General features: G+C 40.8%; 3 protein-coding genes across 4 annotated transcripts in view; 1 reads left to right on the top strand and 2 right to left on the bottom strand.

Annotated features, from left to right (window-relative positions):
- The window catches only part of LOC116731692 (zinc finger protein 40-like), an 11,871-nt gene extending 10,078 nt beyond the window's left edge, over positions 1-1,793 (bottom strand). The window contains exons 1-2 of the mRNA XM_032581505.1: positions 1,731-1,793; positions 778-956 (exon numbers count right to left, since the gene is read on the bottom strand). Of these exons, the coding sequence (XP_032437396.1) occupies positions 778-956; positions 1,731-1,793 (242 nt within the window). The remainder of the gene's footprint in view (positions 1-777; positions 957-1,730) is intronic.
- A 31,437-nt stretch (positions 1,794-33,230) lies between these two features.
- On the bottom strand, positions 33,231-40,219 carry LOC116731537 (serine incorporator 1-like). Its single transcript, XM_032581349.1, has 10 exons — positions 40,089-40,219; positions 38,538-38,699; positions 38,250-38,422; positions 37,055-37,134; positions 36,836-36,973; positions 36,582-36,751; positions 35,458-35,548; positions 35,213-35,372; positions 34,688-34,903; positions 33,231-34,616 (listed from the first exon to the last, which is right to left on the bottom strand). Exons 1-10 carry the CDS (start codon positions 40,125-40,127, stop codon positions 34,478-34,480), a joined length of 1,368 nt encoding a protein of 455 aa, XP_032437240.1. The 5' UTR covers positions 40,128-40,219; the 3' UTR covers positions 33,231-34,477.
- A 2,400-nt stretch (positions 40,220-42,619) lies between these two features.
- pkib (protein kinase (cAMP-dependent, catalytic) inhibitor beta) lies at positions 42,620-68,684 on the top strand. Of its 2 annotated transcripts, XM_032581689.1 has the most exons (4): positions 42,620-42,849; positions 52,659-52,784; positions 66,535-66,686; positions 67,810-68,684. In XM_032581689.1, the coding sequence occupies exons 3-4, from the start codon at positions 66,545-66,547 to the stop codon at positions 67,890-67,892; spliced, it is 225 nt and encodes a 74-aa protein (XP_032437580.1). In that variant the 5' UTR covers positions 42,620-42,849; positions 52,659-52,784; positions 66,535-66,544; the 3' UTR covers positions 67,893-68,684. The 2 variants fall into 2 exon arrangements, with proteins under 2 accessions (XP_032437580.1, XP_032437579.1); XM_032581688.1 differs by lacking the exon at positions 52,659-52,784 and having other exon boundaries at positions 42,622-42,849.
- Positions 68,685-72,089: the final 3,405 nt, after the last annotated feature.

The raw sequence follows: 72,089 nt of genomic DNA, 5'->3' as shown, positions 1-72,089 counted from the left end.
CAGGCTACGGACTTTGTTCGGTAGCCTACTTGCTACTTGCTAATCAGTAGGTGGGGTCAAAACACTTTGTTTCTCTCTCTCGCTTTTTTGTAACGAGTAACTAAACCACACATTGAAAATGTATCGGAGTAAAAGTACGCAATTAAGTTCGGAAATATAGTGAAGTAAAAGTGAAAGTCATCAAAACTTTTCATACTCGAGGAAAGTATGAAGTACTCCAAAATATACTTAAGTAAAGTAGTGAAGTATTTTTACTTCGTTACTATACAACACTGGTCAGCACACTGACCACCCTCCTCTGACTGATAGGCTCTGACCTTGTTCTTCTTTGAAAACGCACAGAAGCAAATGACAAGAATGGCACCGCGGCTGAAATTAAATTCTAAGACACAACAAGAATGAAAACGGCCACCCTATAGAGATATGTGGTTGCATGTGCAGTTACACTCTGGAGTTCCTCCCTTATTTTTCTACCCATTTATTTAGTGTCAGTGTGACACCACCAACACACACACACACCCCGCTTTGCTACTGAACTGGATGAGAATGGCAGCAATTGCTGGTGTAAATGAATCTCTGCAGGCGCGGAGGAAGCTCAGGTAGTTTTCTGGCTTCAGTCCTTCAACAGACGGACTCTGTTGGTGCACACAGACAACACTGAGCCTCTCCATCATGAAGGAAAGAAACATGAATAAACTGGGTGATGAAAGCTTCGATTACAACTGGTGTTTAATCCAGCTACTGTTTATGGCTCGTTGTGAAGACGTTTAAACTCACCTTCTTTCAGATATCCGCACTTCAAGAGGCTGTTTGTTTCTGAAGCATAAATGGACTTTCTGCTCTGGTCTTTTCTTCTCTTTCTGCTCGTTGGTTTTGCTATTCGCAATGTCATCTGTTGGCAGCTGAACCTTTGCCACCCGCTCATGGTCTATGCAGTAGGGGGGAGTGCTGTAGACCTGAACTCAGAAACAAGAAATGGGGAAAATGAACCAATTCTGCCTCTTGCATGGCAAGGGAAACAAAACCTAGGAATTCACTCTGAACAAAGTGTTATATACCATCTGTTATAGACTTACGTGTAGATAGTTTTGTCTTTGATGACCATAACTACAATTTTTTTTATAAGTTGCAAAACATTTTTGAGAATCACAATTGTCACAGCCTTCCAAGTTCCAAAACCAAATTTTTCAAAGCAACAGGTTATTTGCTTCTCGAATGCACTTCCGACTTGTTTGAAAAATCTATGTAGTTTATTTCTAGGGAGAAAAATAGACCAATAACTAAGAATCGCTTACACTTGGATGAAAAAAAAAGTTAACTTAACCTGATCTTACCAGTTCAAAGAGTCATTTTAAAACATCTCTCATCATCACACCGGCCAGTTGACAAACAGAAAATGTCTGTCATGGCCCCTGGTGTCGTCTTAGTCTCTTATATTAATGGGAGGGTCCAAAAGTTACCAAAGTAATCTTAACAATTCAAAAAGAACAATTATATACAGATATTGGTTCAAAATGACCTTACATATAAGTTAGTATAACTGCCCAAAGAAAAACTAAATTAATAGAACTTATGATTTGCAAAACTCCAACATAAATGTCCACAACATTATCAACAGACTTTTGCTGCTTCCAGAATTCAAGTTCTATTTTATGTAATGATCCGTCTTCTCAATCTGAACATTTCTTAGACAGACAAAAAAAACCCTCAAAGGTCAGTGCAGTACCTACCTCAGCAGAGCAGAGACGTTTGCAGTCCTCATCCTCCATGGATTGGGTTATCCTGACCGTCATGGATGATGTAGTATAAATGGAGGAAGTGAGCCTCTGCTTACAGTGCAATAGCGAGAGTACAGTCTTGCTGCAGAGCCCAGGTGGGTTGGGGTCATAGCCACTAGTAGACCACGATGAATACACCGAGGGCTCCTGTTCATCCAGAGTCGATGGATTCGGCTTTATGTAGTTCAAATAGCACCAGCTGTTACAAGTGCTTGAGAGCAGGCTGGGGTAAGAGGGTTCAGCACATGAGGCTGGAGAAGAAACACCTGGTAAGCATGATAGAGTTTCTTGTTTGAGCTCTTGACTCTGTGTATTAAGTGCTGATATGTTGGAACATCCAACCTCCTTCTCCTCTTCTTCTTTTACTCTTTTCTGCTGCTGTTGTGACTCGGGGTTGAGCTCTATACTGTTTGAAGGGGAAAGCATACGTTTGTTGCAACTGGATCCTGGACACCTTGGGCCATCCTCAGACCATGGCTGCAAGTCTAAACTTGTGTTTGGGTGATTTCTGAGTTCGGCTGTTGAAAGACATATTTTAGGTGAGATGCTGTTGAATGCCTCATGTGGCCTCTGGGAGATGCACTGAGATAGAGTAGTGTATATGGCACATGCTGGGGTGAGAGTGTCTGTCTGGAGACGAACAGCTACTGTTGGAGATGTCAATGGCCTCAGTTCTTCTAAACTGTATGTAATATGAGGGGCCTGTTGCTGAATGTGGGAGTTACTGGTGGGGCCCTCAGTGTATGTTTGATGTGGAGGAATCTCTAGTTTCAGCCCAGTGGACACAGGAAGATAGTGGGCTCGGGCTGCCCCCGAGGGTCCATATGAAGGATTAGTCTGTGGTACTCGAGGAGGAACCTGCTCTGGATGGATGTACGAAACCTCCTTTATCACATCTACTGAAGGCTCGTAGTTTTTTGACAGTTCTGTGCTTCCTTTTAAGTGAATATTTTGACTGAGTTTCCACTTGGTGAGAATTTCTTTGCACTGCGATCCCTCTGGAATACCCAAGACTCTGACACTTGATAACGGGGGAGAGGAGGACCTGCTGCCATAAACAGAAGTATGACTTCCTTGAGAACATTTGTCAGAGCTTACATCTTCTGGACTATGGCTCAGGACAGTAGCATGCCCTTCCTCCTCATCTTGATCTCGTATTACGGCATGTCTCATAAGGAGACATCTTCGTCTCTCTTTCCAGCCAACTGCAGAGCGTTCAGGCGAAAGACAACTATAGTCAAATGATTTACTACGGGTCTCGCTCATTTCAACAATAGGTTGTGGGTCATGAGGGGCTTGCTCAGATGCTGAGCGCCTCATCTCTCTTTGATGATGAACCCCAGGCACAGTCAACATGTGAGGAGCTCTAGATCTCCTTAGCGCTGTTGATGTCGTTATCTCCATGTCTGGTCTGCTTGGTTCCTCAAAAGATGTAGAGCGACTGGATGCGTATGATGCACTACTATCCTGACTGGGGCTACGGGGCAGAGACATGGAATCAAAGCTAGAGTCACCTGAGGACTGGGCAGCCTCAGCTAAACGCAAGCGCTTCTTCTTTGGGGGAAGCTTTTCAATGGGAAGCTGTGCTAACGAAGAGCTCCTCTGTGGCCAATGAAAATCATCAAGCTTCTCCAATTTTTTCTCTGCCAAGTTTGGCTCTTTTGAGTTATCTGGGCAAATATTTAAGTCTTCTGTTACAAGTATTTCTGGAACCTGCACATTATTTTGACGGACCAGCTTTCGGCTGGTAGGTTTAACTGATTGATGTTGGGATTGGGTTTTAGAGATAGGACGATTTTCTTTATGAGGTGGAGAGCTGTTTGTTATTTTCAGGCTTTGATATTCATGACATGAAGATTCTTGTTTTTCAAATAAACTAGTGTGCTGAATCACAGAGCAGGTCTGAAGTGCTGGCCGTCTAGGGCCCTCAACAACTACAACAGCCTCATCTTTGCACTGTCCTGATGAGAGAGCCGAAGGCGACAATGAGAGGTCATCAGAATCAAAACTCTCCTCTTTCCTTCTCTTACGCATTGTTGAGACTCCGGCTCTGACTACATGGTTACTTAGCTGTGAGCTCTCCATTGGACTCATTACCATTTCATTTTGGGGATAATGTGCATGGCATAGGTTTTGCTTGTGTTTCTTATAACCTTCCCAATCCTTGCAACCAGTGCCACAGGCCTCACATTCATACGGCTGTGGTTGACGTTGCCTCTGTCCAGATACTGTGGTTACAGTGTTGCAGGAAAATGTATGCAACATCTCTTGTTCTTCTTTTGTAGGCTCAGAACCTACAGGGATTTCGATGGCTGGTTGCCTTCTTAGTGTTCCAAAACGGCGCGGCGTTTGAGTTTCAAAAGGTTTTTCATCAAAGGACTGAGTTTGACGAAATTTACAGGGAACAGTACTTGAAGTGTCTAATGAACTTGATGCAGATGGCATTGAAAGACTTCTCACCATGGAAACAGTAGATATTTGGCAAGAAGGTTGCTCCACTTTTAGGGATGCATGATGAAATTTTTCGCAGGGAACTCCCATACTGATGGAGCCTGTTGTTTTATACCCAATATTTCCAGATTTAGGGCTGTGAATAATGGGTTCTTTGATGCTAGGACTCTTTTGGGCCTCTGAACTATTCTTTCTAGTCAGTGAAAATCTCCTTGGTTTTACACTGTCGATTTTACTGGTATCCACCACTGCCTCATTGATAGTGATGAGTTTTGTGATATGATCAATAACTTGCTTCTTGGGGACACTGAATGAGATGTTTTTTTCCTCATGACCAAGGAGATTCTGGTCATGATGACGGGACATCCTCTGTAGTTGTCCAAGGCGTCCATATTTACCAAGGATGATCTCCGCATAGCTTTTGGCACTTGTGTTTGTGGGACTGTCTTGTGGTTGCTCTGTACTTTCAGAACGGGAGAAGTAGCCAGATTCTGTACTGCCTCTGCTACCTAAAATGAGAGATGAGTTCTTTTCATCAGAAGAGTCTTGAGAGCAACGTTTCCCTCTACTTAGACGAAGGGCTAGTCTCTTTTTCACTGCAAAGGAGTCATTGCTGGGTCCAGTTCTATCCTTTGTCACGTCAACTTCAGGATTCTTACCCAAGGCCACACTGTTTTGTCTATTTGTAAGGGCTGAAGCAGAGGATAGGTGTCGTGTTTCATCCTCTGATTCAGTGACCTGCTCTTCTAAAGATTTTGGCTCCCCAAATGCCAAGCCTGCCTTTACCTTGTGGGTATGTGATTTGCGGTGTTTGTACAGGTTGCTCTTTGTCTTAAAAGAGAACCCACAAGGGGCACAAGGATAGGGTCTTTCGCCTGTATGAGAGCGAATGTGTTTCTGTAGAACACTGGGCTTTGCACATGCACGGCCACAGTAAGTGCAAACATATTTGCCTGGTTTCTGAGGTTTGCGCTCACGTTTCTGTTTGGGATTGTCCTCGTGAGTTTCTGATGCAGACTGGATAGTAGGGTCTTGAGTGCAAGGTAAGCCTCCTAACGACGAACAGGAAACTGTAGCTTCTTCTGTTGCTGCTTCTTGTTTGTGTTCCAGCTCTATACCAGAGACAATGCTCTGACGCTGGTGCCTAAGACGTTTACGTTCACGGTTATGTCTTCTGGTCAGCTTGGGCACCTGTGCTGTACATTGAGACTTTGGGCAAGCAGTTGATTGTTGTTGAGAGATCCGGAATGGAGACTTGCACCGCAGACCTTGGTGAAGAGATTCTGATTGATGTTGTTCTTGACCTCCAGTCTGCTCCCCAGTTGTTTTCTGACAATGCAAGGCCTCCATAAACAAGAAGAAAATCCCCAGGTAGACACTTGATTTGCGTCTGCCTCAACCAGGCCACAGAATCAAAGGCAAATCTTTATCTGGATTTCACATAAGGTGGTTTGGCCAACTTGCCTACCTCATGTAAGTGGCAGGCTTCATGATTGTTGCTTTATTGACTCGATCTTAATTGCTGCATAGCAAACAATATCAACTTCAGAGCAGTGAATTCAAATAATCCAGTTGTTTGGGGAAGGAATTCCTATGCAGTGCTGATCCAGTAAAGGTACCATGGAGTATTTATCCAGTCTTCAGACTCATTTGAATGTATGATTCCTGTCTTCTGAACATTATGATCTGTGAATACAAAAAAATTATAAGCTCATTAAAAAAAGATAGTAGTTAGTCAACAAATTATCATATTGCCTATTTCAAATGAATCAGAATCATAATTTCTTCTACTGTCATTGTGCACAAAGAAAGCACAGCATAATTTAAAAACTGTTATACAGGTATAATTTTTCCTAATTATTTTTAACATTCTCCTGCCTTCTGATGATTTTAAACACAAAACCTTTTTGTGACTTTTGTAGAAAACATTATGTCAATTAATTTCAGAAAGCCAAGCTTTTCCTGTGTCACTTTCCTAAATTAATGACCAAAGTTATTTTTTGCCCCAAAAAAGAAGCGGTGCTCTTTTTACTTTTTGTGCAAAAATCAGTTTTGGTAAAAAAAAAAAAAAAAAAAAAAACATTTTAAGATAGTGCTAGCTTTAGAGCACAGGGCTCCAAAGCATTTCGAGAAACAAATTGTCAAACATACCCTAAGTTCTACTTGAGGACCAACACAAACAATCCTAATAAAAAGCAACTCAATGTGCCTTTGACTCTGGCCTTTTATGTCTGGAGCTTTTTAAAAATGACCATCTTTACTACAATCTGGCCCCAGATACGCAAAAATGCGTAACAGAAACCAAGCTGTCATTATTTATGAAACAATTTTTTAAAAATAGAGAACTTGTGTACTGGACTCTTGCTACTTTTTTTAGATTGAAAAGAAAAATAGTTGTTAGGTGTTACCAAACTTCAATCAAATTCACCTAAATAACCGACCGAGCAGGTGTGACTACCAGCATGCCTGCAGAGGGACACTCCGAAGATCTGGATCACACATGTAAGGAAATACATCAGTAATATTCTTCCAGAACTACTTGTTGCTTCCTCTGACATCAATCTGAAGTCCATATTTGTACAGTGAGAAAAATAATTCATAAGTGACAACGCTGTAGGGCAGTTCCCAAGCGTTCTATGATTGGACACTTAAGCAAATTCACCACACTAGCTGTGTTTCATTAGCCATAAAACTGTGCAAATTTGGTGCATTCCATTAAGCAAATATAGTTTTGTCATTTAAATCCATCCAATATAAACCAGTACTGCAGCGCAGTACAGCGGAGCGCAGCAAAGACACATGTAGTGTGGGCTTACTGGTGCTTAAAAAACCTATTTAAAATAAAAACAAGCAGCGCTTACCTGGGGAACGGGGTGTTTTTAAAAAAAAATGTGTTTAACATATTACCAAGTTGTGGATTCTAACATCTGGTTCTTCTACAACAGTTTAAGCCTTTTAGAGTCACAATAGATCTAATATTTGATAAATATAAGCCATGTTTCTAGATCCTTCAAAGATCCCACCAAATGTAGCGGATGAATGGCCATTAGCTATCAGTTCCTCCATGAATAAATTTCCCACTGCTATTATGTGCCAGCACACTGAAACAGTAAACAAGGCATCCCACGCACAGACCAGCTGGTTTCTACACCCACATTCTGGTGGAAGACGGCGAAGCTGCTGGATAATATCCAAATGACTGATAACAGGTTGATAACCATCTTTGAATTAACTTGTGGGAGAACTATACATGTGAAATTTGAACCTTCAACAAAACCACTTATGTTATAATAGGGTGTGTGTGTATAGAGTTTGTGCAAGTTATCTAGTAACATTACAAACTATGCAACATGCTTTCTTTAACTGAGAACAGAAAAAATAACTGTAGGCAGTAAGGTAGTTACATATGTACAAAAAGGGTCTTAGACTATTTTCAGTCTTGAGGATGTTAGCACCTAAATGCTGAAATACAAAAAACAACTGTAAATGCATTTTTAATAGGATATTCTCCATTAGACAGTGTCTCATTTAATATCTTGCAATTAGCTAATCTCCATCTTCCTATACTGCAGGTTACAGACATATTCTGGTGACATCAACAAGTGAGCTGTCAAAACAAATGAATATGAATTTAGCTTGAACTAAATAACATTATCTTCCATCAATATTCCATCAGAAATAAGATTTTAAAAACACCTTTGTAATAGTGTTTTTACAAAAATCACTATTACAAAACATTTCCAAAGTGTTTATTTTTGCTTTTTCAGCTAGACTTCCCAAAGCATGACTTTAACTCAGTCTGTAGTCGGGCTGTTGCAAGTTTGAGTTGAGACTGATGTGATGCATATATCTTTGTAAATAAAGAATACCATGTGGTAAATGTGTTTACATCTCACACTCACTCACTCAACGTGTGTTCCGGCAGCAATTGGCCCTGTGTCTCCGCTGTAACTTGATCATGTCGATGTAAATTAACCACACCACTAGCCAATCACAGACAACTCTTTCATCTAGGATTCCTTGCAAATCCTGCATTCACCCAGATAAATAACAACCAGTCACAAACAGAAAGTTCAAATACTTTCTGTATACTTACTTTCGGTACCAGGCAGCAGCCAGTGCCGAACAAAGATTACTTATTACTTAATCTCGTTCACCCAGGAGGGATTCAGAGAATCGCCACTGCTTCTGTACATCAAGACGAGCCAGTGCAGGAGGCTCAGGTATCTGGTTAGGACGCCTCCTGGGCTGCTCTTTGGTGAGTTGTTCTGGACACGACCCACCAGGAGGAGGCCCAGAGAAAGACCCCAGACACACTTGGAGGGATGATGTTTCTTGGCTGGCCTGGGAACGCCGTGGGATTCCCCCAGAGGAGCTGGACCAAGTGGCTGAAGAGAAGGGAAAGAAAGTCTGAGGCTCTCTGCTACAGGCTGCTACCCCGCGGCCCAATCCCAGATAAACGAAAAACAATGGACGGGTGGATGTTGGAATACCATAGTATATATAGTGAGTATTTCTTTTTTAAATTTTTTTATTACCCCTCCAGGGGGTCTTTTGTGGGCTCTAGTGTCCCTTATATGACAGTAGGCTGACAGGAAAGGGGGAAGGAGAGGGAGAAGACATGAGGCAAATATCGTCAGGTCCGGGAGTCGAACCCGCGACAGCTGCGTCGAGGACTCAAGGCCTCCAAACGTGGGTTGCGCTAACCCCTACGCCACCACGGCACACCCATAGCGAGTATTTCTAACTTAAAACAGAACAAAGCTGAACAAAATATTGTAACATAGAACAGAAATTCCATAAAACATAACTTGGCATTAGTGAAACTTTATTCTATTTGACTTTTAGAACCAGCTTAGATAAAGGCGATCATAAAATTGCAACACATAGACTAGTTAAACCTAGATACAATGACTCTACATTGACTCCTCGTGATCGTCTCGTCTCGTCTGCCACCTATATTGTTATGCCCTGATTGAAAAATACCTCTATCAGTTTTGTCAAATGGCTTGAATGCAGAGCGGACAACACAACTGGAGTTACCATGCTGCATGGAAAATGCAACTAAATGCAATATATTTGACAAAACACACACCCCCCCACCCCCAAAATTAAAAATCTGCAATACACACATACAGGATTGCTTAAAAAAGCTTTTTAAAAAATCTTGACAATTTCCTCTTCTCACTCTAATGGGCACCCAGCAGTGGTTCCTATGGTAACGGCCCTAAACCATGTGGTAGCAGATGGAAGGAGAGCTGGAGGGCTAAATTTATCTTCTAGCATCCTAACGGACAAAAGACAGAGAGAGTAAGAGAGAGAGAAGGGAAGGCAGGGTAAGGTGCCTCCCCCTCAGGAGCTGCTTCTTTTTGGGAGAGAGTACATTGCTAAAAATCAATAGTTTAGAAGCCTTGAATTTGTACAGCTATGATTCTGCATCCTTGTAGATGGTTTTAGGAGGAACAATATCTCAAATGTAATGACTAGTATTGAGTTTTCCAATGAGGAAAAAAATTTAACCCTTCCTTTGCTACATTTTACCTATTAGGTATGACCAGCAGACAAATTTACTAATTATTCAAGGATGCAAAATTCAACTTATTTCATCTTAATAACGGCGTTTAGCTCCCTTATCTGTGTTCCCACCATGACGTCAGCTGAGGAGTTCATCAGCACCTTTCCATGGTCCTCTCAGCTGTATTGTACACCACCTTCCCCTTTGTGTGTGTGTGGGGGTGAGTACGCAGAGTTAAGGACTGCTCCCACAGGTCCACGCGAGAAGACTGGCTGCACAACACAGGCAGCTCATTCACTCCCAGTGCGAGCTGCAGGCTGTAATACACACACATCCCACAGACTTCACACTGCATGCATCATCCTCTGCTCCATTCAGACACAGAGACACACACACACACACACACACCCCATGCTCCTTACAGAAGATGCACCGTCTGCACACCTATAAAATCAGCACAAAATGTTCAGGTCCCCTCCGAGTCTCCCAGAGTACGACGGCGCAATAATCCTTGTTTTTTTTTCCTCTGCCGATGCAGTGCTTGCTTGCAGCAACAAAGGCATGAATGGAGCAAACTCACGCCGTCACGTCACACACTTCAAATGGTCAGAATGAACGTGGATGACAAAAAAAAGAAAAAGGAATGAGTGTGAGGGCTGATTTACCTGGCTGCAGGTGGGGATGTCCTCGGCTTGTGAATGACGGGAAGCAGAGAGGAGGAAGGAGAGGCAGGAAAAGGATGAATGAGAGTGACGGTGACGAGAGGTACACGAGTCTCCACTCTACGTGTGCTGCACTGACAAACAGGTAGCTGAGTATGTTACGCGTATGAATGAGGAGGAGGGGACACTGTGTACACCCCCCCCCCCCACCTCGTCTCCCTCTCGTTGGGGTCAAAGCTAAGCAGCAGCTCCGTATTTGTAAGTTGACGTAAGCTCGTGTTTCTTTTGGCAGGCATCTTGGTCTGCACAGCTGGCAGGGACGCAGGGCGAGTGGGTCGCCGTTTGATGCAATTCGAGGAAGAGACTTAAGAAACACACTGTTCCCATTCAGGTCGTCTTTACATCGACGGGTATGCTTTGCTCTCAGAAAACCCTGGGAAGGTTGAGGACATGTAAGGATTGAAGAATGGAGAATGTCCACAGTGTTCCTGCCAAGATCGGGCCAAGAAGAGTTCAGGCAAACCTGACATCATCGCTTTAATATGCTACTCTAAATGACTTAATGTTCATGCACATGTGGGGCATCGAGAGGGCACCAGCTAAGGATTACATAAAGGCAAGGAGTGAGCTAATCTGGCTAGCTGTTAAAGAAGAAAGAGGGAAACGGAGGAAGGCCAGATGCGTCCTTCCTTTAGAAGGCAACACGTTCTTGTGAATCAGATTGGAGAGATGGTCAGGTTTATGGCCAAAGCTCTGGGTTCTAAGTGAAATCTTTATATTCAGTCATTTGGAACAAAACGTTCCTGCTGTAAAACTTTTTACATTCACAAAGATTAAAAATAATCCTACATCATTTCATCTGTTTCATTTTGTGTCTTTGCTCTGTCTTCTGATATTACCCAGTCGCGGCAGATGGTTGTTTGTACTGAGCCAGGTTCTGGTTCTGCTGGAGGCTCCTTTGAAGGGGAGATTTCCTCCTCTCTACTCCACGGTATGAGGGATTACTGTAAAATCAATAACACAGTGCAAGCCGTTGTCTACTGTCACTATGTGCTCGTCCAGGAGGAGTTAATGCTGCAAGTCAGTAGCTGCATTGCTATTACAAATGTGCCCAAAACTACGTCAATATCATGCTAATGGCTTAAAACAAAAAACGTCAGAATTGTTGTGTTTCCACTAAATAGGAAACACAATTAAAATTACACGTTAATAACTGTTTACGCGATAAGTCATTAAAAATCATGCTGCGCCATCGTCCTTTCAACTACTTCCTGTCTTCATGGTTTGATCCAGTGGCAACATCCTGTTGTTGATCATGTGACTCATGTGATGTGAAAAATGTGTTTCCATTCCAGATATGCAAAATAAACACCTCATCCTAGCGCCAAAACGATTTAGCAAAGATTTTCAAAGTTGGCGTGTTTCCATTAAGCAAATCAGTTTTTGAAATGTCAAATTGTGTGAGTCTATGGTCAATGGAAACACACCTACTGACTTGATGCAATCTGCTGGGCTTCCTTTGATAGAAACGGTTGAAACTATTTTGAATAACAAAACTAAGTGTACTGTACTATTTGGTAACTAGAATCAATAGATATGATTGAATTTAAATAATTTTTTTGTAAAGTGCTTCAATATGACATTTGTTGTGAATTGGCGCTATGGAAATAAACTGAATAGAAATTGAAAATTTCTTAACAGTCACTGTGTAACTTTGTCAAAACGACGTCTGTAATTTTCTCTGAAACCGTCTTTGATGTCACCAGTGACGTCATCAATTGCTGGTGGTCTTAGTAAGTGGCCCCCAACCCTGGTCCTCAGGCCCCCTGTCCTTCATGTTTTAGATGAGTCCCTGTTTCAATACGCCTGACATCCGTCCATCACGGTCTCCATAAAAGAGATGTTCCTGCTCACAGGAACATAAAAATAATGTATCAAATTCTTAAATAATTATAACTAGTTTTTAAAATAAAATCAATACATTTAATTGATTCTATAATTACTAAATTATTTCTGTATTTATATCCAGTTTTAATGAACTGACACATTTAAATGATCATTTCTTTGTGTGCTTTTAGGTCTCTTTTTCAACAAGAGCATTTCCACCGCCTTGTGGTTCCCATGAAGCATTGCAGGCAGTTGAGGCTAGCAGAGTTCAATGAACGCCTTGAATGTTCCTGGCTGTTTTCAGGAAATGGAACATGAGCTTAAATCCTCAGGATTTAAGTCCCACTGCAAAAAGACATTTTGGCTATTTTAAGTTTACAACAAGATATACTAAACACTTGCCACGCCATTTTTGACAAATGTTTACTGAGGTTCGGATCTGCTGAAAATAAAAGTGATTGCGACCTTCAATATTTTGGTTTGTTTATTCTTATATTATTTGACTATGACATAAAAACCAATATTGGTTTTAAATCTACATGTCTGCCTTCTTCGATGTGACAGAGCTGACAGTGTTAGACTTTTCCATGGATGATGCTCAGACTGTGCAGCTGGGGCTTATCTGCTTGGCCTTGTCACAGTGTGAACATCCTGCTAGATAACACTTTTATTCTTAGCTTTGTAGGACGGTGGTCATTGTGAGACAGGTCCATACTGGACAGATGTCTACGTACTCAAAACAAAGCACAATTTAGTGAGAATGAATAAGCTGGCAGTCACGTTTTTGGACTGTGGAAGGAAGCTGGAATACCTGGAGAGAGCCAACACATCCACGGGGAAAGCTAGCAAATGCCAACCAATAGCATCGCCCCGAGGTATTTCAGCTTCCCAAGCTGCATTTTGTTTCTGATATTTTACATATGCAGTAAGAAAAAATTCACACATTTTTAATTTGGAGTTGTTCTATGAAAAAATCTGCCAATAGGTTAATCCACAAATCCTGAACCACGAACAGGCCGCCTACTTCCACAAGTCTCCTCCTCAGAGCCAAGCTTCCGGCTCAGAGCACCCCACGCCACGCAGCTCCTCCAGACTAGCGGCAGCAACAGTTAGCAAACACCAGGTGGAACTGTGAGTGCTTAGCTTATCATACAAACTACTCTTAAGAACGGTTGTGAACGGCATAATGGAGGAGAATTGTTGTGATGACGTACTGAAACCTGAGTGTTGAAAAGAGTAGGAGTTCTTAAAAATGACAGAGGCCAATTTTAAGGCATCAAACTGCAAAGTCAAATTTCTTTTAAGTTATGTTTGACACATACTGGTGGTGGGACTTCATTGACATTTTTGATCAAGTTAATTGCATGGTTTGTAATGAATTAATCTCAAGAGGATTTTAATCGAAACCCACATAGACAAAATAAGCAATATTTTTAATTAAAAAGCCTTTTGCTGACAAATTGAGTCAACAGATATACAAGCTAAACAAGTACAATATTTATTGTTTCTAGCCTGTTATTTATGTTGTTCAACCTTCAGATTGGTGCTAAGTGCTGTCATACCATTCAAATTTTAAGTGCTTCAAGAACCTTATTCATGGGAAAAAAATGCTTCATAAATGTGGACTGTGGGCGCTGACATTAGCGTTAGCATGCTGCTGCAACAGGTTTAGAATTGAGAAGCTATTAGGCTGTAGCTTTGTTCATAAGCTAACTCCTTTTAGCACAACTTGACCACAACAGTAGTCTTTGCCAACGTCCAATCAGATCCATTTTTGAAGCAAAAATGTATTTCTTTTTGGCCAAGCGAAGCGGCTTTGTTTATTGTTGTTAGCGGATGTCGCTTGTGCGTCAGATTTACAGGCGTTCCAGAAACACAGTGCTAAAGTTCCAGATTGGGGCTTTGGCATAGTAAAAAAGAAAATTCAAATAAAAATCTTTAATCTGTTCAAATCTGAGGAGCTACTTAATCAACATTAACATGTTTAAAACAGCATTTGTACAACAACTGAAGGTAACAGTTACTTAATTATACTAATTAAGTAATTAAAGTGTACCTGTAAAGAAAAACATAATTCTATCCGTTTAAAAGGCCATTAAACGCCACTGACAACAAACTGTTGGTCTGTGCTGCTTTACAACCTCTGAAATGCATTAGTACTCACTATTTAGAATCAGCCACAGCATGTCTGAAGTGAAATGTTGTTGTTCAAACTGTTTAGATTGAGCTCAACATAAAAACCAAGGATGAAGAAAGTCTTTTTCTGGTCAAGACTTCCCAGCAATAAATAAAACTGTCTGGATCTACAAAGCAGGAGTGTGCCTTTTACTACAGTTTGTATGTGCAAAGGTGTACCCAACCAATAAATCGAGCAGTAGAACCACAACCACAAGGTCCTGTTGCCTTCCTGCAGACACCAAGCCACAGATTGACCAAAGACCCCCACCCTTCATGGCACAGCCACAAGCCATAACAGAACAGATGCACGTCTCAACCCTAACCTGCCTTGATGGCCACAGAAAACAGCAGCGTGACCAAAGCAGAGCAGGCTATGCTGCCTCCATTTAAACAGTCCACAGAGATAAATAGTTACCTAGACTACAGAAACCTTTGCAAATGAGTTCTGTGTTGACAGATGTTTAACAGAACCCCGCTATGGTGGACACTGCTGGTTTAGATTCTGTAACGCAATTCTATGCTTGTACTTCTATAAGGTGGTCCTTTATAGAAGCCATGTTGTCTTCTGCTAGCTTTTTACACTTGCTAGTGAATGCATCCATGACATCATTTTGGCACTAAAAGTGAGAAATATTAATCCAGAAAGTAGTTAGTGTAGTCAAAACGATCCATGATTTTAATGTGACGGTTGGTGTTTATTCAGCTTCCCTTCTGCATTACAGAATAAAACAATACAAAGAGCTGTGGAAACATTTAAAGACTGGGTAATGTTATATGTTAATTGGTTAATAAAAATTAACTTAATTAATAACAAAGCTGTTAAAACATTAATTGTGATTAGTTACTGTCAAGGAAACTCACTTTACAAAAGAGACTTCAATGGCTTTGTTTTTACTCAGACTGTGTCTGTGTAAAAACAAGTGTTGAAATAAATTTTGTATAAAACATTCAGAATATAACTCAACTAAATTACATTACAAGCATTTATTTTTTTATATTTAGAGCATTCACTGTTTTAAAAGTGTTGACAATTAGTGTGAACTGCAGTTTGGAACCTCCCAGAACATTTCTTCGATTCCTCCTCTCCCCGAATCCTCCATCCTCAACAACAGGTCCAGAGTCCTAGCAATGTCAATCACAATCTCATGTGGCGCTGCTCACACCCTACCCGTCCTCTCCTTGCTCTTTGCTACGCTCCAGCTAGCAGAGCCTGCCATCAATGCTGAGGCTGGTTAGCATGGCCACGGATGGCAATAACTGGCTAACTTTTGTTAGCATGGCCACAGATGGAAACCGGTAAATGTTTTCTTGTAATGGTGAGTCATTTCTCCACCATTAGCATATTTAGCAGCGTGTACTTGAGGATGACTGACAGCATTTAGCCCCTCCTCCTGGCTCTCATTGGTTGTTTCTGACCTGGAGAGCCGCGTTTATTCAAGCTCAGGGAGGAGCAGAAGGAGATAAAAAAAAAGTTCACAGATTATCTGTCTCATATCACACTGTCACAGCAAAGTGACAGTGTTACAAAATATGTAAAATACATATATATTTTTTAAAAGTTTCATACTGCAGCTTTAAAGTTTCTTTGTTTTCCCTAATGCTTTTTAAATTTGTGATTTATTAGTTCTGACGTTTTCTTATCTAATAAAGGAAGCAGCTCACATGCACCGTTAACAGTTCAAATAATTCTGTGCTCCACCACAGCTGTAACTTTAGTGCAGCTCCTCAGCTGCTGAATCCCGGGCCAGATACTGTTGCTGCAGTTCTTTGGACGGCAACACGCAGATAAAACTGTCAATACTTTGTGGTCTTAAATTACAGAGCAGCAGAGCTGGCCATGTGCTGTACTAGCTCACTGGGCTATTGACCTCCTGAGTGTTACAGATAATTACGTTATCTTAATATTCACGGAGAATCAGTAACATGCTCATGTAAAAAGAAGTGTGAAACTGCATTTACAGTTGCGGTAAACTATAAAGAAGGATAAAGAATGAGGGCTTTGTTCACGTTTAGAAAGAAACAACTTATTATAGAAAAAATGACCAGCAGATTGCTATATTTGACTCCATATCTAATTCAGGCTGTCTTTGTCAGTGTTTGTGCTTTTTGAGAGAGTGGGTTTCTGTTTGACCTCTGACTAAAACTGAGCATACAGTTCAGGGTTTCCCCCAGAAAACCTGCTAAACCCAGTGATGGGGCCGCTGGACACTGGGTTTACAGTATTTAGTTTTTAAAAAATGGCTAAAAGTTTCAAAATATCACTAGGTGTTATCGGAAGACATTATTTACAATACCTAAACACAAACCATAAAGTCTTAAAAAAGGCACAAAAAAAAAGGAAAACGTGAAATCAACAAACAATACTTAGCCTGGTGGGTGGGAAGGTAAAGCCTGGTGGCCCCCCGGGGTTGCCAGGGGAAACCCTGCAATTATTACCTCCATGATGACAATCTGTGCTGCTGAACCCTTGGCTTCCTCTCACTGCATAGACCATTTTTCTGAGAACTAAGAATCAGTAGATCAGAAAATATCTTAACATTAATCTCATTGATGTCTGTTTGAGGGATTTAAAATAAAGTTTGAGTATTTTTCAGGATTTAAGTCCTAGAATGTAAACTTAGGCAATTGTTGATCAATCACAGATTTTGAAGGAGCTGAAAAAGTGCTGCAGCTGATCTGAGTGTGGATACTGTTCTGACAAGACACACTGCGTGTGTCTTTTTAATAATTAAATAATTATTTAATTATTAAAAGATCTATGGATTATGTCAAGCTTATTCTGGGTTAAAAATGACTTTAATTAGGAATGCATTGATCCACTTATTTTAGCTCTGAGGAGGAGCTGTGTCTCGAAGGCGGGGCTAGGTCCACCCAGGAGTTTTGAATGGTTTCCATGGAAGATTAAGAGATTTCTCAAACATGCATGAAAGAATCAAAGCATCACTTCAGGTATGATTTTGATGCAGGAATAACATTGTAACATGATGGAAGGCACAAAAAAGGTTGATTTAATAAACCCTGAAGACCTTCTACAGAGCTGCTGGAATTGCTATTAAGTTTCTTTGAGGAATATTTTGCAAGCTGTACATAAATTTTATTCCACTTCACATACTTCACATGTACAGTATGTCCTACATTATGTTCATTGACACATAAAATCTCAATAAACTACATTGCAGTTCGAAGAAGTTATGCGACAAAATGAATTATGGACACTTTTGCAACAAACTTACGGCCATCAATAAAGTTTAAAGGAACAGACGTCTCTGTCTGACTGAAGTCATCAATCAGTGCTTCACTGAACATACCGTTCTCCAGTCAGCTGTCGCATCATGCTAATTAGCCCCCACTGAATTGCAGCACACAGAGGCTGTGGCTTGTTAAAAAAAGTTGCTCGTCAGTTTGCTTAGTGCTTCGTTGGGGTAAAAAAAAAAAAAAAGTTGCTAGAGAAAACACTCTGTTGGCAACAATGTAATTCGAGCAGCCTTCCTCCTGTACACACTCTTGTATTGATTTATTGTGCATCGTTTGAGAGAGGGAGACGGTGAACATGAACAAGTGCCATGAAGTTGAAGCTCTACTGTACAGTAAAACATCATTTCACTGTTTCTTTGTTTTCCTAAAATCTTCTTTTAATTGTTACCGTTTGATGTTTCAGTGTAACAATCAGCCTTTAGTGTCCAGCTAACTGACACACAAAGCTAGGTTCACAAGAAAATGAGATTTCAGCACCATATTTAACAAAACAAACCTTTTCACAAACAGTGAGAATGTTTGACAAAAGCACCAACTGTGTTGTAAATAACATATAATCAATGTGGAATATTTCAGACCAGACGTGACCACTCTGTATAGAAGCCTTTGTGTTTTTCTAATTTGATGCAAAGAAACGCTAAAAATGCCACTTTTCTGTTTTAAAGGAACTTTGTTCAGTGTAGAATTATCTGCGTAATTCTACACTGATCGTTCCAGGTACGTTGGACGTCTTAGAGGATCAAACCCAGAGGATTCTAAATAAACTAAAAAAAGAGAAATCATTTCATTTTACAACAGACCAGGAGCTCTGAATCACATCCCAACTTCAGTGCGGCTAACTGTTAGCAAGTCGTAATAATCTCACAATCTTTACAAATTTCATCTGTGACTTGGGTTTTCTACCGATATCGCCATTAAAAAATGTCATACTTTAAATTTGTCCTTGAGCTGTGTGCAACATTAGCCTAGCTGTTGCCTCCCACATGGAGAAATCCAGCTCCATCGAGCTGGATTTCTCCTGTAGAATTTCTAGCAGGCCAATCAGTGAACAGAAGCAGAAGTTGTGAAGGGTGATGTCGATTTTCTGATCTTTCTTAAAATTGTAGTCTGCCTGTAATTTGGCAACGGCAACAGAGGAAGTGATGAATGCTGTTCAGTCCCTTAATACCGGCTGTGGACACGAATTTTCTGAAGTTATTTCTAATCTTTGCTGTGTGGCTGTTTCACACCTTTTTTGGCATTTGGTCTGGCATATCTCAGCTACAGTTGGACTTATAAAATGAACGTATCCTACTGGACTAAGTGCAAATTACACAAAGAACAGTCTGTGAAAAATTCTAAGACCCACTGGTCTAGTTCAACAAATTGTGTGACCTCATGCCTGTAGGCCAACAACAGAAACCAGGAGTTACGTTTTCTCAGAAACTTTGAAGACCTTTGATCTGAGTTTTGAAATATGACCTTGACCTTCCTGGTTTCAAGTCTTCAATCTGGTTTCAAAATGCTGAAAAGTTCTGTATGTTTGAAAGTGTCCTGATTGCATTGTTTTCAGGTCAAAGGAATAAATCATATAATGACAAATTGTTCTTTTCTACTAAACCTTGCAGATAATAAATATGTTGTTTCCACAGCCAGTGAGAAAAACTTCTCTGGCATTAAAAGACAAGAGAAAGCTAAATTAGAGGGCTAATGGAAAACTAGTGAATAGCTGATAAAAACCACATGCAAAGCCAGGCTGCTCACAGCCAGCAGTAGGTCTGCATGATGTGATATAACTCATATAGATCAATACTAATACAGTTGGGCCTCATGCATCTAGCTGTGCTGGGTGCTTGGCTTAAGCAGATTGCAGATTACAAAAAAAAAGTGCATCACAGGCTGCTGGTATTTTTTTCAAAAGAAAGAAAAGGTTTACCTTTCTTTGCCCCCACTTCATTAAGAAGCAGATTTATTTACAGCGCCACACGCCGAGTTTATACTCTGTACAAACAAATTTATAAAAAAGGAGGGTTAGGGTTAGGAGGAGTACATTTCCGCCAAAGAAATCTCAAAACATTTCTTGAAAAAACCTGAAAATTTTCAAAAGAAAAATTCCAAAAGTCAAATTTTTTAAACTCGAGATATTTCCTCTCCCTGGGCTGCCACCTTATCGTGGTGGAGGGGTTTGAGTGTCCCAATGATCCTAGGAGCTATGCTGTCTGGGGCTTCATGCCCCTGGTAGGGTCACCCAAGGCAGACAGGTCCTAGGTGAGGGACCAGACAAAGCGCAGCCCATGACCCCAATGATGGAAAAGGCCTTTGGACTTCGTGTTCCCTCGCCCGGACGTGGGTCACTGGGGACCCACACTGGAGTCAGGCCTGGAGGGGGGGCACGATGGCGAGCACCTGGTGGCCGGGTTTTTTCCCATGGAGCCCGGCAGGGCTCCGCCCGAAGAGGAAACGTGGGTCCCCCCTCCCATGGGCCCACCACCTATGAGAGGGGCCAAAGGGGTCGGGTGCAGTGCGAGATGGGTGGCAGCCAAGGGAGGTCCTGGCGGTCCGATCCTCGGTTGCAGAAGCTGGGTCTTGGGACATGGAATGTCACATCTCTGGTGGGGAAGGAGCCGGAGCTAGTGTGTGAGGTTCAGAGGTTCCGGCTAGAAATAGTCGGTCTCACCTCGACGCATGGCTCTGGTTCTGGAACCAGTCTCTTTGAGAGGGGCTGGACATATTTCCACTCTGGAGTTGCCCAAGGTGAGAGGCGTCGGGCAGGAGTGGGCATACTTGTTGCTCCCCATCTCGGCACCTGTACGTTGGGGTTTACCCCGGTGAACGAGAGGGTAGCCTCCCTCCGCCTCCGGGTGGTGGGACGGGTCCTGACTGTCGTTTGTGCTTACGGGCCGAACGACTGTTCAGATTACCCACCCTTCTTAGAGTCCTTAGAGGGGGTACTGGAGAGTGCCCCTCTTGGGGACTCCCTTGTTCTGCTGGGGGATTTCAACGCTCACGTGGGCAATGACAGTGAGACCTGGAGGGGTGTGGTTGGGAGGAACGGCCCCCCAGATCTGAACTCGAGCGGTGTTCTGTTGTTGGACTTCTGTGCTCGTCACGGATTGTCCATAATGAACATCATGTTCAAGCATAAGGGTGTCCACACGTGCACTTGGCACCAGGACACCTTAGGCCGCAGTTTGATGATTGACTTTGTCATCATTTCATCGGATCTGCGGCCGTATGTCTTGGACACTCGGGTGAAGAGAGGTGTGGAGCCGTCCACTGACCACTACCTGGTGGTGAGTTGGCTCCGGTGGTGAGGAAGGATGCCGGTCAGACCTGGCAGGTCCAAACGTGTTGTGAGGGTCTTCTGGGAACGTCTGGCAGAATCCCCTGTGAGACGGAGCTTTAACTCCCATCTCCAGCAGAACTTCGAGGTGGAGGACATTGAGTCTGAGTGGACCATGTTCCGTGCCTCCATTGTCGAGGCGGCTTATCGGAGCTGTGGCCACAAGGTTGTCGGTGCCTGTCACAGCGGCAACCCTCGAAGGTGTCCGTTGGTGGACACCTTCAGTGAGGGATGCTGTCAGGCTGAAGAAGGAGTTCTATCGGGCCTTTTTGGCCTGTGGGACTCCGGAAGTAGCTGATGGGTACTGGTGGGCGAAGCGGCATGCGGCTCGGGTGGTTGCTGAGGCAAAAACTCGGGCGTGGGAGGAGTTTGGAGAGGCCGTGGAGAAAGACTTCCGCCCGGCTTCAAGGCGATTCTGGTCCACCATCTGGCGTCTCAGGAGGGGGAAGCAGTACAGCACCAACACTGTTTACAGTGGGGATGGTGTGCTGCTGACCTCCACTTGGGACGTTGTGGGCCGGTGGGCAGAATACTTTGAAGACCTCCTCAATCTGACTGACCCTGCAATATCGCATGGACATTTGGGGCAGTTCCCCTGGATTGGCAGACTGGGGTGGTGGTCCCCCTGTTCAAAAAGGGGGACCGGAGGGTGTGCTTCAATTACACGGGGGTCACACTCTTAAGCCTCCCTGGCCAGGTCTATTCAGGAGTCCTGGAGAGGAGGGTCCGTCGGATAGTCGAAACTTGGATTCAGGAAGAGCAGTGTGGTTTTCGTCCTGGTTGTGGAACACTGGACCAGCTCTACACCCGCAGCAGTGTCCTGGAGGGTGCATGGGAGTTCGCCCAACCAGTCTACATGTGTTTTGTGGACTTGGAGAAGGCGTTCGACCGTGTCCCTCGGGGAGCCCTGTGGGGGGTTCTCCGGGAGTATGGGGTACCGGGCCCTTTGATACGGGCTGTCAGGTCCCTGTATGACCGGTGTCAGAGTCTGGTCCGCATTGCCGGCAGCAAGTCGGGCTCGTTTCCGGTGAGGGTTGAACTCCGCCAGGGCTGCCCTTTGTCACCGATTCTGTTCATTACTGTCATGGACAGAATTTCTAGGCGCAGCCAAGGTGTTGAGGGGATCCGATTTGGTGGCCTTAGGATCTCATCTCTGCTTTTTGCAGATGATGTGGTCCTATTGGCTTCATCAGGTCGTGATCTGCAGCTCTCGCTGGAGCGATTCGCAGCTGAGTGTGTAGCAGCCGGGATGGCGATCAGTGCCTCCAAATCCTACTATGTTAGGACTGTGTCTCTCGGCTGGCCTGGGAATGCCTTGGGATTCCCCCGGAGGAGCTGGAACAAGTGGCTGGGGAGAGGGAAGTCTGGGCCTCCCTTCTGAAGCTGCTACCCTCGCAACCCAACCCCGGATAAGAGGAAGAAAATGGATGGCTGGATGGATATTTCCACAATTTTTCTAGAAAATGTATGACATTAATCTCAAAACGTTAAAAAAAATTCTGTTTTTGGCCAGAAATCTATTACTACTTTTTTTTTTCTATCTAAACAAACTCACGCAAACACAAAAGTTTCTTGTATTTCTTGAGCTTGCCTGAAAAGGCAAACCAGCTTACTTACATTTCAAGATGATGTAATGCAGAGAGAGAAGGAGAGAAAGAGAGAGAGAGAGCGAGAGAGCGAACCATATGTTCTCCTATTTCACCAACAGAGAATCAACAGACAGGGACGCAGCAGCCTGCCAGAGAAGCCTGGCTGTTCAGGAATCCATACATTCACACACACAAACACATATCGCTGCTGTAACTCTACACAGAGCGAATGTTTTGACATCCACTTATGATGCAGAGCAGTAATTGGGACAAGGCTGGCAGAGATGCCGTGGTTCACCTGTAGGAGCTGCTGCAGCAGAGCCAGCAGCAGCTCCGTGGGAAATCAGGCTACCAGCGCCGCAGCCTCTATCACACAGAGATCACGGACCACAGACCCACAGAGGGGCCGGTCCACACCAACCCACAACTGCTGTTACGTAACACTAAATCCGGCAGTCTGCTTCCTGCGCTCTGGAATCCTCCCAAGCTCTAAGGACGGCGGGATAAACATGGAGATGACGCCCAACAAACTCAAGATAATAGCAACAAAAAAAGTAGCTCCAGTTCTGTCCTGTTCTGCCTGCCTGTGAAGCCGGGGAGTCCAAAGTCATTTTTTATCTGGATCGACTCGCCTGGCTCAAACCAGAGAGAGAGATTTTTGCAGAAATCCAATGCTGCACATCTTTCTAAAACCCCCTTGTGGTCTGGACTTCCTCTGGCCCAGTCCAACACCTTCTTTTCCAAACTTGTTTTTTTTTATTAGAGTTCATCAAATGCAGCGCACTTGGAGATCTGTAACAGTTCAAATGTTACTGTGTGAAAAGATGTGTGTGAAACTGGCCCAGAGGACAGTAAACAATGACTGGGATTAATTGTGACAAATTGATGGTTTTTTTAAAATTGCCAACTGATTTAGTAATCGATTAATCGTTAACTGCAGTACACAGGTTCAGAAAAGGCCATTTGCTGAAAGAGGTAATTAAGCCAAAACTACACAAAATATAAAGAAATAAAAAAAGACTTTTTGTCTCTAAATATGTTCTACTAAGAGCTTCTCGTGTGGGAAATTTTTAGCATTACCTGGTTGAAATTCTGTTTAAAAAGATCCTATTAAACAGTTTTTGTTATCCAATTGTTAATCAGTTAATCCATAAAATAATCAGCAGATCAGTCCTTCAGTGTATTGATGTTCAGTCCAACAGAAAGGCCTGAGCTTCTCACATGTTGCTGTTAGAAATGTTTTTTAACTGCAGATGCCTCCTTTGTTACAAATGATCAAGCGTTTACTGTTACCGCATGTAGGGCAATAAAATGTTAATTTTCTAATTTAAAAAAATGTTTATTTGTATATTTTAATGTATTTCTAAGATTGTATGAAAAGACCGAAGTGGCTAAATAATAAAAAAACAATCAGCACGATATCCCATTTTTAAAAATCTGACTAGATTGATTAATCGTCAGAATAATGTTTTTATCATCAGAATAATCGATTAGTAAAATAATCGTTAGCTACGTTCCTGAATGAAAGCTGTGATGTTTGCAGAAGGGCCGTCTGACTCCAGGCATGAATGCGGCTTCGTGTCGTGGCTTCTCTTCATGAGTTCACGAGGTGATTTGTGAATGAGCGCTGCAGCTGATGGACCTTCTGCCTAACAGGCTGCTCTCTCTGCAGGGGCCCCGCAAAGCAGAGGCCCCTTCCACCTCGCGGAGCAACCCAAGCTGAGTCCATACGCTCGCCTCTGGGGTCACTGATGGCATCCTCTTCCTCCTCCTCCTTCTAGCAGAGGATGCTGCTCAGCCAAGGGAGCGACACACGCTCCTGTTCCCATGCTTCCCTCCACACACACGCCGTCCCTGTAGACACAACATCGAAGGGAGAACAGTGCACAGGTGCAAGCTTTCTTTCCACTAAGCTTCCAAAAATCACCGGCGAAGAAATGTGCAGCCAACACAGTCGGATGTAAAAGAGTGTGTCCTTTCGCTAACAATGAAGGGAGTGGGTTTTTTGTGTAGGGCTGGCTGCTGGCGAGGAGGGAATCTGTTTGCACACTGGTGAGCTGGTGTGTCAGAAGCCGGGGGAAGACCAGGGTCACCTCCACCCTCCAGCTACACACACACACAGCTGTGTTTGCCCTGGAGATCCTCACACACCTCGGTGCTCGTTGTTTACGCTACGTCTTTAATCCTGCATTCTTAAATGATAAATGTGTGATCCACGACAAGGGATTTGTTTAACCCCAGAGTATATCAGAAGCAGATTTATTCCTCTCTCATAAGCCAAACGCTAGCTCAGCAGTCTCTGCCACAGCACCGAGCGTCTCTTTCATTGTTTCTGGATGTAGATTTGATGTGTTCACCTCTGGCCGAGGCATCAGAGTACACCGAGATTTTAAAACGGTGCAGTTCCAAACCTGCTACGATATTCCACCGCGCCGTTCCTTTGGTTTAAAGTCATTTTAGTGAAATTTTAGTGAGAAAGCGGACTCTTCTCCAGCTGTATGGAGCAGAAAATGTCACTCCAACCCGTGACTTCTGCACTTGGAAATAAAGATTTTCCAGTTATGATGCAGAAGCTAAAGAAGCGTCACCCGATCAAGGTAACGCTTCTAAAAGCACACGGGGAAACTTGGAGTATTGCAAAATGACATCATGATCTGCACAATAATCACTGGAAAAGTACATGTGTGTTTATCCACATGTACAGGAGATCCAGAAAGTATTCACAGCGCTTTACTTTTTGAAGTTCCAACTTTTTTAAAAATTAATATAAACTAATCTCAGTAATCAAAATTCAACATAAATACTATATTATGACGATGTAGAAACATTGTTTTGAGTGTTTTGCTCATTTATTAAAACTAAAAAACCAAGAAATTACATGTACTAGTGGTGCACCAGCATAAAAATATGGCTCAACATTGTTATTATCATTATTGACGTGATGGCCAATATATATACCAATTTTAAGCATATATCTTACAACCTTTTCAATTTGTTGAAATAAATGACCCCATCGCTGACTTCACCACTCTGTTTCAGTTAAACTCCCCACAATCCTTTGCTGCTTCACTATCACTGTTACATGAAACAGCAAATAATGGCCTCCAGAAACAAACGGCAACAAGATGGAAATAAATATCGATTGTTAATATCGGCCCAGTTTTTTTTTAATAGGACCAAAAGTGATATCTTATTTAAAAAAATGACAAACATCGGTTTTGTTTGTATTGTATGTTTAAAATGTTTTCCAGTTCCTGAGTTAAATGTTCTTCAAAAATGACATTATAATTATTTGTCTTTAGCAGACATACTTCTATTATTCCATTAATCGAAAATGGTCTGAGAATACTAATAATATCGTTTATCGCAATCATTTTTGGGACAATTTATTGTCCAACAAAATTTGTTATCATGCCAGGCCTGGACGAGACTCCCAATAGTTACACCATAAGACCGAGGCCCCTGAATATCAATGTTGTCCTCTCCGGCTCTGCTGCACTCAGCTCAGCTCAAAGGGACCTTTGATAGAGCCATTGGAAAAACTCAGACAGTAGCATTTCATAATTCAGCAGGTTTCAAGACACACTCAGAGACTCTGCAGGCAGCAGAAATCTTTACCATCCCACCACTGTGTGTGTGTGGGGGGGTAGGTGGGGTGGAGCTGGGTGAGGCCGGTGCTCAGACTGGGGTTTTTTCAGTCCTGACTCATGTCCTGTATCAAGAAACACTCCGACATGAAGCAACTGCCATCTGATTGAGCGTAACAATACGGTCATTATACGTCACTAAAACATCAAGCTTGATGAGAGGAATTCTGAACACTGATGAAGCGTTGTGAAGTGGGAACAGCAGAGGATACGCGCTTATTGGGCTGGGCGATAAAACAATAACAGTAGCTATCGCGATCGACACCTGATCAATATCAATAGAAAATACGTCTGGTAGAAGTTTGATCATTTCACTGAATGTTAGCAAGTGAACTTATCGACCAACGACCTGGCTTAGCTAGCTGCTCAAGCTCTCATGGCCAACGAAGCTAGGTTGTTGACATCAACTCGCTCACTCATTGGTTACCTAGCAACAACTTGTTGCATAAGAGGTGCAGTAGAAGTTTCCGTTTTGTCCCCAACATGGTGGGACGTTCTTCAATCGTAGAATGTCCCCACATCCTCCGCAAAGCGGACGTCCGCCGAACAAAAGTCTAATCAATTATTATCAACACTAACTGATGTGACAGGGTTTCCCCCTTTTCAAATTACAAACAAATGTGTGCACAAATGTACATTAATACTACTACTAATGCCAATAAAATATATATATATATATATATATATATATATATATATATATATATATATATATATATATATATATATATATATATATATATATATGTGTGTGTGTGTGTGTACATGATAAAACAGTCATAAATATTTAAATGGTATAAAAAATACATTTTATTTCAGTTATCACCTGTGAGCTTGAGCGGTGCATGCATGGCTCCTCTGTGTTTACATCTGGACCATCTGTAGTGTATACCACTTTAAGACAGACACTGACATCACTGACCTCTTACTGCTGGCTTTCCCCCCTGCTTTCAGTATATCTGCTTATGATTAAAAATGTTTCTTTTTTCTCTCCATCCATTTTAGAATCCAGGTGTCCTCAGCTGCCCTCTAATCCAGCAGCACAAGGATTTACCTGTCCACTAAATTATTTTCTTGCACCACCCTTGTACCATTACATCTTATATCCCTTAGAATACAAAAAATGCCTTCAATGTTATAGGATTCCATTAGTGCCAAAAATACATTTAAGTGTTTATGTAAGATGTGTGTAGAGCCTTTATGTAATGTAACATGTCTAAGTGCATATGTAAAAAAGAGATATGCAAACGTAGATTGGTGCAAAATACTTTCATAGCCACTCAGTTTTCTAGTGTTTCAGGAACTCCTGATCAGTCTTGTACCTCCCTTGAAAAAATCCATCTTTAGAAATGTGGACTGTGGAAGCTGACAGTGATAGGGACATGTGTGCTGCTGCTACATGTTTAGCACTGAGATGCTATTTTTGGTTTGAAGAGATTTGCTGATAGGCTAACTCATTTTAGCATTTTTTTAAAAGAAAAAATTAGACCCCAGTGGGCTAAGAGAAACAGCTTTGTCATTCATCGCTTTGAATGCAGACTTGTCCGTTTGATTTACAGGTGCACCAGAAACCTGCAACAGAGGTTCCGGCTCGGGACGTTTGTACGCTAAAGAAAAAACGTCCCAGACCTAATATATATTTATAAAACTTTTCTTTCCTTTTCCTATATTCTTAGTTGAACAAAAATAATCAAAATGTGTTTTTGTAATTATATTAAGTAGCTCAATAAAGTTAGTCACAAATTATAACTTCTTTTTTTTCTGGATTTTGTCTCTTTTTCATATGACACATTTTTATAAAGTAAAGCTAATATTTTCTCCGTTTTTATTTCATCCCAGTGTTCACCATATTGCCTGGAATATTTCTTATACACTATTGTTACATAAATAAATATCCCATGGTGTTTGGCATTTTGAATTAATCCGACTTGTTTATAAACAAACAAACAAAAATATCCAGTTGTATAGCTATGAAAGGTTTGCATAACATATCACTTAACATATCATATGCACCTTACTTATACATAGATGTCAGTCGTTCAAATGGACATAAAGGTGTTACATTACATAAGACTGCTACATAAAAATCTTAAATAGATATATTTCTGGCACTAATGGAATCCCATATAATGTTGCCAAAATAATCAGACCCAGTGAAGGCTTATCCACTTGCTCGTCACACTAACATCCAAATAAGTGCAGCATTTTAAGCTGAGCAGTTATTATGTAATGTTATCGGCGATTTGATCCCAGAGCGGGACTGTTTCTCATGCATGATGTCATGTTGGATTCCTGATGTGCAGAACCGGGGAGCAGCAGTGGGAACGCACAACGAAAGCGCTGGGTTCGATTTGAGTTTTTTTCTCCAGCAAATCTCAGATATGTTAGTCTGCGAACCGTCAGGGACGTCACCTCCAAACACACGAGCAACAGAAGAGAGTAAAAAAACAAATGTATAAAAATAGAATAGGGTATGAAAGCATCTCCGAGCATGCTCTCCTCGGGCATGCGCACTTAGAGCCGTTTTATTAAATAGGAACTTTGCAGATTTTTTTGTTTTTTTTTGAATGGAGGCTTGTTTGCTCCAGGCGATGCGCAGAGAGCTCCTGTCGCCAACAGCAACGCCGCGTAAGGCGGACTACCAGCGGCCAATAACCGCAGCCGTGACCGATGACACACCTGTCCTACAACCTCATTTTATAGAATTATTTTTTTTATGACTACAGCTACTCTTATTGATTTCAAAATCCTTAAAATACGCGTTTTCAACACACAGCAGCGTATGTAATTGCGATCTAAATTAAATGAGCATATTACCACCGCCTGAACTGCGCTGAGCCATTTCACCATCAAGTCAGAAGAATTTACAAGCCAAAGAAAATTAGCTTTCAAAATAAGACTCCATGACTGATGAAAGCCTGCTACCGTGTTCGTGTTTCCGTCAACTTCCCAGCAATTTTTTAAGCAAAAGACTGTGTAAAGCCAAGACTCGATGCTGCGCGTTCCTTATTCATTCAATGTAAATAAGATAAAATAAAAAATACAAAAGCGTTTGTTTTGAAGCGTAACAGCTCCAACTTCCGGTCTGTCTGTGCTCGACTTGCCGCAGCTCGCCGCCGCCTCCTTCTCCTCAGCCTCAGCAGACAATGAATGAAATCAGTTTTCTGGGGGTGAACGGTCCAGTTCCGGTCCAGTTCGGGTCAAAACAACGCAGTTAAAAGCAAAGGAAACAGAGAAGCTCCCACCATTCCTGTCAGCCTCCTCCTGCAACAACCGCTTAGCTGCCTTTTATTTCCCCCCGTTTGAAACAAGATGATGGAAACCATGCTCAGCTGTCAAAATGTAGCCTATAGAATATTTCAGTTATGTAGGCGACGCAGTAGATGAAGCGTTTGAAGCCATGGCCGGCTGACCCCTCAGTGTACAGCCTAATGTGGCTTACCTGCTGGATGCTGAAGTTCACTTCTCTGCGGCTCTTCCACGGCTTCTCAGGATCCGTCAAGCCGCGCGATGTGAACTGGGACAAGGCCGGAAGTGGTTCAAAGGAATTTCAAAGTAAAACCCCGAAGGCAAACCTTATTAACGCTTTAAGGACTTAAAAACTAAGTAAACGTCTATTTTTGTTTTAAATTCAAAGTGTTCAAAGCCAAAACAAAAAACCTCAGTGTTTTACTGAAATTTTACTTTTCATAGTGTAAAGCACTATTGATTCTTCCTTGCTTCACTGCTGCAGGTATCACCAGGACAGAAAGTCTTTGAAAGCTGATGCAACAATTTTGCCAAAGGTCCTGTTAAATGTATCTCAAACATTCCAGGGCTTATATTCTTTTTTTTGTTATTGTTGTTTTTGTTTGTTTTTATTTATTTTCTTTTTTGCCTATCAATTCTGTAATGTTGGTACATTTTAAAATCAGACAAAGGTAGCGTAATACAAAGTGTACTTTCCAAATGATGATTTCATTTATTAGTCATATCAGCTTTATTTATAAACCACTTTCAAAACATCAGACACTGACCAAAGCGCTTTAAAAAAAAAACACCAACATGACTTTTTAGAAGTTTTTTTTAATTATTAATCTAAAAGAAAATTATTAAAAGCAGAAGCAAAATACAAGTAGTGTAAACAAGTAAGTATGACAGAGACATGAACAAAATCAGAAAAGGAACAACTAACATGGTTGAAAATCCAAGGAGAAAAGGTGGAGCCTATGCAGATTTATAATTTGTACTAGCAAATTGTTTCATAATTTGGAAGCTGACAAAAGCCTGATCTCCCCTGAACTTCCAGCATTTCTTTTGGTCCTGTGTAAAAAAAAAAAGAAGTGTGCCATCCTTGGCAGCATTTTAACTTGTAGATGAATCTTGGCACCACATGGTAGACCACATAAAGAGGCAAACCTCCCCTGGAGCAGACAGACAGGGGAGAGCCCTGGACCCCTGCTTGGATAGTGGAGCTCACTGTAAAGCACATGGTTGTAGACCCTTGGCTCCCGGGTCTGATCTGGGCTAACTCCAAAGAAACGAGAAACACCCTCCACTTGCACCGAGTCTTACATACCAGACTGACAGGAATATGGGGCTACCACTCAATCTGTACCACAGGGCCTTCTGACCAATAGAGGCAAAGCGGGTAAAATGTTTTACCCAAAGACATAACACCAAAGTGAGTGAGATGGACAAAGCGGGGGTTTGAACTGGTAGTCCACCGGTTACAGGACAAACCTCTACCTCCTGAGCCACTGTTGGCCAGAAAGGTACAAGGAGCCCCCTCTGCTGGCCTATCACCTACAGTGAGCAACGTCGGGTTTTGGCACCATGTGTGCTGAATACCAGATAAGGGCGTGGCCCTGGTGTGTCATTTCGTAGGGGAACAACCTAGCATTGGGAACATCAAGCATTACTTCTGTAGTAGATAAGGACCAAGTACTGATGTGTGAGATTAATTCATTCCAGATATGGTTGCACTGCGATGGACTGGCGGCCTGCCCAGGGTGTACCCCGCTTGCAGAATAAGTCATGTAACTTCATTATTTTAAAGTTGAAGAACAATGGATTTGTTGGGGCTTTGTAGCCTTTTCCGCTTGTAATTCCAACAGTTTTTTTTTTTTTCAAAATAAAAACATAATTTGTATACGATTCACAGGCAATCTCCCAAACTTCTACACAAATTCAGGTCAACGAACAATCAGTGAATTGCATAATATCAACAATCCTTCATCATTCACTTTACATAATGCAATTTTCCTTGATAAGTTTTGTCTTTAAATTGCCGGTGAGTGGTTTCCAGTTTCCATTCGCTGTAATCCTCCGATCTGTTTGAAGTGATTTCTCCTCTCCGGTGGTTTTGAATTTATTCCTTCACGAGGGACTGACAAGTTTGACTCATGACTCCAGAGATATTGGAGCCCAGATTCAAGCAGAGAAACTTTAACTTTAATAATAATTACATTAACAATAAATTATGAATAATTATATAGACCCATTTTGATTCCCAACACTGTCTAGCCACTCTTTATTCCACCATGTATGTGTTTGTGTACCTGTGGTAGATGGGCCAGCGGTCTACTTCAGTTAAAAACTCCATGTCAGCCTGGCCCTCCGTCCTGGGAGCTTAGCTCAGTGTTTACCTGCTCCTCTGTGAGGGTAACTGAAGGCTCCACCATATCTCCTCCAGAAGGCCTTTCCTCACTATCAGGCACTATAGAGGATGCACTGGGAATTATTGCAACATTCATACATTCCTCCCCACACTGTCCCACTTTGCTGTGGAGTCCAATAAGACTGGAAGCCCCCCAGCCCAGCTGTGAGCAGCAGGCCAACCTCATGTCGTTACATAAGCCAGATGAGGCTCTGATCAGTTGCATAAGCCAGTTATAGAATCAGGCTCCGCTGGGGGAGACTCTCCTCTGCCGTTTTGTGATTTCATATATTCTTCTCTTTCCCAAGAGGATCATCTGTCGACCGCGCCCACCCGGCATCCTGGAGGACTCCGAGCGCCAGGCAACCCAGGTGGAGAAAATACACTCTGCAGCAGCCAAGTGGGGGATGCACTTCTTTAAAATAGCTGGCCCCAGTGGTATTCATTAGACTGCTGTGTGGGGCTCATTTTTAAACTTGTCACAGGAGTAGGTGGGAAGAGAACAAAATGTTGTCACGGTGTACAAAAAAAGGCCGATGGGCTGGAGAAGATAAAGCACTATACAAGTACAGGCCTTTCATATTTAACATTATATACATAATTGCACTAATATTCACCCCATTGCAGTCAGTGTTTAGTAGAAACACCTTTGGCTGTTATTCCGCTCACCAATTGTGGGAAGCACCTGCATAGTAGATGCAGCTGCCTTGGGCAGTCTGACACCATAACCAATGCTAAAGCTAGTTAGCATGACCACCGATTACATATAAGCAGTCTTCCTCTAAAGGCAAGTTGCTTCTCTGCCTTTAGCACAATGAGTACATAAGCTTGACTGACAGCAGTAAGACCCTCCTCCTGGTTCTAATTGGTTGTTTCTGATTGGACATGGTGCATTTCTGCAGATAGCAGTAGGACCACAGAGAGGAGGTGGAAGATCTGGACTGTTTTCACAAATTATGTTTCATGTTCTATTGTCGATATTGTGACAGCTTTAACAAATATGTAAATATAAAAAAAAGAACACGTTTACATTACACATATCCTCTTTAGAGGGAGTATACAATTATATATTTGCATTTGCACTTTTTAGAAATCAGTTTTGCAAATTTTTTTAATCATGATTGATTTGTAAAAAAAATCAATAAAATAATTAAAATAAAATGTCCACGGGAATGAAGACTTAGGCTCTGCAAATTCATTTAATTTACAGCAAGTCTATGTGTTTACAGGAAACAAATAGGCTGTTGAAAATAAAACGAGCCAGTTTGATTCAAGCAACAAAGATTGAAACCAAGGGGACAGCTGAGGCGTTGTTTGAAAGTAGTTTAATAAAAGCCATAAAAAGACAAACAGTAAACCAGTCTCAGATTTAACCAGTGGGAATAATACAACCTGATATTCATTTGTGTTATTACATGAACTAATGTTTTTATTAAACTGTTCTAAGAAAATATCTTTGGCAGATTTAATACAAAAAAAAGAGCCTTGTGTGCAGAGCTTAAATTTGGTTGTTTAGTTCAGAAATCTGTTTAAAGCAATAAACACAAGTCAAAGATTGTCCCTCTGGATGAGACGTTGGAGCATCAGTGCGGCTCTGCAGAGCCTTAGAAAGAAATTAGGTTTCCCCAGAAGCATAACTAAACCTGGAGGAAATATGCTTGAGGAAGCAGCTAAAGCTAATCTTGTGATTGCACGTTGTTCATCAGTGTTTCACCAGGAGAATCATGTGATCAATGAAGAAAGTGAAGCAGGACTTATAGGAATCCCGACTAGCCTGATATGGTGGTTTTGTGAGAAACCAGGGTTAAAAACAGAAAGATGAGGAAATCTTAGTAAGCCAACACATTAAATCAAAAGGACAACAGCGTCACCTGGAGGACAACATCTGATCTTCACTCTGCTGTAACATAGTAATTGAACAATACAAAGGCAGAAACCAACAATAAGGTACTTCTGTTGTGACTGGGGACAACAAACCCAGCAGATGTGTTTAGAAACATTATTATTTCTCAAAACACACTAATTAGAGCAGGGGCCAAAGTGTGTCCTAGGGGCCCATTTGTGGCCCTTTAAAAGATTTTGTTTGGCCCCTGACCACAAGTCAAGAGTGATCCAAATTTGACCGACATAATAGAAAACAGCTGACTCGAAATTTGAAAATGTTTTTTCTTTTAATAAAGGCAACAGTTTGTGTTTAATATTTATAGTAATACATAGACTTGATACAAATGTTTTGTTGAGTAGGTAAAGCTGAAAATCACCAACTAATTTTTGCATTTTTAATTTTACACATTTTGTGGAATGCCAGTTTTGGCCCCCAGGGCAACAAAAAAAAAAGTCTGGACCCCAGTGAACTAGAGGGATCTGTCCTGATTTCTTCAGCATGTAAAGCTCTCAGTAGCTATGACTAACAGGGAAAGACCTGAGCAGAAAACTGGAATGTGATTAAAGCTCAAACTTCTCCATTCAACATCCCATAACTACACACACACAGTAACGTCAGTATATGGACAGCTAGGAGGAAACACAGCGGTACGTGCAGCGCGCCAAGACTTCTAGCTGAAGTCTCGGCCAGGAAGCGCCACAGGAGCCACCAGGGTCCACAAGTAGAGGGCCAATCCAATCCAGCTGGAGCTGATCTTCACCCACACGGCCGGCATGGCCGTCTGCATGGTCTTGTTGTCGGTGCCGGGTCTGGGGATTCACAGGACAATCAGCTCAGCAGCGGGGAGTTCAGGAGTCTGGGTTGGGGGTGGGATACTTACTGATACCAGTTGGTGAGGGTCATCATGATGTAGAGAGAGGCCAGGAAGAGGCTGAAGTGGAAGAAGGAGTAGCTGTAGGTGACTCCTTCCTCTTCGTTGTCCACGGCCCGGTGGACTCTGTCCTCCCCGGCTGAGACGTCCTGGTCGGCAGTCAGACCCTGACCCTCCTCCGTCTGCATCAGCTTGTTCACCTGGGAGTTGTTGGAGGAGCGGATGCTGCGGGGAGAGAGAAGGCAGTCGGTCCAACAGCAACACACTGCAGCGCAGGGCGAGGAGCCCTGGAACTGTCTGAGACTCTGCAGTCGACTCACCCAGAATGAGAGCGCGCTCACAAAACCCTTAAAGGCTCACAAAACCCTTGCAGGTGTGTGGAGTTAATTAGCTAGTTAGGGTGTGATGGCAGTTTTTATAAATTATATTTTTCACAGTATTCTAGTTTTCTAAGACACTAAATTTAGAGTTCTCATTATCCGTATACCACAAACACCAAAATTACAAGAAACAAAGGCAATAACAATAGAGCACCTGGCATAGAGTGTGCAGAACAAGAAGATGAGGAGTCCCACAATGCTCTGCGCGTCCCACCACTGCACGTTGCCTGGAGCAGGTGTGGGAGAGGGGTCCACAGGTGACGCAGTAGGCTTGGACTGGACCAAACTCAACAGGCTGGGGTTACATTGCTTGTCTACGGTGAGGAGAATGCATAAGGATTACTGACTGTTTTTACTCTACTTGTGAAACAAAGCAGGATGACGTCTGCTGGGACTTACTGGGGTTGTTGGTCATGGCTGACCAGGTGAGGTACATGGTGTAAAGGGAGATGATGGAAGCCTGGAGGAGGCCTGAGGTGGGCTGAGCCTCCTGTGAGCAAATGGAGCAGAGAGGCGCTTTAACAGGGCCGAGCCCACTGGAGACACTCCAATCAGTCTCCCTAAAAAGTTGTGATCGCAACTACTAACAAATTCAATCATCATTCATATATTTTGCAAGTTTCCCCAGTCATCAACACTTTACCGCAACTCTGGCCAATCACCTTGATGTTTTCTGTATTTCCTTATTCTTCTCATGTGAACCTTAAAGGCAGCTTACGTACATAAAGGTGTATTAGTGCCACCTAAAAGTTCCACATCCTATGACTTCTTAAATCTACAGAAAAGACACCTAATATTTGCCTCCACATACACTGGATTGCCAATCCAATACTACATAGAAACAATGTGTGATACTTGAGTTGCCATTTGGTCCAGCAAATGTTTCCTTTCATCCAAGTCTTTACAACAGTTTAAGACAACATGCTTCACAGTTTCAATACTCTGACAAAAGTCACAACACATAATATAAAAAGAAAAAAGAAGAAAAAATAACTGCCAAGATAAGAAAGAATTATCCTAACCCACATATGTTAAACAATTCCATTTTTGTTGTCACCACTTGGTTATGTTCTGTTTCTTAAATGTCTCCATTAATTTTTTTTTCTTTCACACGCCTTTGTTGTTCTTTTGTTTTGGATATTATCTTTGTTTGCTCTTTTTGCTTAATATTTGCTATAGATTAATACCTCTGTTTGCTACTCTGTAATGTTTGTTTTGTATGCTAATTGGTGAATTACAGATCATAAAAAAGTAAACAAAAAATCCACTGGCATAGAGAGAACGCTCTACAAAAAAGAAGATACATTGGCGTGTTATTTGTACTTTAAATTCTAACTGTGCTAAAACCCATCTATCCAGTGGAATGAGTACCTGCTTTTAATCAATATTAAGAAATTACTGGCTTACAACAACTTCTACAGTTAGTTTTGTCTCATTTCAAGTGTACCAAGAAACTCGCTCTAGAAACTAGACCAACAAAAAAAAACTTGATCAGATTCAGTGTTTTTGCAGTGCAACGTTACCTGAACTTTGGGCAGAATGGCCACGATGGACACAGCGATGCAGAAGAGGAAGTTGAGGCTGATGAAGACCTTGTGCTCGGTGCAGTCGGCAGGTTGGGTGTAAAACACATAGAAGAGGACGACGGCGGTAAAGGCCAGGGCGTAAAAGGCGAAGGTGAACGACAGCAGGGCTGGAGAAGGAACGACAGTCACGGAGTCAGAGAGCGGCTCCGCTGGCCGGCCCTACGACACGTCGACACGGGAGAGCTTTCTACCTGCAAACCAGCACTTTGTGTTTCCGTTCTCGGCCTTCTCTAGCCACGACTGGTTCCAGGAATGAGCAAAGTCGACCAGCAGGATGAGCTGGATGATGATGAAGACGAAGGAGCCCACCACGCCAAAGTAGTACCACACTGACAACACAGAGGAGGCAGCTAAGTGACACTTGTGACCTCACGCAGATGCTTGTTTGCTGTATACAACAGGCAACATACCGGTGTTAAAGGTGCCATCAGGAATGTAGAACGCTCCCACAGTCAGACCAACCAGGGCCAGAAACTTGAAGAACCAGAACCTAGAAAGGGCCAAAGGCCACCGTTAGGCCTGTCACAATAACACATTTTGCTGGCTAAAATATGTTTAGCGCAATCAAAAATGATTGCGATAAACTGTAATATTGTCATTGACTACTATATGATAAAGACATGATAACACAAGTTCACCTTCTCAAACACTGATGAAGTGTTCAAGAACACTTTATCAACGTGGCGAACCCTCCACACTGGAACCGGAAGACATTTTAAATATACAAATTAAAAAACACACAACAACCAAAAACAATAAATACACCCGAAATAAAAACCACACATAAACCATGAATAAAATGGTTTATAATGTCTGGTTCAACAAAATCGTCCTTCAAAAAAATATTAATCATCAGAATGGAAGCTCATTTCAATTTATCACACAAATAATTGATTGATTATTGTGACAGACTTGGTTACAGTCTTGATTAGAAACATTCTCACATTTCATTTGCTCCAACTATTTATATCTGTCTTTTTCTACAGCACATACATTTTTAATTTTCTCTTCAACTTTATTTACTGAGAACTGGTTTGAAGTTCAGCAAACGTTTGTACTCAGCTGCTTTTACTGACACCTTTAAATAAAATCTGATGGAACAAAGCCTTCCCAAATCTCTAATCAAATATCTGCTGTGTGTAATTTCGTCTCAGCTTCAGAGGTTTAGAAGAAAATATCAGAGAACAAACAACTTCCTGAAGACAGCAAACAGGTCAAGGGTCAAGTTGTGGAGAAGCACAAAGCAAGATTAAGATGATACTTTCAGAATATGGAGGCACAAAAAAACAATGGTTCATCCATCACATATACACCCATGTCAGTTTGAGGTAGCAACAAAACAAAATGTCATCACCTTTCTAAAACAATGGCCTAACTAATTTTTTGCCAAAATTGATTTTAGCAACAAAAAAAAAGGAGAAAAAAAATCTGCAAATTTTTTTCTCAGAAGGTGATTTTGGAAAAAAGATCACTTTTGGTAAATAATGAATTAGACCATTATTTTTAGAAAGGTGACGATGGGGAAAAAAGCCAGTTCTCAAAAAAATCTGCAATGCACACATTTGACCATCAGATGTCAGTGTGGCGCTTCTCTGCTGTACCAACCCGTTTTGGATGCTCGCTCGGGGGTCCTTGCTGCTGCGCACTCGGATCATGATGATGGAGAACAGGAAGAAGAAGCAGGCCATGGCGAAGCACATGCGGTACACAGACTTGTAGCCCACGAAGATGTCACAGTTCACACCCGAGATGATAGTTCCACTACAGAAACCTGGAATCTGGGGCGTCACAGAACGCCCACAAAAACACGGGGCCGGATTAACAACGCTGCTCGTCTTCATCTACTGTAACACATCCCTGTTGTCCAATCAGATTTTATTTCCTGTCAAGTACCTTGTTCAGATGTTCCTCCATGCCCGGAAGAATCATAATGCCGGACACCAGAGTTCCCAGCAGCAGCAGGAAGGAGAAGGCCAGCCGGCTGATGGTGGAGTTGTATGTGGAAGGGCAGCATGACGACAAGAGGCAGGAGGCCGAGCCGCACAAGCAGGATGCCTGGAGGAGGAATGGAGTGGGGATATTAGGACTGGAGGTAGAAGAGTGTGTAGGGTGGGATGAATGTGTTGGTCAGGCATGGGGGGAGCAAAAATGTTTGCTCCTGGAACCCACAGGAGACCAGAACCAAAGAGCTACTTCACAAGTTTTAATCAGGTTAGGACAAAAACAATCAATCCTCCTCAGCAGAGCACTGCAAACCGGATCACAAGGGAGGTCCAGCATGAGTCACGAGAAATACACCGAGATCATCCATCCTCTGTACACCATCAGCGTGCATCACCTCACACTAGTAGATTTAATAATAATAATTATAATATTAATAGATTTTGATTATAATGCCCTTTATATCTTGTGATCTTAAAAGAAATTTAAGGGGTGATCACAGCAGCTATCAGGTTTCACACTTGATAGTCCGGTAGACTAGTTCGATTGGGTTTAAGAGTTGCAACATCTCTTTCCATTTTTAGCTGCTGCTGCTCTCCTTCACACTGCACTGTCAAACCAACCAAACACTTTGAAACACCTGTTCCCCAAAATTCAAGAATGTTAGTGAAAGCTTGGCCATTTGTAGCAAAAGATGGATCCTGTAGCTAACAAAAATACTTCTAACATCAACATGTGAAAAGCTCAGCCCTTTCTGCTGGATTCAGCATCAATACACTATTTTTAGCTTTCAATTAACCGATTAATATTTGGATAGCAAAAGGTGCTTAAAAGGAGTTTTTCTTTTTTCTACAGAACTTGAACCAGGTTTCGCTGAAACTCTGCCACATGAAGAGTTCTGGGCAGAACACCTGCACAGACAAGCAAGGCTTTTCACATTTGACCACAATGTTGAGTCACAGAAGAAACTTTAGCATTGATAGAAATTTCGTCCATTCCCGTTTGGTACAAACAAAAACAGTGACGTCATGTGCCAAACAAAACACGGAAATGACGCTGCAACCGTTTAACTCGCTGTTTCTAAAAAGAGCCTGTGTTCTGTTGACAGTCAATAAAGTTATAAGGTCCACCACAGAGGGCCACTGTTCCGAAAACTGAACAATGAGTCAAACATTTAAAAATTATACTTTAACGTAATTTTGCTTTATTAAACGTAACGAGAGTTGATAAATTATACAGCTTGAAGACAAAAATTTAAACACAGGCTGAACTACGTAGCCACTTGTTTAGAGCAATTGTGCTAAAAAAAAAAACAATAAAAATCTCGTACGCTAAATATTTTTTTCTTTTTGTGGCGTAGTTTCACTTGAAGCGGTGTTGCTATCCAGACAGGCGTGTCTGGTCGAACAACGCAAAAAAAAAACCAAAAAACTTTGCTAATTGATCAATAGTAACGAGAGAACCCATATTATATTCTACAAAGGAAGCAGAGTTGGTACTCACGCAGCTGGCAAGAGAACCAACAGCCAAACAAGCTCCCATTATGGTTTATTTCTCCGTTCGGTCTACAACTGTATGAGCTAAAAAAGTTCAGGAAGAAACTCAAAGAAAAACGGTGACGTCAAGTTGCTGTGAAATAGGAGACATAAATCTGTCGGTTTCTTTCAAAATAAAGGTGCGTGAAAGTCAGATTGCGCTGAGACTCTATTGTTGCGGCTCACTGTTGGTTTTATTTTGTTACTCGTTCATTTTCCGGCAGTGTTCGGTTAAATTCATACAAATCTCAGCTCAAGAGTTGGTTGTTCTGGGCGTTACTTCTATCAGGAACCCACTCGTGACCTCATTAGTACCGCTCCGCTCTTATTCACGGAGCTTGTCAACAAATTTCCTTCTCAAACAGTTAAAGCGCAATTAGCATTGGTTTGTGTCCATATTTCAAAACAATTTAAATTATATTAAGAAAAATGTCCTAAATAGGCATGCCTTTTTCGTATGTAACGGCGTGAAATCTGTCCACTAATTTTGTACACTTGAAGCAAGAACTAAATCACTTTAGAGCCCTTTACATGTTAGGCCACTGTTGGCTTTACGTTTAACATCAAGCCACAGAAGATATGTGGGGCGACATCATGAGGGACAGCAGCAACCATGGTCTAACAGCAGGTGGCGTGAACACCTTTAAAAGATATATCTTTAACTGAAGAAGCTCTTATCTTCCTGAAAGAAGCAATGAACCTGGTTGGTGAATAAGCTGGAATTTGGGAAATGTATGGCTTGTCTGTCTCTAGGGCCGGAGTGTCAAACCCGTTTTCATTTTGGGTCATGTCAGGATCGTATATCCCCAAAGGAAGAGGTGTAGCAGAATGTATTGCTAAACCCATCAACAAACTCAAAAATATTAATAAATAACTGTCTTTGCATTCGATGAGTACTTCTTGAAATTAAATAATATCGAATTTCATAGTTATATAATTTGGCTATATACGGATAAAAAGTGATTTGATTTAATTGATAAAAAAACAAAACAAAAAAACATTTAAGCACACAACCGTTACTTTAAAAAGTACGGGCCAGTCGCTGGATTAAATTAGGATGACTTGAGTGCAGTTATGTAAAGATACATTTCTCAAATTTTAAATATGAATTTGTAGCACTGTTGCCTTGCAGCAAGAAGGTCCTGGGTTCGATTCCCGCCCCGGCGTCTTTCTGCATGGAGTTAGCATGTTCTCCCTGTGCATGCTGGGTTCTCTCTCCGGGTTCTCCAGCTTCCTACCACAGTCCAAAAACATGACTATCAGGTTAATTGGTCTCTCTAAATTCTAGGTGTCAGTGTGTGTGTGTATGGTTGTGTGTCCTGTCTGTCTCTGTGTTGCCCTGCGACAGACTGGCGACCTGTCCAGGGTGACCCCGCCTCTCGCCCAGAATGTTAGCTGGAGATAGACACCAGCACCTCCTGACCCCACTAAGGACAAGGATGTTAGAAAATGGATGGATGGATGGATGGATGGATGGATGGATGGATGGATGGAAGGAAGGAAGGAAGAAAATATGAATTTGGCTGAATATAATAACCCTTTGGAATTAACTATGAAAGAAACAATAGGATTCCTGTTTAGGTTATATGCAGATTACAGGTACAGACTGAGCTATCCTAAACAACTATGTGTAATATTATACTAAAGGAATTATGTTATTTCTATTCTACTCTAGTTTTTCAACATTGTTTTAGTAAAAACATGTGTGGTTTGCCTGAAATCATGTATCTGTATTTCATCATGATCATAATCAACCAACTGAAGTGGAATCACCAAATTATCCAGTGATAATGACATTAAATAAACAATAATATCGGTATTTGTATCTGCGACACTAGCTCTGTAATTACTTGATATTTAATCAATAGCAAAAATTCCCAGTATTGCACGTGCTCGCTCATGGTGCATTTAAACACGGCTCGGAAAAACTTGTTACCACACAGCATTGAATCAAACAGGTGTAACGGTTGAAAAAAGTGCAGGGGACAGAGGATAAATGACGCGCACCCCCGTCCGTTCCGGCCATGGCTGTTCTCACACCGAGAACTATGCAACCAATGAAGGGTCCAGCCATCTGGCCTGATCTAAACCCTCACAGTATTCTATTAAGGGAACCGAAAACCCCCAATGAGCCCCGACCAAATATTTAATACATACTCTTAAGAACATGATCATGCTATTCAGACTAAAACTAATGATTTGCTAAAATTTTATATTTTAGTTTTTAAGGAAAGATTAAATTTGTTTCCATGTAGCTACAATATAATAATTAAAATGAACATAAATAAATGGCTATGTAATATATAGTTATGTTTGCATAGAATTTGTAGATTAAACAAGCTTCTTTTTATTTGAGTTACTGGAAAAACTTTATAATGATATTCTGTCATCCATCAGAACAATTCACTTTTTTCCCACTTGCTTTTATTTTGAAGTATCCTCCTCCTCGTGTCCGCGCTTTGAGCGCGCTCATCTTCAAGCTCTTCTCCGTTGCTAAGCGCGCGGCTGAGCTCTCGAGAGTCAGTCAGTCTCCGCCGCCTCTTCCAGCGCGCGCAGGCCTATCGGAGAAGGCTTTGAGCCGCGGTGATGTGCGGTACCGGACGGACTCGCTGACACGGCGCACTTTCTCATCGCTCCCTCGCTCTATCTCTCACGCCGAAGATGGTGGCAGTCGGCTAATTCCAACTTCGGACTGTTTTGTTTTTCCTTCCGCGAAGCGCACTTCATCGGTGAGTGTTTCTGTCTCGCGCACGTATACGCTGTCACCTGTTCTGCTCCACAGGTAGGACAAGCTGGTCTCAGCCAGAGACCCAGCTGCTGCATTAAATGACAGAGCCGCTTTTACCGAGGAGTCAGTAAAGCGACTTGACCTGCACATAAAGTATCGTCTTTATTTGAAACTAACCGATAACAGAAGCTTTAACAAGAACTTCTTATTTGGTCAACATGTCCGTCGTTATTAGTTGCAGGTGTGTATTGAAACGTGAACTCCAGCGGCTAACCTGTCACCTTCGTATGAGCTGCTACTGTGTGCATCAGCTGTTCCCATTCAAATGCCACCTGGCGCCCAGCAGTGAGCCCTGGGGCAGTAGGATTATCCGCTTTGGTTTATTTAAATGTATGCTGACCGTGACCTTCATCACACACTGAAAAAAGAAATTATGCCAGAATTCATTTTTTGTATTTTTTTTCACGCATCTCATGTAAAAGAGCTGCGTCTGGGTAGTCATTTCCAACTTGCACCATGTTGAGTCAAACTGACCGCTTTTATGTCAGGTCATAACCTCGTGTGTCTTCATGTCCTCATCCCTGGCTCAGCATGCATGCTCCCTGCTAAGAGCCGCAAACAAGCCTGAATCTTTCTGCTTTGGTGAATGTGGAGCTAAAAATATTCCCTTCCAAATTTTACACCCAGTCAGGCTGTCTGCCTTTGTCTTGTCTCCTCGTCTGAGCTGCTTAGCAGATCATGAGTTGTGCAATGCCAGGTGTAGAGAAATGAACTCTGGGTGGGTCTCTTCGTATTCAGTTTAGCTCCAGGGCAGTTGCTTTAATTTTGTGCTATGAGGATTTAATTGATTCTGCTTAAGGGTGAATGTCAAAAGCAAAACAAAGTAAACAACAGTCTTTATTTATAGTCTTAGTTCAGTGGCAATGCTTAGTTGCCTTTTGCCTGCTCATTATATTTGCTGGCATCACAAATGGCGGAAGTTTAAATTCCGCCATTTAAACTTCCGCGGAAGTTTATAATTTCTTATGAAATCATAAGAGATCTTATATCTCTTATGAAATCCAGTTTCATACAAGATATGAAACTGGATTTTAGAAACATCACAGTTCTTATGGTAGCCCAGAAGTGTCAAAAAATGCAAAAGCTACAACACAACAGCAAAAGATCATAACTAAATATATGCTAAAATATAAGTTTTGTTAAAATTGAAGTTTAGCTAACAAGTTTCTCACAACTATTGTTATGGGATAAATTCTCATCTCCCTTCTGTGCAAGTGTTCAGAGAATTTAAGCTTCCTGAAAATGTTTTTCTACTTCAGGAATAAACCTGCAGATTCAGCAGATCTCCTTCTGTCTGCTCTTTAGTGGTGACCTCCTTTTATGTATTCTTGTACGTCTAAATTGGAGTTGGCTGCAACTTGTAGCAGCAGATCAAAGCTTTACCTTGATCCGCCTGGAAGACTTCTCCAGCTTTTGCTTTCTTTGCCAAACTATATTTTCTATATCAAAGATAATCAGAGTAAATACAAAATGCAGCTTTCAATTATGACTTAAATTATTAAGGGGAAAATGCCATTCAAAGCAAGTAAGATGAATCCCTTGTTGAACCAGGAATTATCCTTGAGTCACTTTAACAGTTGGCAAAAACGGCTTAACAAAAAATGTAAATTTTAAGTTGTAACACGTTTCACGTTTCTTTTCAAACTTTTCCATCTCTCCTCCTCCTTCAGCTCTGTACACCAGTGTGCCTGACCTTGTACGCTATTTCTACTGGGTTGAACGGGCAGCTAAATGACTAGCTTGAGCACTGTTGCCACCTAGTGTTTGGAGGCATGTTTATTGTTCAAGCATAAATAAAGACACTAATATGAAAAAATACTCCTGCCTCTGTCAAATAGAAGAATTCATCCACAGCAACATGTAAGTTCAATCACTATTTATTGGAAACAATTGATATTAGTTTTTACATTTTCTTAAATATTAAATTGTGACAAAATAGCACAAAAAAAAAAGTCTATGTAAGTAAGTAAAGTGAACCAGGATGTTTTCCCACCTGAGGTAGACTCTGTTAGATAGGGGACCAAAATTGCAACATTTGTTCTCTTTCACACTGAACTGCATCAAACAAACAAACAAACAAACAAACAAGCCTCCTCGCCTGTGGTGGCGCTACACCAAGAACCATTGAAGAAAAAGACATGAAAACCTCTGAGGAACTTCCCTCCTCACCAAATAGAAACAAAGATGGAGTGGCATCAGATTTTTGTGGATTTTTCTTCTTATCTTTGGTAAAAGACCAAGAGCATTTCTCCCTCTAGTACTGGACTAGCACGTTTGTGTTGATTGTATTTACCCAGAATCAGAGTTCAATTGTGCATTCACTCCTCCCCAAATGAACCGGACTTTTTAGACAGATGAACTTGAGTTCGATTAAAGCAGATTACACAGGGCTGGTGTGAATGCACCCTTAATGCACTTGAAATAAGACAAAACAAACTTACATGTAACTTTTTAGCATGCTATAGGAGATTGGCTTAAGCCAGTAATTCTTGAATATTCACATAAAGTACCGTTTTCATTTTCTGACTCTTTTTACTCGTGGGAAAAACGACTTGTTTTTTATATTTAATTTTGGTTTTTAAAGGATTTCTTGCAGTGTAACTATTTGAGCACTTCTTTGGTCTCTAACCTCTGGGAATGCTGGGATCCTCTGCATTTTTGCTTATATAGCTCCTTTTACGATTAGATTAAACAAAAAATAATTAAATGTGAAGAATTAAATAAAAACAATACAATAAAAATATTTAAGAACTGTACCATCTTCAGGTGCCTTTTTAAATGATTAAAAATTGAAGACAACAAAAAAGCAAAAAAAAAAAAGTGCTCCAAATACTGTTCTACACCTGAATGAACAAACAAGCTGCTGTAAATAGAAGCTGGCACACAGAGAACCACAGAAACAGGGAAGAAGTGATGATAAATGTTTATGGTCAGTCAGGTTTATGGTCCCGTCCAGATCCAGGTTAATATTTGGTTTTACAGATGGATGCCTCGTCAGCCACACAGCCCGCTGTCTGCTGTCACTCTGGGTGAATCGTGTGGCTTCCTCTCACCCTGCATCCTGCTCTTTCTGAGAAATCAGACCACATATCACCATGCGTTACCACAGATGAGGACTGACAGAACCATGGCCTCACCTTGCATGAACCTCCCCAGCAGCACAAGCCAGAGAGCGACTGGTTGCTCAGCTGTTTTTCGTCCAGCACCTCACCAGTCCCTTTCATACGGTCTGTACGTACAAAGGCTTAAGGTTGCCGCTGTTGTCAGCGCTCTATCTGTAGATGTACTTCTATCCTGCTTGGCTTTTGTTCTGGTTTAGCAGCTTATCTTCATCCGCTGTCTCACAGTTTCTCATTATGGAGCACAGAAGACCAGATAAAGTGTATAAATAGTTCTTCATATCTGAGCAGGATATGCTCTAGATGTGGTTGACTAATTGAACGTCAGAGACTGATATAAACTGTTGATCATTGATCATTGTGACGTGTGGGGAAATCATCTAGATTTGTTTATAGCTAATTCACTTTTCATACGGTAGTTGTGAGGGAGATTTCCCATGGCTTTGTTTATGGTGATATTTTCATATCTTTGTGTTGCCATAAACACATGATGGAGTTACTACAGTAAGTTACTGGTAAAAACCATCTCCTTGTTCTACAATCTGCTTTGTCCAGAGGGTCTGGACCCTCAGCTATTGAGAAGCAATTGCTTTCTGGAGGCGTGGCCTCTGTTGAAATTTTAAATTTTAACCAATTAAATTTAAAAATTTTAATTTTAAAACTTTAGCATTGCTAAAGTTTGGCCGTGACGTATGTGATTTGCCATACGTCTTATAAGAAGCTTACAGGTGAGGCTTACTTCTGGTAAAAGCAGAAACTGCCTGCGCTGTAAACAACCGTCTTCCACTGCGAAGTGCCGAGGCGAATGAGACAACTGTTAATGCTAATTCAATATTTGGAAGCGTGACGTTAATGAGTCAAAGAAAATATAGAACAGATCAATAAATTTAAATGCAAACTAATTTTGGCCAACAGAAACAGTCTGAAATCGGCTACTGACTACTAAGTGTAAATAAAATACTTAAGTACACAAATACAATATACTGCTGTGGTTCAGCAGGACATTAGTTGTACAAGATGCTAAAAAGTGATTCCTCCTCATGTTTTCTTAAGAACTCAAACATCATGTGGAAAACTAAGAATCTTGTTTTAAAATACAAGGAAATCATAAAGAATAATGCTCAACACCAATGTCATAACACATAAGTTACATAAAAATCCTGCAAAAAGTAAAAGCCTGTTCTCCTGTTTCCTACATCTCAGTGGCCCTGAACCTTGCACCAAGCTTCTAGATATTTATTTACTTTTTGGGAAGACGTCTGTGTTTCAGAAAGTTTTTCTTACTGTGGCTGATCAGCTTATATCGTCTGTGTTGAGACTGTGGAGCAGCTGACCAGCTTCTCCCTTGTTTTAATGGCAGTTGGCAAACAGCTATAGGAAGCATCACCACATAGCGCCTCGCGCTGCACAGGTCAGGCTCAGCTAAATGATGTCTTCATTTGATTAAGGAATATACATTTTTTCACCATTGTCTAGAGATCCAAAGTCAGCCTTCTATTACCTGAAGAACATTTCTAGGATTAGAGGAGTAAAGCCTCAGCAAGATCTAGAGAAACTCATCCATGCATTTATCTTCAGTTGCATTGATTATTGCAACAGCGTCTTCACAGGTCTGACTACAAAAATCAATCCTCCAGCTGCAGCAGATCCAGAATGCTGCTGCTCACGTTCTCACTAAAACCAGGAAGAACATAACACCAGTTTTAAAGTCCTTACACTGGCTCCCTGCAGCTCAAAGAATAAACTTAAAAATACTGTTAGTTTATAAATCACTGATAGGTTTAGCACCACAATACATTAAAGATCTGCTGCTGTTGTATCAACCTTCCAGACCTCTCAGGTCGTCTGGTTTTGGTTCTGCTCTGCATCAGCACCAAAGACGCAGCATTCAGCTTCTATGCACCACAAATCTGGAACAAACCTCCAGAAAACTGCGAAACACTGAGTTCCTTTAAATCTACAGTAGACTAAAGTCCAGCTGTTTAAGGTTGATTTTGAAACCAAATCATGAAACAATCAATAATCTGATGTGCAAAATGTAATGTTGTTGACTATGTGTTCTATGACTTTGTATTTTTGTGTTTTTAATGATGTAAAGCACTTTGAAATGCCTTGTTGCCGAAAGGTGCTATACAAATAAAATTTGATTGATCCACCGTTATTACTGTAAGCAAGACAATATGTCACACCCCTAATATGTGTATATCTATTCTACACATATAGATATAGATGTACATCTTAGTGCTAATCAGATTAATCACACTCCAACGCTGTGATTATTGATAATTAATTACAATGCTTAATTTTGTAAGCTTGAAATGTAAAGAATTAAACATTTAAAACAATGTTTAAGAAAATATTTCATTATCTCAAGTGAAACATCTCACCTGTTTTCCAGGTTTTCATATTCAGGAAGGCTTAAATTGTGTTTCCAATTTTAAAATTTGAATTATATGTGCTTTGGTGGAAGGATAATTCATCATTGCAATAGGCTACATACCTTCTTGGGTTTATTCAAACGTCCATCGCTGTGTTTTTCAAAGTAAAATTTGACACTGAGCTCACCACTCTGACTCGCTCGTGTTTTTACTCCCGTTTGTGATGCTGCATTCTTGACTGCAGTACCAGACTGTGTACCATTCTGCGTTGAACTATGTAACCCTCCACGAGAGACAGGCTATTAGATCAAAATATTTAATGTGATTAATCCGTAATGTAATATTACTTTTTTGATTAATTGCATGCATTATCATCAAATCACTTCTGAAGGTGATAAAAGTGAGCTTTTAATTACAAGTCAGAGCTGAAACAGAAAAGACAACACGAGGGTGTTTTTATTTAGAATGATGCAACAATGACCTGACATGAATTCATGCTACTTTTGCTACTTTGATGAAGGAACAGTCTAGTCTAGTCTGAGCTTTAAGTGCTTTTTTGTTATTTGACCATATTGATAAGTGACTTATAAGAATGTAGGCCAAAGCTTCTGCTTCTGTAAAGCCCATTGCCCTTTCATTGTGACCTTTTTTCGCTGGCTGCCATTTGGCTACAGCTGCTTTTATCTTTCCGCCATTAAAATGTGCCAGTCCATTCTTTCCCCACTTGGCTCTGAGAGGCATGAAAGACAGAATGTGTTACACAGAGATGCAGAGGAGGACAATAATAGCAACAGAGGACACCTTTTTCCTCTAAGAAATTGTGTTAGACTGTTCCGACCCTGACCTTTCCATGCCTGTTTTCCCAGCAGCTCAACTTGACGACAGTCAGTGTGGTTTCTTTGTCACACAATAGGCTGTCCGACCCCTCCACCACTCTCCAGTGAAAAGATTGGGGTTTGTCAAAGTCGACAATTCTGCCGCCTGCTTCCACATACTGATTAGATGGAAAGGAATAGTAGGTGACGAGAGTTTTTTGGGGGGGGGTTGACAAAGGCAATGGTTTGTTGTTCCACCATGTAAAGGACTCATTCTGCTGATTGGTAGGTGGAGAGGTCGGAAGAGGGGCACTTGCTGTTCAAACTGCATTGGAGCAGGTATTATCAAGCTAAAGGGGTTTATTCAAGGTAAACCGCTGCGGCTCTTTGAAAACTGTTGGACATCATCTGTTAGAAATCCAAATAATTTCACTCTTATTCCTTGTTAATGTAGATATGTCAAAATTACATAAAGAAGAGTGCTTTTTGAGGATATGTGGTAGGTGGGGTTGGTGCCTACAAGAGCTGGGTGATATGGCTGAGAAACAATACAATTTCCTGACAGTCTGTATTGAAAATCATTGATTTGTTTTTTTTGTTTTAAATATCCAAAATACCAAACTGGTAACATGACTGTTCCTCCTTTATCCACAATTTCTTCTAAATTTGTTGTACTCATTTTTTCTTTTCACTCCACCCTGATCTTTTATTCACTTTTAAGCAGTTATGGGAAAAAACATGAAGCCGCTCCTACATACTCGCGCATACTGAGTCTACTCTATGCACCATGCATAATCTGCCGGCGGTTGAGATTTCATATTGAAGCGTACAACTTGCCTATATTTCTTGTGAAATTCTTCATTTCCCACAATGATAATGTATACTAGCAAGTTTGATGAGCTAGTTTGGTGTGTAGTTTGTTTATGCTGCACCAGGACAGCCACTGCTCACCTGGTGGAAGAGACAGAACACTTCAAAGTGAAAACTGTTTCCAGTCAAGTAGTTTCCTGTGCGAGGCAGTGCATCACTGAGTATGCGTTGGCTGTCGTAAAAATGTATCTCTGGGACGTATCTGGCAGACGTTCACACTGAGTCTGCCTCGAGTGCATGCAGACCTTCGTGTATTAAAGTACACCTGAATATGTTGGGGGCAACCTGAAACTGCTACAGCACATTACTCAACAGGTTGTTGCTAGCTAGACACAACCTGAGATGTCTGTGAGGTTTAAAGTCTGTCCTCTGCCTACATCCCCCAGAATGCCATGCAGTTCTGAATTGAAGTTCAGTGAAAATATCAAAACTCTATCAGACGTATTTTCTATTGATGTGGTTCATGTGTCTATCACGATAAATATTATCACTTTATTGTTGAGTCGTAGCTCAACACAGAGACAGAAGGCCAACAACAATAGCACTCATTCTATTGTATAGATATTAAGGTATAGATATTAATAGTTTCTTTTTTAACCCTCTAAGTCCTAGACATAGTGGTGACGATCCAGCCAAATTTGTAGTACCGTAACTCCACCCCACTTTGCGCAATCTGAAAAATGTCAACGGTTTCTGAAAGGGGAGACAACGTGCTTTCCAGCCAATATCAAGTTATTACGATAATTCCACCCCCGCTGTCGCAGAGATTGAAATTAAACTGAGGGGCATTCTTTTTATAGACGGTAATTTGCAAAAATAACTTGTTAGATATTTAAAGTTCCAGTTGTTATGGATATATGGGCAAATATATTTACTCACAGAACATTTCAAGAACTGAAATGTTCTTGAAATTTCAGTTCTTGAAACTTGAAAATTATTTTAATAAGCAAAATAATGTATTGCTTATTAAAATAAGCAAAAAATATCCAGGTGTAGATTTTAAATTTAGGACATAATGGGTTAATAAATTTTTGACATTCCTGTGCTTGCTTTGCCTATTACTCAAACGTTTTCTAATGCTTCCTGTCCAGAAGGTTTGCAGTCAGAAAACCCACCAATCTCAGGACATTGTTAGGCCACTAGCTTGAGTGTGAGCTGCACAACTGTAAAAGGCAAGCGGCAAGTTTTGGTTTTTTAATTAGGGTGGTGGAAAGTTGATCTTTCATTTTTAATAACTTGGAGCTGGTCACAAAAGATGAATCATAAAATAATCTAAGGAATAAATGTAGGAATGCTTGATATGTTGGTGTTAGCATCTGTACCAAACAATGTCACATATTCTAAAAAAAATAATAATAAAAAAAATCATAGTAAGCTCTTAAGCAGAATTGGTCCAATATTAACTGATATTTATTTTGATCTTGTGCTGATTTTGTTTCTGGAGAGACAGAAGGTGGGCTGGCCATGTGGTGTTTGTTTGGTCATGGGACAGAAGCATCATCAACTGTATCAGCGTTTTTTTCAGAGCTCAAAGAGTAGGGTACCATCTACAACATAATGTACTAATGTCATATAGTAAGTATTGGTAATTGTTCATGGCAACAATAATAACACCAGATATGGTCCAAATTTTCACATTTGTGCCTCTCTATTGAAAATTCAGGCAATGAGCTCAGACGCTACTACAAATACAAAGTATTTGATCTTCATGTCGATGTAGCCTTTTTCATATTTTACTGAAATTTTCTAAGCACCTATTTTTATTACTATGTAAACTCAATCACAGGAGAGCTGATAATACTATATCAAAAAGATAAAGAACAAAGAAAATACTTTTAACAGTTTAAACCAGATGTTTACATACACCTGTTTTCCCTTCCCTATGTGAAATGAAATGAGACCAATCTTCTCTTGTTTCTGGTTGGCTGGAATCACCAAGATCATTTCCGTTTGCTAAAAACCTCAGTAATAAAAGTGAGAATATGTCAGAGATTTATTTATCATTAATGTCTTCAGAATTAGAAGCTCACATACATTTCATCAGCGAGGAAGAAATTCAGGAAGCTTTCTTGCACTTCTTGTTTTATCCCACATCACACACTCATAAATTAAGCCCAAGACCTCGACTTCTGCTGACGAAGACTGGGAGCGTGTGTGTGTGTGTGTGTGTGTCCTCACAGAATCAACTGTGTGTCAGCCGTTGCCCCATTTGCCCCCACTGTGGTCGGTGTGTGCCAGAGGCCCATTTGTGGCAGCCAGCGTGCCGGGGCGGCACGTGCAGCAGGATCTCTGTCGACACCATGGTCTACTTCGCAGAGCGCCTGGGGTACAGGACGGCCTTGGCCGCGCTTGTCCAAACAAACAGCTTACGTGCTGAAATATGGATGTGACGGAGGCGCACATTATGCTGCCATTATCAACCATGCATTAGCAGATTTCTGCTCAGGGTCTCGCCGCTGCTACAAGGATCCTGTGATAGAAAACCTAAGAAAGCTGATAATTTAGCTTGGACTGAAAGGCATTGCTGCAACACTTTCTTTGTTTTATTTTTATCTTGCTTTTTAACAGCAGATGTGTTCAGGAAGAGAGGAGGAGGAGATGTCACCTTGGACTGAACAACGGGATCAACAGCGTGTACGCTGCATTAGCTATTCACTTCACAGGTGTTGCTGCTGACAGATGAAGCTAACTGAGGTCAGGACGCTCAACCTGTGGTCAGGAAGCGCAGATTATAAAAAAAAAAAAAAAACATGACCTGTCATTATCCTGTGATCAACAATTCATTCTAGTTTCACTTTTAATTGTCATGCTAAGTTAACATAATTGTAAATTGATTACTGACTAAAACAGTAAGTTACAATTTAGCAAACATTTACTGAAGTCTCATATTTGAGTGCAGGATCCCGTGTGAGCAGAAAGATCTGACTTATATCATTTCACTTCTTGGTCTTTTAGGGATTTTGAAATGAAAGCTCCAGACTAAATGGTTGATGGCAGATATGAAGAACAATGGAGGACTGTGTATACATTGTTTTATGATATTTCCTTTATATTTTTCCACTGAGCTGACATCTAGCACTGTTATTTGTTTAGCTTCTGTATTTTGTGTTGCGATACCAAACACATAAAACAAACTCTGTTTACAGAAAGATTGATCATTTCAACTTTTATGATTTTCAGTGTGTGTGTTAAGCAACCTTGGCTGATTCACTGCCCACAGCAAAGGCTGAGCTCTCTGCCAGCAGCTAAAAAAAAAGACTCAGGAATCTAAAAAATGTACTACTCAACATTTTTTCTCCTTCTTGTTTGTTTTACATGGAGTTTAAACAGATTAATGTTACCTAGTTCACACCATTAAAACCAATTTAATTTACAGTGACAGTTGGGCCATGTGAACTAGAATTCAGAATTGATCCATTCTGTTTTAACACCTCAGTTCATAATGTTGTCACTCGCATAATGTAAAGACATCTGTGATTTTATTTCGGCTGTATTTAATGCTACAATAGTCAGAGAGCAAAGTTGAGCTGACATCGCTCTAAAACAGGCTTTAAGTGAGTTTTGTCCTGAACATGCCTGCTTCAAATGGAAATGATTTTCCAGAGCAGTATTTGTGTTTGTGGCGCTATGAATCCTGTGCCATGCTCTCACATACAGTTACATAAAAATCAAGTAATAGTTTTTTTAATCATAATTTTTTATAACTATCACAATAGTACCGCAAAATATCGCAATAAAATTTTAAATCCATATTGTCCTCCCCCTCTCCCCCACCTAGTTTGACCTGAGGACCACACACTCGTTTTTATGCTTGATTCAGATAATAGTTTCACTGCTCTGAAGCAATCATAGTATGAAATATGTTTGACCCAAGTAAAGTCTAGAACCTCATGCACTATACGCAACAGGAGCACATCATAAGTTACACGACAGGAGCTGATGTCACACAAAATATATTTTGTTTCCTTATGTTTACATTCAAATTGTAAAAAGTGTTTTTAGACACACCGACATACTGTATGTAGCAACAAATCACTTACATTAAGGTTGCTTTTAAATCTGTTTACCTTGCATGTAGCTGTAAATATTCACAGAAAATACATACTTATGAATTATATATTATTTCTTTTTGTTAAATTAATTCTGGATCCAGAATCAAGTGAAGATAAGTTGTGGTTATGTTTCAGTTGCCTTTTAGGGAAATAGGACACTGTGTAGTCTGTGTCACAGATAACTAGGACCATAAGTTGCTCACAATGTTTGCTGACAAAGGAACACCAACTGGTGTAAAACTGCAACACTCGGTAGTCTCAGTTCCCAAATTCTTGAAAAACGTGTTTAAAAAGAAGAGATTATGTAATACAATGTTTTATACCCATTTTTAGAGTGCTCTTTGGGCATTAGTGTCTTCATTAGCAGTCGGTCTAAATACAATTCAAGGAATTTTAGGATTAGATTTTATCCGTGTCGCAGAGTAAAAGTCCAAAGCTCTATGAAGAAGTTTTAGATTCAGTGTAGAAATCTTGTTTTGCAAAGTCAGTGCAGCTTCCTGAAACAAATGAGGCTTCTTTGTCTTTCTTCTGTGAAACATAGCTGCAAAGTTCCACACACTGATCAAACTCAACAGGTAGTGATTGGTATTAAAGGCCACCATCCATATTTGCTTTTCCACTCTCTAATTAGACTAAGTAATCAATACCCCACAAGCAGGGAATTTTGTGGGACGGGTCTCTAATTTTCCCGTTTGACCTTTACCAGGCAGGAGCAGTATCTGTGAAGTCATTTATAACCTGAGCTCATTTAGAACATGATGCTATAAAAAAAGAGCCATACATTTCCGAACAACGTGTGTTGCTGCTTGTCCTGTCCTGTTCTGTCTTGCTCTTGCTGGGGCTGCTGCCAGTGCTGCTCACCTGCCATTCTTTCCAGCTTCCTGTTGAGTGTGCTAATTGCTGTGAACAGCTGAGTGCTCTGTTGTTTGGATTTGACCCTCATGAAAAGCTGCTCAATCTGTTTTGCATTTGATGGCATTTGGCTGTTTGTGTGCCTCTTCTAGTTTAATGATTTGTTATTATCGCATATTAAATTCATTACAGTGAGGGGCAGCTAGCTTTTAGGCTTTAATGGAGGTTAATAATAATAGGAAAAACTTATTAGGATTAATAATTAGCAGCTTTGCATGCTATTTTTGTCTTTCTTAAGTTTTAGAAGTTTGATCTTGTTTTGTTTTGCAACAGGAATTCTGAATGACCTGTTGGAGTACTTGTAGACTCGGTACTAGGTTTGATTTGGAAACAAAATTACATTTTGTTCCATTTCCAGCTGCTGTGGTTCTCTTTTTCACTGCACTGTCAAAGCAACTAAACCCTTTGAAAAACCTGTTCACCTCCTGCCCTGTGGGGGCGCTGCGCCAAGAACCACAACAGAAAACAACACAAAAGAGCAACTTCTTGTTTTACAAAATATAAACAAATGGATTGGCATCAGATTTTAGCAGTTGTTGGATTTCTCTTTTGTCTTTGGTAAATGACCACACATTTGTTTTGGTTGTAATTACCCAGAATGCCCGGCACTTCTTCTCTTCCTGCTTAATTACTCGTGTCTCCTATTTATTTGGATGATTATGACTCAAAACTATGAAAATCCAATATTCAGTTTTTCATAAAGAGAAAATTTAAATTTTTGTTATGGCTGTACGATATTAGAATCTAGGCAGTAATATTCCGCCTAAAAGAATTTTAGAAATACATTCCAGCCATTGGAATATATTGTTGACAAATATATTCTAATTGTTGGAATATATTTGTCAGCAGTTACTACATTCCAATTCTTGAGTACAAAAATATTTTACAAACTGATACTGGGATATCCACATTGTATTCCTACAGAATACCGAAATAAACCCCAACTTTTTCAGTACAGAAACATCAATCTACTCAGAAGTATATGTGTGGACTATGCAGCACATGCATGGAATACCTGGTCAGGTCTCCATTTCTACCACGCATTCTCCTTCCACTCAACTTTCCATTGAGAAGCTTGTTAATAGCCAACTTCTTTAGTAACTGTTTCCGACTTGCTTTCTCTGTAGAGAGTGTCAATTTGTTTTAATTACAACTTTTGCTTTTTAAACTGATGTACAGTATTGTAAGAAGATGTCTTGTGTATCTACTGTTGTCCCAAATCATTCTTTTCTAGTTAATACTTAGCTCCTGCAAATGTCTTTTCCTGTTGAGTCGTATAATAGCGGTGATTATGTTGTCTGGAGCCAATCTTGAGCCGGCAGACCTTGAAATGTCTCTCTGAAAACATTTATCCCCCAGAAGCCAAAGAATCTAGAAGGTTTGGATGTTACTCTGGCTTCTCAAACATTAAAGGAGGAGAAAAGGCTGTGATCGCTCCCTCTCATTAGATCAGACTCGCCTCTGTTCCTCCATCACACTTTACAGAGAGAAAAAAAGATTTTTCCATTTCCTTTTTAACTAGTCACTAATGTCTTAGTTGAACTTCACCTTCCCACACATATGCAGGACCCTCTGGTCTTTTTTTTCTTATATTTCTCATTCGTCCACTGCATACATTACATGCCTTTTTGTCATGCATCCTACATCAGTTATGTTTTGAACTGATTTTAATAACCATAACACAATTCCTTGAGATAATCAGGTTTGTCTGTGTTGCTCCTATATTTTACTGCCGACCTCTTTCTCCCCAGACATGAAATGACTGTCTCTAAGAAAGACTACCACTGCAAGCTGAGGAAATAACAATATAAATGCCACAGAAAATAGTCTTCTTCCAATGTTGGCTCCCCTCCTCCACTATTTAACTGTCTTTGTACCAACGGTGCCGTTTCCATGGCAGCTAGAGCATGTTGAGCTTTAGGATAACAGTGAAAAAAGTGGGGAGAAGGATGGGGAGTGATCACTGGCTAAGAGGGACTAAAAATAGTGAAGCACCTAATCCAGGGCATTATTTATTCATCTGAAACTTCTCACGTCTGTGTAAACATTTCTTGTGCAGTTCCCTGTCGAGCTAGCTGCCAGTCTTCCAGCCTCAGCCCCCTCGGTCTTAGCGGCTAACGCCCCGGCTACAGGACGGCCGTTAGCCGCCCTCATGGTTGTCTTCAGCAACACGGAGACAAGACATCGCCAAAAGTCACCGTTTTGGTCAGAGATGAGTAACTGTTACCAGACAAAGTTTTTGATTCATAGGAGAATGCATGCGCCGTAGAGTTAAGTGACTCCTTAAATGCAGGAAAAAACTGAGCCAGTCTAATTTGAGCGTCGCAGGGAACAGTAGCCTCAGTGGTCTGGAACTATCACTCCGTGGGTGTTAGATTGATGAGCAGCAGAAGAGAGGTCAGCCTCGGGCAGCAGGCAGAGCTGGGCTGTTTGATTCCTGGAACTGATAGCTAACATTGCTCCTGGTTTCTCACAGCTGCAGCTAATTAGCAGAACCACGGACCAGTAAGGATTTCATATTCAAGAAGAGACTGAGGGATGTCAAAATATCAAAGTGGTTATACATTATGCAAGACATTTTTCTTACCCGCTTGGTAAATTAACATTAATTTGAAAATAAAAAAATAGAGTATCATCTGCAGTCAGAGTCTCTTTCAAAGCTGCAGCAATACAGACTGCTACAGAAGATCTTTCCTCCCCACAGCCATCATCTACTGTAACTGTTAGAAGAATCTTGAATTGATGAGTTACAGCAACATTTCACTTCCCCTTAAAAATAAAGTATTTTTAAACCGAATTGAGCTGAAAATGCAATTTAAAAAAAAGTTACTTAGAATGAAGCGTTGCAAAACACAATATGTAACCAATCAGATAACTTATTTATTTAGTTAGGTTTTTTTTTAATATGTAAAAATGTGAACAGTATTATACAGAAAGATGGAAAATAAAATAACACATACATACACATATGCATTTTAAGTTTTTACACATATTCAAGGGGTGAGCTGAAGTATAACTAATGATGTCCCGCCCCTAACTAATGATATAATTACTTTATTCTGCTTCCAATGTCAAAAGTCCCATGCAAGTTATGATTCCTGTTGCTCTTTTACAACACCATTAACATGTGTACCATTTATATCTCATGCAATAATAATCAAATGCTATGGAGTAATAGAAATAATGATAGCTACACCAATAATGATGATCATTTTAGTCTACTATTCATTTCTAGCCATATTTTTATGCTGGGATTTGAACCATTTCATGGCTGGACATTCCTTTGAGCTCCACATTCAAAGCTTCACCCCACAAACAGAAACACAGAAATTGTTTCTTGTTTTTCTGATACAAACTTTCTGATAGTTTGTGTTTGATGTTGATGTACAAGATATCATCTTGAATTTTAAAAAAATGTTCAAACATGTGTCATAGTTACATCGCAACAGATTTAAAAAAATACAACAATTCTGCTCTAAAGACCGGAGACTTGACTTGGACTCATAATCTGAGGCTTTAGTCATATATAAAATCTTCATTTCTTGTAATCTGGAGTGAAAGGAAGCTGGTATGTGAGGCGCAGACTGCAGTCTGACAGCTGCATATTTTCCTGTGAAAGCTTTAGTTACTAGCCTAGTAAATTAGAACAATTATTGGTAATGATTTATAACAATATATTAATGTTGATAGTGATCATGCAGATGTCTTTGCAACTGTATTATACCAGTTTAGTTTCAGTGTAAACGAAACTTGACATTCTCCCACTGCTAAGCTAGCTGTTTCAGTACAAATTCACTTTCAGCCTATCACAGTAAAAGCACTTCCTGTTATGTTCATGCTGAAAATTGACATTACTCACCACACTGTATATCACTCATAGTGTCATTTAATTAATTAATTTTTTATTATTTTTATAAATATGTTTACCGTTTAGACTTGTCAACAAACATTCTTATTATCCTGTCACAATATTATCTGCCTTGTGTTTTTTGGGGATATAAAGATCCCTGAAAGCAGTTTTACCTCTACCTTCTTGCAGCAGAGCTTTAAAACATGGAATTCTGTCTTCCATGGCTTTTGCCATTGAGAAATGTAGTAACTATGGCTGGGTGATAAAACGATAACGATATCCATCGCGATATCTATCGCTGATCAATATCAGCCTCTCACAGCCCGCTAAGAAATGTTGGTGGCATCAACTGACTCGCTCACTCTTTGGTTACCTAGCAACGAGTTGTTGTGGAACAAGAGTAGCAGTTCCATGTAGCCCCCAACATACTGGGGTGTCCTTCACTCCTCGGAGGTCCGCGGGTTCTTGAGGCGGGCTCAATGCAGACCCAAAATGGACATCCGGACAAGTCTGAAGAAAGGTAAATCTTTACCTGGCACAGGAAACGGCAATCACTGCGAACTGTTTTGTATGCAACACTGAGCTGATAATGTTGAGAATCAGCACAACCAGTCACAAGAACACGCAGCGTGACTGCTGCTCTCTGTTCAGAACTAACAGGTGAGCGGCGGCTGCCCGGGTTCAGAAGAAACAGGACTGGTTGCCTAGCTCCTCAAACTAGCTAATATCCATTTGGATTGTGGGAAATGAAGGATTTTGTCAAGAGAAATATTGGCAATCAGTACACTCCACAATCTCAGCCGTCCACAGACAGTTTGAGGTCCACAGAATAGAGGCAGTCTGTCTGAGTATGTGGGAACAGTTTCATGATTTGCTACCGTGCCCCATAACTAGACATGTACCAATCCAATATTAATATCTATATTGGTCCTGATACTGAATTCCAGTCTGCATATGGGTGATAATGTTCTAGATCCATAAGAGCAGATCTATTCAAACTAATTCTATGCCTTGTGCTGTGAGTTATGTCATGCTTTATTATGTATTTTATATTGGCTCTTTTACTCTTAATTGCACTGACTGAACAAATGAACGTTGTGTTGTTTTTATATGTTTGACCAAGCTATTGGTGCATTTACATGTGCTGTACTGCTGCAGAGTTATCAGGTAATTTTGTAATTCAGTACATTTATGTCTGTTTTAGGAAAAAAACAACTGTTTTAAGTCATTTCAGCTGTTTTTCTGTATCGGATGGGTATTGGACAATACTAATCTTCAGGTAACGGTATCAGAAGTGAAAAAAGGGGATGGGTGCATTCATACTTATAAATGCTTAAAAATAAAAACGATTGTGGTGGCATAAAAGGAGAGGAAAACCCCAGAGGAGCTGGTTTGACTGTCATAAAATATAAACCATTTTTGGTAATGTATTTATTCGCTGATTATATAAATTTAATGTTAAATTTAATCAAAATAACAATAGCTGTTGACGTGTGTGCAGAGCATCATAAGCAAGCAAAGTCATAAAAACACAGAGCGACTCTAACTGAGAGTCCAGTCCTATCGTTCAGGATAAAGAGCCGTTCAAAAGAGCCAGACTGTAATCTGAAGATGATGACAAATACAACGTGTTAGATGATGGGGGTTTTAGCCCCAAGAAAGCTGGATGTGAATAATTATTTTATTTTAGGTGTTTAAAAATACAGGATGCAGTTAGTCAGCATAACTTGTCACTCTGTTAAACTCATGTACAATAGTACTACTTTCAAAATCCTGAATAAATACAAATATTGTCATAATTAATTTAGTGGCTGTAAAAACCAAATTACTGCTATGCTAACTGATTTGGAACATGGATTTTGCAGCCCTTTGTCTTGGTTTATTCTTAAACATAGCACTGTTTCTTCTGCAATCACTCGAGGAGATGAGACTGAAGAAAACATGTAATTTATTCTGACATGATGACTGATTGTATAATGGAGATGACATTTTCCAGGATCCTGCTGCATGTATCTGATTAACAGCTAGTTAAATCCACCAAAGTCCGTTAAGAAGCAACAACATGTAGCTTCTGCATTTGATTTTGATACTGATCACAGATTATTGATCAACCCAGATACAAATCAGTTTGTTTTTTTCTTTATCAACCAGTGATAACTGGTAATTCCCCGATCAAATACTGACCACAGTAACTTTGGATTAGGCACTTGCTGATATACAGTTTCTGTCTAATACTTCATTGAAACCTGGTTTATGTTCATCACTGAGAGCAGTAACTTGGGGTGTGATACAATAACATACTACATGTCATTAGCATTATATTATATGTAGGCCTCTAGAGTAAACTCATCCATGATCTTGCTCTTCGGGTCATGACTCAAAGCTAATGACCATAGCTGAGGGTAGGAAAGTAGATCCACTGTTAAATCGAGAAAAAACTTCGCCTTTTGACTCTACTCTCTCTTCACCACAACAGAACGGTACAGCTCCTGCTTCACTGCAGACGCTGCTCCAATCTACCTATTGATCTACCGCTCCATTTGCCTTCATTCATGAACAAGAACTTAAGATCCGTAAATTCCTGCACTTGAGGTAGGACGTCTTCCCTGACCTGGAGAAGGTGCTCTACCCTTTTCCAACTCAAGCCCATGTCCTCGTATTTGGAGGCACTGATCCTCATCAGTTCACACTGAGCTATGAACCGCTCCAGTGAAAGTTGTAGATCACAACATGATGAAGCCAACAGAACCAAATCATCAGCAAAGAGCAGAGACACAATCCTGAGGCCACCAAAATGGATTCCCTCAACACTTTGGCTGTGCCTAGAATTTTTTTATGGACACAATCGGTGACTAAGGGTAACCTTGGTGGAGTCTAAATCTCACTTTAAACAAGCCAAACTTACAATGTGGACCAAGTTCTGACACCGCTCATACAAGGCCCTAACAGCCCTGATATTATATACTGATATGAATATTACTTGAAAATAATTCCACTGGTGTTATTGTATTTTTCAACAATTTTAAGGACATAATAGAGTTGTTTTCATAATTAAAAACATTCATGTCTGAAACTGCCTCTAAACAAACTATTTTGTACTTTAATGTGTTTTAAGGCTTTTTGTGGCTGTTTGCAGAAAAAAACAATATTAAATGCTAGATTGATGGAAAACAAATATTGTTAGTGGTCAGTCATGTTCTTATGGAAAACACAGACCCAATAGATAAATAGAAAAATGTTCACACACAGCTTATAATTCAGTTTCATTCTATGTACAATTGTATGTGATTTTGATTGAATTGGCCTCACAATTACTGATATTCATCTGACTGGGAGTGGAGACATAAATTCTCAGACTTTACCCCAACAACAGGCATAAAGATTAGAGCTTTTATGTCTTTGCACCTTTTCAGGTGAACCAATATAATATTTGTGAAGAAGAGGACAAAAAATATCTTAAATTTTCCTTCTCTAAGACAATACCAGTGAAGTAAGATGTCTTGTATTGTATTCCTGTTTTATCAGTCCCGTTCTGTCCTCTTTGTTAGGGGAGATGTGCTCATGCTGGAAACTTGGATGAAGTTTGGCGTTCCTCAGATCTCCAGACAGCAAAAGCGACAAGATGTTAGGGTTGGGTGCTGAATGCAGAAGATATACAGCTCTAAGCGTCGTTCTTTTTGAAGTTGCTGTTATCTTTTCTGTGCCCTGTGGGTGAAGTTGAAATCTTTGATTCTCTGTCAGTGAAAGTGTAAACAGAGAAAAGTTTGCCTGGTCTGGGTCTTGAGAGATACAGCAAAGCGTCTGCTGCAAGTTGAGAGCACTAGGCTCATTCGGTGTCGTTGGTTTCTGAAGCAGTACTTCTAACATTTAATGGGTTTGGGGGAGTATGCAAAAGACTTCCTCTGTTTTACTAATTGTAGTTGGCCTCAATCCCAGTTGCACTGCTTGGTACCTTAAACCTCATGCTAAACCTTTCCATTTCAAAATGGCCGCTACTGTAGGAATCCTGAGTAGCGGTCACCTAGCCAACCAAAGGCCTCTCAGTATTGTGGCTTTCATTACCAGATTACCACATTTCCAATTAAATGAAGCCACAGAGGATGGTGGTCAGGTCTAAATCTTGATTATAATCATGACTATTGCTACTTTTGTCTATTTCTATACAATTAAGAAATACTAAGTGTCACAGAATATTTGTTCACATTAAAACAGTTGATCTTTTGTAAGACACTCTTAAACTCCAGCAATGGAAAGCTTTCAGTGCACTACATCGTTGCGTAACATACCTGCAGCCTAGTCGTGTCACTGGGATAGGAAGGACTTTGTAGTATGTGGGTCAATTTATTTGACAAGATAATCCCCTCTAACCTGTTGTTGGATTACAATCTAAAATAAACCTGTTCACATGATAGGTCAGTGCCTGTTTAATGTTTAATCCTCCAGCTTAATGAAAGTTACCAGATGTTCTCATTAGAGCAAGACCGGCAGTGGTTTTCCCAAGGCTTATGCTGCTAAATATAACAGGCTTGAGGCCGCTAAGATGGTACTGTTGTTCAGTTTCTATGGCAACAGTTTACAGCAGGATAAACAGTTGACCTGTCGACCATAGCTGCATTTTTAAAGTCTTAAAGTTGAACAGTAGCAAAAGAATCCGTCACATTGCAGATTTTGGGCAGCACAGCCGACCCAAGGAATTGCAGGGCTAGGGACTAGAGCCACCAGTGAACAGCTAAAGTTCACAAATGCTAATAGGTGAGGTCCACTGTACCAGCTTTTTTTTGCATGGCCTTGATGGTTGATACCAGCCAAAGTCACCTTTAAGAGACCTACTGGTGTTTTTCACCTGTAGGCAATCAGTTTGATGAGCCAGCCTGACTAAAGCTGGAGAAATGGATTCAACTCAATTTCACACCCTTTTACCCAGCAGAAAGAGCAGATTCAGCATTTGAGTTGATAGGGAAATTTGAAATAACATTAATTCCCTAGACACCCACAGCACTCTACTACTGATGGACCTAAAATAGACGAGTAGTCAGAGACTGGAGAGCACTTCATTCCAGACCTGAATGGAGTGGTAATCAAGGAGAGGGCATGGCCTCTGTATGTCTCTGTTAACTCATGTTGTTGAGTAACCGAGATTGTTATGGCCCACATATTAACTGGATTTCCAACAAAATGGAGCTAATTTATTAATCAGCGTTTCAGCAAATGAGAGAAGAGACAAACATGCATTTATTTTGGAGCCAAAAGTTAAGATTAGAAATAAACTCGAGCATACTCTGTATTCTGTTGGCTTTGAATTGTCAGCAGATGAACCAATGCCTACATTTCTTGTGACAAATTCCTTCATTTCCCACAATCGTAATGGATGCCAGTTTATTGAGCTAGTTGGGACCCTTGCCCCGTTTCTTCTCCACCATCGCAGCAACTGCACACATATCAGCTCTGCACAGAGATGTGACTGGTTGTGGAACATGAAACTGCTGCTGCGCATGTTACACAACAAGCTGTTGTGCTACATTGTACATGCTAGCTAACCAAAGAGTGAGTGAATTAGTTGATACCACCAACCTACCTTAGCTGGTCATAAGGTGTTGAGCCTTTCCTCAGCCTACACCTCCCAGAATGCCATGCGCTTCTGGACTCCAGTGAAATTATCTGAATTTTATCAGACATATTTTCTACTAATATTGGACAAAAACAGCCACAGTTGTGGTGGTAATGTGACAAATTGTGAAAAACTTTAACAACATTTTTTTATAAGGCAGTTTGCATGTTTTTGGGCTGTAAGAGAAAACTCGAACACCCAGAGAAAAATTGAACACAGCCGGGTTATTATACATTTCACATAGTGTTCATTTGTTTTAGAAGTAAAATGAGTTTTTCTCACAGAATGATGTAGTTATTTAAACACAAGCGACGCAACAAAAGACAGTGATGGGAGAAGTGAAAAGTGTGATAGCAGAAAACGGATTTGAGTCATGTGTTTACCTGCCAGTGGTCCTTTTTTCCGTATTGTTGCCATAGCAACAGCAGATTCTTGTGTTTGTGTGTGCTCCTCTGGGCTCCAGTGTGAGCGTGTTTGAGACAGGGGATGTAATTCTGCCTGTCACCAGAGCCGACTCCTCAACTGCTGGTTGCCAAGAGACCAGACAGACACATCCTCCGCCTCTTCAATGAGAAACCCTTTTTCTCTAGATTCCTAAAACCTCAAACATACTAGGATTTTATTTATTTTCGGGCAAATTTCTACATGAATACGTCTATTTGAATCTCATGAATATGGACCATGTCAGTCCTTAAGACATGAAAGAAATGAGCTCTGCTAGCTAGATCATGTAAAATGTTTTTTAAATAAACTTTTTACAGTCGTATTAATCCTTAGGTGTTTTTGTTTTGACATTGCATAACTATAGGAACATGATAGACAGGCTTATTTAATCTTTCCCACCGTGTCAGCCTGTTATAGCTCAGGCTAAAGTGAATGTTATAATTATTAAACACAGTTGGCTCTTATACTGTTAATAGAGAACTACTGGTCTAGCTGCTGATGCTCATTGGTTAAGCAAAGCTAACAAGGCCATTTGTGCTATGAAAGAGTTGAGTCCAAAATTATTAAGAGCTCTGACAGATTTTGGATTTTTGTTGATGCAAGACGTTTGTCTTTGATACAGGTGTGTATCAAAATATGATAAAATATGCAACATGTTCTTTTTAAAAAAAAATCTGATTTTATTTACATTTTATTCAAAATGTTTTGCCCAAAATTATTTATAACATTCTCAACAATCAACTATATTATAATAACAGAATCACCTTATGTGTGTTTCCATTAGTAATATGAGGAATTATCTTTGAGACTGGAACACCAGCTTGCCATCACCCTAATCTTTAGCTCCCTCCACAGATTCATCACATTCACATTGGGATTGTATCTGGCCTACTTCAAAATAATACGAACGAGTCAGAAGAAGCAACTTTAGATTTCAGTTAAAAGATTTTTTGAAACATAAATCTGGCAGACGTGTGGATACTGTTGTTTAATTTACATCAATATATATTACAGGTTTGGACAGTGCCTGTCAGACGCTATAGTGAGGTGCACTTGCAGGCGCCATTACTATGCATTCTGTTGCAAAAATGGTTGTAGCACTGTTAATTTTTAGCCCATAATTTAAAACTGAGAAAATTGTGGATGTTTCGATATGTGAAATACATGTTCTTCTACCTACACATAAATCTATAAACAGTTTGGTTTCTGTCACTTCTGTTAAGATGCAAGAGAAGACTAAACAAATTTCACCTTTGTATTAGGCAATTAATTAAATTTTACAAAACTGTCGCTGTAGGAGCCACAGTTTTAATGTACTTTATTAGTCTACAGGCTAATAAAGTATTTTCCACATTTGTTACTACAGAAGGTGGAAAGTACAGAATAAGAGCAACAGAAATGCAAAACAAGAGAATAAAATCTTTAATTATTTAACGTGCAGATAGTTCATAATTTTGCATCTGAAAACTGTTCTTGTAATTTATTAATAATTTAGCTTTTACTTTGTAACAAAACAGTGCTGCTTGCTTTTCAAATGCTGTGGTGTAACATTGCACTGTGTTTCTTTTTCTCCTACAGTGAGCCTGTGATGACGGAGGTGGAGCCTGTACTGGACTTTGCCTCCTCGGGGCGCTCTGGGAGGAGAAATGCTCTTCCGGACATCCTGGGATCTCCAGCAGGCGTGAACCCCGGCGACCTGCCTCTGAAACTGGCCGAGCTCTCTCTCGAAGGTTTAAGAACTTTCTTTTGTTTTCCAGGTTTATTTTTCTTCAATTAAACTGTAAAATGTTCTGCAGATTTTGAAAAATGTTTGGTTTTAATAATCTCCTCCTATCGAATCCCAATAGGAAACCAAAACCTATGATTATATGAGTCAGTTCCCTCCATAAAGTCAGACACTTTTCTTGTCTTTTGCACCAAACAAATACATGTGGAAACAGTCTGATTCTAACAGCACTTTCAAGAGTTCAGTCACACTTCCTATCGCTAAATGTCACTCATTGTACTTTATCTCCTCATTTTCATCCCACTTAAAATCTGTTGTCTTTGTGAGCCTTAATTTCCCAAAATTAAGAGAAACACACTGAACTATTTTTAATTAGGGACAGCACCGCAAGGCATTTGAGCTTAGCACACCCTAATGACTGGCACCGGTCCTGTATACCTTTATATTACTATACCTGCTTATTGGTGATACAACTGATACATTAGAATAGACGATCACATATAAACGCCCATGATGTCATGTACTCTTCGGACCTTTGGAAGAGAAACAGGCCCACAGCATCATAACTGCACCACCATACCTTACAGTGACCGTGAGGTCATTTTCTACTCATCTTCTGTTTTAAGACACCAGGAGTGTTTATTAGAGAAAAACTCTTAATTCTCAACTGGCTAAAGAACGTATTACTCCAGGGTGGTGTGTAGAAAGTGTCTGATGGTTGCTATGGAGATTTAAAGACCCCCCAAGATACCAATCTTGGCTGTAGGTTTGGAGTCTCCCTGCTCTCTGTGTGTGGTGACAAAATAAACCTGGACACTTCTCCAGCCCAGGGGTGAGTGGCTAACCGTAGTGGGAAATGGGTCGTGTCATATTTATACCCCAGGAAAACAGAAACTCTCTAATTATAAGTTCCTAGTAACCCTGATCAGTTCAATAAAGTCAGAGAATTATTTCCATTAAATTGATTTCCTGAGAGCTACTAGCTGTCTAGCTACCATTAACTTTGGTAAGATGGCTATTTCTTGTCATGTATTATTAACAGTGCTCATTTTAATGTACACGTTAACACTGGAATTTGTCAGGTATCTGTTTTTGCTCGTAAAGTCCAGTTTTCACTGTGTTCTTAGATGGCCCGGGAGGAGCTCAGTCACCCACGGCGGAGGAGACCCCCGCGCCACCGGAGGGCTCGGAGGAGAAAAACGGATCGTAGACGCTTGTTCATTAACCTCCCTGAGGACGATGCAGAGGTCAGCTGAGCAGAGCGAGGCGAGGGGCGACCCGTGGAAGAACGAGCGACGATCCGCGGAGAGTTTGCCTGCGTTGCGGCGCAGCAGAACCACAGGGGGGGAGGGAGACGGAGGGACTCCCGAGAGGACTAACGCCCGCAGCGTTGTGCTGGTTAAGACTTCGCACTATCTGAAAAGGTTCAGATGACACTCAGCTGGTGTTTATGTGTTCAATGGTGACTCATACAGACCGCTGAGAACACAACCCGGAGAATCAAAGGGACAGTAAAAGATTGCACACTGTACAGGACTATTTTTATATGATTTATTTAAAACTAAGGAACTTGTTGCTGTAATTTCTCCTGATTTGCTGATTTTGTTTTTGTCATGCTGTGTGTTTTTCCAGCTTTCACAGGATTTGGAGTTTGACAGATTTGAAGCTTTTTCACCCATTTGAGCACAACCTGATGGTAACTAACCAGAGTGAACTAAGGAACTGTTTTGGTTGTTTCTCACAGATATGCTGTAAAGTTTAGGGTATTTTCACACCTAATAGTCCTGTAGACTTGGTTTGATTGGGGACCGAAACTGCAACATTTGTTTCATTTTTAGCTGCTGTACTTCTCTTTCATACAGCACTGTGTAAAACCAATCAATTACATTGAAAAACCTGTTCCCCTTCTCGCCTGTGAGGGCGCTGCACCAAGAACAACTGAAGGAAATGACACAAAACCCTCTGAGTGCAGCTTCCTTCTTGAGGAAATATAAACATAAATGGAGTGGCCAGAACGCTGATGCCAGATCGCTAGAATCTGATGCCAGATTCTAGCAATTGTGGAATTTCTTTTTTGTCTTTGTAAAAGACTACGAGCCATTTCTCCTGTTAGCGCTACACTCATGCGTTTCTTTTGGTTGTGTTTACCCAAAATGCCCTGCACTGTAGTCCACTTCCAGTCTCTGGTCCGCTTGGTGTTTGCACCAGCATTCGCTTCAACCGAACCCAGACCAAGGTTTTTATAGGCGGACCAGAGTTCACTTTTTAGTTTGGTTGTACATTCACACATCCCCAACCGATGATTAAAGAGGACCGAACATTTCTGGTGTGAATGCACCCTAAATGGGGATAATCTGCTGTATGTATTCAAATCTGAAGCTGGGCTGCAATTGTACAGTTTCTACCTGTTTGACTGTTTCAAGTCAGAAACAATTTAGCTGACCATGCAATGAGGCGTGAGTGCTTTGGGGGGGGAAAATCCAGCATGGTTCCACATCTTGAGACATTCCTCTAGAGAACAGTGTTCTACTGCCACTGATGCCCCAAACTCTTTTATAACACTGCTCATATAATAGTTATTTCAAATTTCTTCAGAATTTTGATGAAGGCTGCTGAATTTTCCAAATGTATAAAAGTTTGTGCCTAGCGGCAACTTCGTTGTAAAGTACTGTTATCTAATGACTTTGGGCTACTGATATTTCCTCAGATTTAATTGGCGGTCCATGTTTACTACTGTGGGACACGTGGACCTGTTCTGTGTTAGCTGTTTCTTCTCCCGACTCCAGCATATGCCCGCTGCAAACAATGCGTTTACCCCGCAGGGAGAGCGCCGGCCGTCTGCCTCTCCAACCAGAGGAAAGTCTGTTCGCGGTTATCAACACTTGAGCGCGAGCTGTGAATTGGCCGCGGGACTGAGCGCCACAGACAGACACGCAGTCCCGCCTCGTCAGCCAGCAGCTAGGCTACTGTATATAAACCGAACTGTAGTGTAATGTGTCATACGTCGCTGCGTGTGTGCTTAGCAGACCTTACCCACAAAGAAACGCTGTTGTGTAATTGTGTCTATTGAGGCATGTGTTACCGGTGGCTGTGTGTGTGTGTGTGTGTGTCTGAGTGGACGTTATCTCACCAATGCAACAAGTTCCCATTCAGATTCTGAGTTCCCACTGAGATGGTTTCCACTGGAACCGTCTCAAGGAATCAGACTTGTATGTTCGGTGGTGCATATGTCTGACTTTGCTGGACTGAATCCATAATGTTGATTCTCTCTGGTGGTGAAAATTGCCATAATAAACCCACAGGTTTTATGTATTCCTTTGTGTGTGTCACATCATTTCTCTGGTGGGATTTTGTTTTTTCTTTCTTCAATCTAATGCTTCAGTTATTGAAATTTTATACAATCAGGGAAAGTCCTCCAGATCTCTCTCCAACTTCTAGGTTTTCTCAGTAGACTTGTAGATACTTTAGAGTTAACCACAAATAGGCCTGTCACGATAGCAAATTTTGCTCAACGATTAATTGTCTCAAAAATTATTGTGATAAACAATAATATTGTTTGAAGACCTTTTTACACTGATTTAATGGAAATGACGTAATAATGCATGCGATTTCTTGCCAAACATAGATACACTTTATTTTCAAAAGAACACTTAACACTGAAACTGATAAAATAAACAAAACCAAAAACAAAAATAAAATGGATTCTCAGTCTCCATTAACAAAAAACTCACTTGAAAAAAAATAAACAACATAAAGCCAAAGTGGAAATAAATACTGTATTCAACCAAAAGAGTGCAGATTATGAAGTCTGTATACTATGTTGCCCTTCAGTAATAATTAGATTTAAATAGCGAAGATGGGCACATCGACTACCTGATGCAATAATTCACACTACATGATTTTTGCTCCTATTTTTCCCCATACAACAATCTTAGATCGTTGGTCTTTCTAAGATTGTGTGGTGTGTTACGGTAGATCATCGTTGCCGCTCCGATCTAAATCAGGGGTTCTCCCCGACTGGGAGCTTAACGCAACCTGTTGAATGTGACAGGTAGCCAATCAGAAAGCGCGGATTCTCCTCCATGTTTTCTGAGGGGAAATTACGGAGGGGAATCCCTTTTCAGCTGTTCTTCGTTAACGTGACGTAAATAGGTTCTAATGATTTTCATTCAGTCAGGACTTTACACTGACACTAGCAACATGCATTGCAGGTAGATTGTAGTAAAGCATTAATTAATGCCTGGTTTTAAAATTAGTTCACTGGACTTGTAGCCATTATTTTGTGCCCATTGTTGGACACCACACGGCAGGAACGAACCCGATCGAACCGTTATACCTAGGATTTCTGTCGGCTAATGTGTGGCCTGTCAGGTTTTGAAAATGGGCCGACAATCGGCCGACAGCTCTAAGATCGTGTAGTGTGCGCTGGGCTTTACACTAAGGAAATGAGGAAGGGAGGAGTCAGTGGAGAGCGAGTTGAGCCTTTTTTTTTTTTTCATTCGGTGTCATTAACAGAAAGAGAAAAAGGCCGGAAGAGACGATAATGCCGATAATTAAAATGACGTCGATAGTTTTAATTTATCGTACGATTAATTGATTTACCGTTTATCGCGACAGGCCTAACCACAAATAAGAACATTGCTGCACTTTCAGAGATTATTTTTGGAACAACCCTGAATGACAAGAATTGTGCCTTTAATTATCAAACAAAAATTCATTTTCTACATTTTCTTTGTAGAATGTTTATTTTCACCATGCTGCGGTTTCAGAGGTTGTTGACATTTTTTAAATGTTCCACAGCGGCAGCAGCGCCTCCTGCTGCTGTGGAACATGACTGCAGGGTGCCCACACAATGAGGACAAACTGAAAAAATCCACTGGGCAGAGAGTTTAACTGCAGATCAGGATGAGGAGGTGGAAGGTAATCCAGACTTTCCTCTGTTAGGTGTCATAAAAGCAGGTTAACATTTTTAGGATAGCTTGACGACTGCACCGCTCTTCACCTGCCCTTACATAATGCTGTAGTTCCTGCTGCCGGGCAGCAGATGGCGACATTCCCCGCATCATCCGTCAGTCTGATGCCTCCACAAAGATGGGAGGATTTCTTCTGTCTGTGGAGCAAACATAATGACGGAAATTCTATTTCGGCTCTAATTTGGGCAAAAAATGAATAAATAATTTATAAAAAGAGCAGGGTTTTGGATGGATCTGCTGTAAAAGCTCATCTTCAGACAGCAGTTTGAAGGTGTCAGATTGACACTTCTGCTCAAGTCCTTTATGTCCTTCTAGACAGTGAAGAGGCTGAGTGGGACACACCCAGACTGGTTATTTTTCATAGGTCAGCCTCAACTTGTGGAGGAGGTCTGTGTGTGTGTGTGTTGGGGTGTGTTTTGGTTGTGCACCCAGAA

Source organism: Xiphophorus hellerii, chromosome 13 (assembly GCF_003331165.1).
Source record: "Xiphophorus hellerii strain 12219 chromosome 13, Xiphophorus_hellerii-4.1, whole genome shotgun sequence".
NCBI lineage: Eukaryota > Metazoa > Chordata > Actinopteri > Cyprinodontiformes > Poeciliidae > Xiphophorus > Xiphophorus hellerii.
This window is presented reverse-complemented; position numbering and strand designations above follow the sequence as displayed.

Excerpts from the sequence above, each read along its gene's own strand:
- LOC116731537 (XM_032581349.1), bottom strand. The coding sequence starts at position 40,127 with ATGGGAGCTTGTTTGGCTGTTGGTTCTCTTGCCAGCTGC. Across the intron at positions 38,423-38,537 it reads TGGAGGAACATCTGAACAAG|ATTCCAGGTTTCTGTAGTGG; the intron begins GTACTTGACAGG and ends GTGACGCCCCAG. Across the intron at positions 35,373-35,457 it reads AGCCATGACCAACAACCCCA|ACAAGCAATGTAACCCCAGC; the intron begins GTAAGTCCCAGC and ends TCCTCACCGTAG.
- pkib (XM_032581689.1), top strand. The coding sequence starts at position 66,545 with ATGACGGAGGTGGAGCCTGTACTGGACTTTGCCTCCTCGGGGCGCTCT. Across the intron at positions 66,687-67,809 it reads GGCCGAGCTCTCTCTCGAAG|ATGGCCCGGGAGGAGCTCAG; the intron begins GTTTAAGAACTT and ends CTGTGTTCTTAG.